General features: G+C 40.8%; 14 protein-coding genes across 14 annotated transcripts in view; 5 read left to right on the top strand and 9 right to left on the bottom strand.

Annotated features, from left to right (window-relative positions):
• The window catches only part of F4817DRAFT_265409 (TBC domain-containing protein), a 3,042-nt gene extending 1,143 nt beyond the window's left edge, over positions 1–1,899 (bottom strand). The window contains exon 1 of the mRNA XM_049299355.1: positions 1–1,899. This exon is cut by the window's left edge and continues 363 nt beyond it. Within this exon, the coding sequence (XP_049154968.1) occupies positions 1–1,386 (1,386 nt within the window). The 5' untranslated portion in view covers positions 1,387–1,899.
• A 1,928-nt stretch (positions 1,900–3,827) lies between these two features.
• Positions 3,828–6,680, bottom strand: F4817DRAFT_265373 (eukaryotic translation initiation factor 3). The gene is made up of 3 exons (XM_049299354.1): positions 6,045–6,680; positions 4,382–5,924; positions 3,828–4,325 (listed from the first exon to the last, which is right to left on the bottom strand). The coding sequence occupies exons 1-3, from the start codon at positions 6,311–6,313 to the stop codon at positions 3,912–3,914; spliced, it is 2,226 nt and encodes a 741-aa protein (XP_049154967.1). The 5' UTR covers positions 6,314–6,680; the 3' UTR covers positions 3,828–3,911.
• Positions 6,681–6,683: 3 nt separating this feature from the next.
• On the top strand, positions 6,684–9,011 carry F4817DRAFT_350489 (chaperonin Cpn60/TCP-1 family). The gene is made up of 4 exons (XM_049304942.1): positions 6,684–7,036; positions 7,099–7,253; positions 7,318–8,692; positions 8,753–9,011. Exons 1-4 carry the CDS (start codon positions 7,034–7,036, stop codon positions 8,810–8,812), a joined length of 1,593 nt encoding a protein of 530 aa, XP_049154966.1. The 5' UTR covers positions 6,684–7,033; the 3' UTR covers positions 8,813–9,011.
• A 3,160-nt stretch (positions 9,012–12,171) lies between these two features.
• Positions 12,172–15,335, top strand: F4817DRAFT_319967 (uncharacterized protein; the record flags this gene model as incomplete). Its single annotated transcript, XM_049301132.1, has 3 exons — positions 12,172–12,982; positions 13,039–13,811; positions 13,872–15,335. The coding sequence occupies 3 exons, from the start codon at positions 12,172–12,174 to the stop codon at positions 15,333–15,335; spliced, it is 3,048 nt and encodes a 1,015-aa protein (XP_049154965.1).
• Positions 15,336–18,107: 2,772 nt separating this feature from the next.
• Positions 18,108–20,229, top strand: F4817DRAFT_265259 (fatty acid desaturase-domain-containing protein). The gene is made up of 2 exons (XM_049299353.1): positions 18,108–19,298; positions 19,360–20,229. The coding sequence occupies exons 1-2, from the start codon at positions 18,266–18,268 to the stop codon at positions 19,797–19,799; spliced, it is 1,473 nt and encodes a 490-aa protein (XP_049154964.1). The 5' UTR covers positions 18,108–18,265; the 3' UTR covers positions 19,800–20,229.
• A 119-nt stretch (positions 20,230–20,348) lies between these two features.
• On the bottom strand, positions 20,349–24,460 carry F4817DRAFT_350438 (uncharacterized protein). Its single transcript, XM_049304941.1, has one exon. The coding sequence runs from the start codon at positions 24,091–24,093 to the stop codon at positions 20,863–20,865; it is 3,231 nt and encodes a 1,076-aa protein (XP_049154963.1). The 5' UTR covers positions 24,094–24,460; the 3' UTR covers positions 20,349–20,862.
• Positions 24,461–26,156: 1,696 nt separating this feature from the next.
• On the bottom strand, positions 26,157–29,849 carry F4817DRAFT_361637 (uncharacterized protein; the record flags this gene model as incomplete). Its single annotated transcript, XM_049306435.1, has 2 exons — positions 26,157–27,298; positions 27,350–29,849. The coding sequence occupies 2 exons, from the start codon at positions 29,847–29,849 to the stop codon at positions 26,157–26,159; spliced, it is 3,642 nt and encodes a 1,213-aa protein (XP_049154962.1).
• A 1,185-nt stretch (positions 29,850–31,034) lies between these two features.
• Positions 31,035–33,142, bottom strand: F4817DRAFT_265144 (G protein-coupled glucose receptor regulating Gpa2-domain-containing protein). Its single transcript, XM_049299352.1, has 2 exons — positions 32,132–33,142; positions 31,035–32,043 (listed from the first exon to the last, which is right to left on the bottom strand). Exons 1-2 carry the CDS (start codon positions 32,818–32,820, stop codon positions 31,197–31,199), a joined length of 1,536 nt encoding a protein of 511 aa, XP_049154961.1. The 5' UTR covers positions 32,821–33,142; the 3' UTR covers positions 31,035–31,196.
• A 2,002-nt stretch (positions 33,143–35,144) lies between these two features.
• On the bottom strand, positions 35,145–36,731 carry F4817DRAFT_350427 (uncharacterized protein). The gene is made up of 3 exons (XM_049304940.1): positions 36,124–36,731; positions 35,335–35,703; positions 35,145–35,280 (listed from the first exon to the last, which is right to left on the bottom strand). Exons 1-2 carry the CDS (start codon positions 36,594–36,596, stop codon positions 35,400–35,402), a joined length of 777 nt encoding a protein of 258 aa, XP_049154960.1. The 5' UTR covers positions 36,597–36,731; the 3' UTR covers positions 35,145–35,280; positions 35,335–35,399.
• Positions 36,732–46,022: 9,291 nt separating this feature from the next.
• Positions 46,023–49,343, bottom strand: F4817DRAFT_319960 (uncharacterized protein; the record flags this gene model as incomplete). The annotated part of the gene is made up of 4 exons (XM_049301131.1): positions 46,023–46,753; positions 46,822–47,041; positions 47,096–48,984; positions 49,076–49,343. The coding sequence occupies 4 exons, from the start codon at positions 49,341–49,343 to the stop codon at positions 46,023–46,025; spliced, it is 3,108 nt and encodes a 1,035-aa protein (XP_049154959.1).
• A 188-nt stretch (positions 49,344–49,531) lies between these two features.
• Positions 49,532–52,114, top strand: F4817DRAFT_350419 (uncharacterized protein). The gene is made up of 6 exons (XM_049304939.1): positions 49,532–49,857; positions 50,103–50,241; positions 50,297–50,857; positions 50,910–51,194; positions 51,250–51,667; positions 51,784–52,114. The coding sequence occupies exons 2-6, from the start codon at positions 50,113–50,115 to the stop codon at positions 51,927–51,929; spliced, it is 1,539 nt and encodes a 512-aa protein (XP_049154958.1). The 5' UTR covers positions 49,532–49,857; positions 50,103–50,112; the 3' UTR covers positions 51,930–52,114.
• A 2,727-nt stretch (positions 52,115–54,841) lies between these two features.
• Positions 54,842–55,975, top strand: F4817DRAFT_319958 (SWIB-domain-containing protein; the record flags this gene model as incomplete). The annotated part of the gene is made up of 4 exons (XM_049301130.1): positions 54,842–54,854; positions 54,959–55,098; positions 55,204–55,707; positions 55,787–55,975. The coding sequence occupies 4 exons, from the start codon at positions 54,842–54,844 to the stop codon at positions 55,973–55,975; spliced, it is 846 nt and encodes a 281-aa protein (XP_049154957.1).
• A 787-nt stretch (positions 55,976–56,762) lies between these two features.
• On the bottom strand, positions 56,763–58,514 carry F4817DRAFT_350412 (uncharacterized protein). The gene is made up of 2 exons (XM_049304938.1): positions 57,538–58,514; positions 56,763–57,481 (listed from the first exon to the last, which is right to left on the bottom strand). The coding sequence occupies exons 1-2, from the start codon at positions 58,229–58,231 to the stop codon at positions 57,078–57,080; spliced, it is 1,098 nt and encodes a 365-aa protein (XP_049154956.1). The 5' UTR covers positions 58,232–58,514; the 3' UTR covers positions 56,763–57,077.
• A 1,626-nt stretch (positions 58,515–60,140) lies between these two features.
• F4817DRAFT_265046 (uncharacterized protein) lies at positions 60,141–63,149 on the bottom strand. The gene is made up of 2 exons (XM_049299350.1): positions 62,360–63,149; positions 60,141–62,280 (listed from the first exon to the last, which is right to left on the bottom strand). The coding sequence occupies exons 1-2, from the start codon at positions 62,813–62,815 to the stop codon at positions 60,316–60,318; spliced, it is 2,421 nt and encodes an 806-aa protein (XP_049154955.1). The 5' UTR covers positions 62,816–63,149; the 3' UTR covers positions 60,141–60,315.
• Positions 63,150–68,199: the final 5,050 nt, after the last annotated feature.

Below are 68,199 nucleotides of genomic sequence, written 5' to 3'. Positions count from 1 at the left end.
TCTTTTCAAGACGTCATCTTCCCACACTTGCATGAGTGCCTTGGCAACATTGTCCTTGTTACGTTCCTTCTCCTTCCTTGCAGCCTCTCGCTTCTTGTCCGCCTCGATACTATTTACCATCATCCTCTGATATTCTCTGAGGTGTTTCTTCTCTTCTGCAGGATCCTTTGGCGGTAGCCAAGACGGTCTTGTTCGCGAGAGAACTGCCTCCTTCTCCTTAGAGATGGGTAGAGGGTCAATCATAATATTAGTCCGCCTGAGAGGAGGCAGTTCGGCAAGCGCTGATTTCACCCGCGGTTTTGGCGCCGGACGGACATACGTCGAATTGCAAACGCCATGCTTATCAAGCTCATCTGCATGCTCTTCCAATTTCTCGGTGAGGGCCTTCGCTTCAGGGCTAAGTTCCGAAATAGCAGCAGTCCAGCTCTTGGCACGACCCTTGGCCGACGAAGACACCGACGATCGTAGCGAATCCGTGGACGGCGAAGAGTCCATTCTCCATGTCGGAGATTTTAGACAGCCTTGATGGACCGCAACCGGCGGCGTGCCATTGCCCACGCTACGAATACGTTCTTTTGTTCGTCTTTCAGGAGAGTTTGAAGTCGACCCTGGACGGCTAGCCGACCGCTCCATAGGGGGACGAGGCGATAGAGGGACATTATCGAGTATAAGATCGTCGGGAATATCATCGTCGTCGTCGTCGCATTCTTTTTCTAAATCAATTGCCGACTTTGGTGCCCGGCCCGTCTGCGAACTGCTCCGTCGTAGCTTGGGCACTACTAGATTATTTTCTCCAGGGCTAAGTGATCGGGCTGAAACATTGGAGCTAGGGCTTCGTCGGCGACGGGGTATGGTCATGGAGGAAGCAGATCGTACCGATAGACCTCGCGCTGGTAATGGGCCTGCTTGGGGTTCGGGACCAATGCCTGTGCTAACATTACGGGTACTAGTATCGCGAAACTGCGGGGTCAGTGTTGAGGCTCCGGGACGAGAACCTGAAAAGGACTGAATGGTGCGCAATTGCGGTCGCGGGCGAGCTAGATCACGAGTCTGAGGATGGATCTTGGGGCCGACATGCTTCACAGAGGCACGAAGGTCGGAGGCAAAGGAGATGCTATAAGGATTCGGAGCCGACTTGGCGTGAGTGTCGCGGAAATGGGAATGGTCAATTGAGGTGACATCGTCATCGAGGCCGATCTCCTCGAAATTAGCAACGTCTGCAGTAAGGCCGTTTTCGCCATCGTCCGAGTTAAATGATCGTACAGACGAGGCCCTGGAAGTAATAGCGGACGAAGTCATGCCGGGCGGTGATCCAGGACTCGGAAGTGCGAGGTCAACCCCGTCTAAGTGTCCTCCACCGTAGGTCATGATCGCATGATCGAGCATCGAGTAGTCGGCTCAGAATAAAATAGCGCGGAAGAGGTAGTCGATTAAATTATTGTTTTTAACGGTGCCCAAGCGTATGTACACAAAGCGATTGTGTATGCGTCACCGATGTTTGGATACAGAAACGAAGCCGAAGCGGTTTGTCCTCGGTACTCGAGGCGGATGATCCGGGTATTTTGTCGATTTGTTACTTTGAGGTCCGTCCGACTTCTAGATAGCGACTCCGAACGAAGGAATCGGAGGCCAGCAGGGTAGACAGGAATAGTAACAGTAGAGACGGAAACTCGAGTTGCCTTGATCGCGTAAGGCGTGTGCAGGGACGAAGTATGATAGTATATCGTGTTTCGAAAAATCCCAAATTCGTTAACTAAATTCGCTGTAAAGGGAAGGCCCCCTGATCTGCAGCGACACTGTTATGGTAGAGGTGAGATGCGGCTTGTCAATTGTCTCACGATCCTAGCAAGGATGAACCCCTAGATGGCGGCACGGTGTGTCGGATATCGGATGATTATAAAGATTTATAGATTATCGATGTTGCTCCCGTTTGTAGGAGACGAGTATTTATAAATGAATATAATACCGTATTATTTCGATTCGAGGAAAACGAGTGTTAGTGGTGATGGCCGAATATAATCACCAAAGAGAAAGGTTAGGTAATTATGTCCGGAGTTTATGTGCAATAGTACTTTCGACGTTCCAGTGCTGGTCAATTAGACTTGTCCGAGAAACATTACAATTCAGCAGAGAAGTCCATATGTGCAGAAGCCCTTAGGTATGTGTAATTAATATCCTCAGTAAGGGTTAAGGCTATAGTGCTACTATGCCAGCGCTGACACGGGGTGTTTGGCTCGGGATGCTCGCAGGCGGTGCGGTGCAAACGAATGATGAAATCGAATATATAGAAATGAGCGAATACATGTAATGATTTGTTGTTTGAATGAGTGGACGAATATCAAGGAATCTCTTCCGATATCCTAAATAAGAACAACACGATGTGGCTTCCCCGGGAATAATGAGCGGATCCTCCTAATGCGGTAGGAAAAGAAGTAACAAAGTTGGAACTTGGAAGAAGAAAGGGAAAGTTGTAAGTTCAAGATGATGATGCTGTGGTGGTTGCGAGATAGTAAAGATAGCGCATTGCAACCTGGGAAGCTAGTAGCTTTGGCGCCTTCTGCCAGCTAGGAGGGAGCCTAGGAAAGCGCCGAACACTTCCAATTTGCTACCTACTTAACGCCCCCTCTCCACCACTAAAAGCTTTGCTTGCCCCTTATGAGCCCCCCCGGCGCTACGAACAAATTTTTGCCGGTGCGAGAGTACTGGAAGGAGAAAAGAAAGGGGTCCGTTTATAAGCGGTAATCAAGAAGTCAACCAATGAAACTTGGCCATCAACAAGCCTTGTACCTGCTAGTTGATAAAGCTAGCATCCCATTGGCTTAATCGAGAGTGGAAGTTTCTGAAACTTGCAGGTATCATCTGTGTACCCCCTAATAATTCTTCGCATACACCGCTCCTTTAGGTGCATTTTCTGTGTGCCTTGATCTTACAGCTGGAGGGTACATGTACATAAGGTACCTGATATCGCAACCGCAACTCGACAGTTACAGCTATCTTCAAAACGACGGTGCGGAACCTAGAATGGATTGAAGGCTTGACGCAATTATTTTTAATTGATAATCCGTACTATCAACTGCTTTGCTTCATTCGTACAACAAACGCATCTTATTCATCGTCTATTTTGGCTTGCCTTAGGTACACAACACCTACATCTATGTAGGTAAATGAGGCAAACATGGATAATGGATCAATGTTATGCTTATGTCTTTGAGCTATCGCATGCAGGTACAGCTCCAGCTAAGCCACTTGAAAGAGCCTGTTGGCGTTTCATCACTTCCATCGGGTCTACATACCTATAGGTACCGCATCTGCTCATCCCCACAATCAAGCCTCATTCATTAACTTTGAAAGCTCTGACCAGTCGTGAACGCTTCTAGAACTTGGGAGTATTACAAAGTACCTACATGTAAACAATGGAGCAAATTGCAAAACATTCCTCCGGAAACGAATATAGGAGAAGTTCCCATCTCTCGTGCCCATGCGTGCCGAAGAAAGCATAAAACTTGATGGATGGGTTTCAACTCATGCGCCCCCGTACGTACCAGCATCCAAGCATCCCTTCCGATATACTATGATATGCAGACTCCGCAAAAAAAGGAGGATTCCACGTGCTTCAATCATACATATCTCCTAAATCAACGTCTCGTCCCGGTCGATCACAACCCCGCGTTAGAGAACAGTCAATGCTTACAGCTCAAGTTAGATACATACAAAATAGGAAGTACCCTGCATCCTCACAAATAGCAACGGCATATGATGGTCAAAAATAAGACTCATCAAGCCCTCCTTCTAGATGTATCAGCCATCGTAGACGCTGTATTTATGCTAGCTGCAAGTTTCATTATATGCCCTTACACAGAACGCCGCTGATTGCCAGTCCTTTTTTATCACCCGCCACGGCCCAAGTCCATTTAGGGGACAATCTCCTCGCTCTCCTCAAGTACCTCTTCCACGATCTCCTCGATCACCTGCTCCTCTCCGCTCTCCGCTGACTTGGCTTCGGCTTCCACCGGGTGCTTCGGCAATCCTCGGGCAATCCTCTCCTCTTCAATCTCAGCGTCAACCGACGCACGCCATCCAAGCCATTCGTCAAGCAGGCGTCTTCTGGCTTCCACCACCGCCAAGTCAGCAGACGCTCCGCGTTCCGCATCTTCCTGCTCGAAGATCTTAGAGTATTCCCGGAGGTTCTTGCGGATCTGCTTCTGCTCGTCCTTGCTAAGCAGAGTCGGCGGCCTAGGACGCCATAACCATTGGCGAAACTTTTCAACAGGTTCTTCCCGTAGTAGCTCGCCCTTAAAATCGTAGAGGTGATATCCGTTCTCCATCTATTCCTAATCGTTAGTACTAAAGTTGACCTCGTAAAAGAATATATTAAACATACCGTATGCTTCCAAACAGATGCCCAAGTAGCGACAAAGCGTCCTGAGGGGTCCCATTGGATGTCGGTGACACCGTAGTGGTCTGCCATGTTCATGAGCTGTAGGTTAGCGGTAAGATCTTTATCACTTTCCGGCTTCTCGCCTTCAAAGTCCAAGTCGAAAAATTCAAGGTCTGAACTCTGTTGGTTGGCAACTGTGGCGACAACTACAAAGCGGCCCTTAGGAGACCAATAAATTGCATTGCTATTCTTTTTCTCAAGAGTCCGCAGATGCTTAAAGTTGCCTATGGCCGACCCCTTGGCCTTCTCGGGACAGAAGAATGCCACCGAAGTTTTAGGAGCTACGGCGGTTGGCCCAACCGGCTCCGGCGTCGTGATGATGACAAAACGGTCTCCCTTGGGCTCCCAGGCGAAGTTAATGACCGTGTCCTTGATTGTGTCGACAACTTCGACCGGCACACCCTTTTCTTTGACACGGAAGATCTCCAGAGTAGTGGCCTGCGACTTCTTAGATTTCGAATGTCGGTCAACCTTCACTGAGAGATAGGTAGCATCCGATTGCCAGTGGAGCTTAGCATCCGTAACGCTGAAAAGATTCAGCGATCGAACGATCTGCTTCGAAGGTACGCTCATCAGTCCGACCTTGGCAGGGTTGCTACCAATCTCCGGCGTCCAAAAGCAAAACAGCTGTTCATATTGCTTCACACCCTCTCTCTGGGGTGTGGCAGGGGCCCATTCAAAATCCATAACACCTTCAATCTTAATCGTCGTCTTGTCCAACAAATTCATGCGAGGCAGCTCGTACACCGAGATCGAAGAGCCTTGGGTCATTCGTGCCACGTATTTGTCGTCAGCGGACCACTTGAAAGCTGGCCAGGGGAATTTAGGTGGTGGCTTTGCCGACGCAGCATCATTGGTAGTAGGTATGTCGAGATTAGCAAACGACCGAAGGGGTTTAGAAGTTTCGACATCCCATATGACATAATTCTTGCCGTCCTCGTCTAATGATAGTTGGGGATGACCTTCATCAGGTATCGAAATAGGTCTATTCGACCATGTGACAATATATTTCTCGTTCGGAGAGAAATCGAGCATGTTGACAAAGGGATGCGCAAACCGCTTTTGCCGGGACCACGAAGCGCCACCCCACAGTTGTACACCCTGCTGGTGAACAGATACCAGGAACGTTCCCAGGGGCGACCACTGTACGAAGCTCTCCGTCCAGTGCTGCCTGTCGACAATGTTTTCAGGGGCCTCCCTCTCGTTATTCCAGAATATACCGACAACATCACCTCGGTACATGGCAAACTGATCGCGACCGCGACCGCTCGGGTCAGCTAAGAACGATCGCAAGTGCTCCTTCTCGGTGAACTCTTCGATCTTAGGAGGCACGTAATTCTCGTCCACTCGTCCCTCGCGGCCATACCGATCGATGTCAGACATCTTGTTGACCCTCAGGGTGTGCTTCTTGTCGAGGGGAACCTCGTCGAGCTGCCTCACGGCGGCGGCGGCTTCGGCGGCGGAAGCATATTCGACAAAGGCAAATCTACAAGCATGTCAATAATCGGGCTCCCATCCTCAGCAGCAGCCCAACGGCTGCTAGTTCTCGGTCTATTTCGCGAAGCGTTTTGCGAAGAGTGCGATGTGAGATAATATGGTCGCGTACCTGAGAGACTTGCCGTCCTCCATCGGCATGTAGACCTGGTCCTCTTTCGTCTTTCCAACCTGGTTCAGCTTCTTCAGTAAGAATTTTACCAGCTTGGGCTTTTGCTCTTCGGTGACCTCCGGCAGACCATCGATGACAATGAAGGTATCGTAGCCTTGCTCTAGTTGGACCTCGTACTTCTCGCGCAAGTCGGAGATGTCGATCTCATCCTCATCGTAGTCATCCTCGTCGACGTCCGCATCGCGCAGATGATCAAATGACGGCGCCATATTGGTGTCGTATATTGCGTTTTAGGTCAACGTATGTGTATACCTTCGAAGAGGTGTTGGTCGGCCCGTGTGGGGTTGCTGGGTGAGAAAAACTGCCCCGCCTTCAAAGTCAAGAAGATGACGGTAGACGAAAAGGCGAAATTCTGGATCGCGGTAGGATAGAGAAATAGGAAGCCTAGGAACTATAGTATTGATCCTTTAGCCCCTTAGTAATTGTGAAAGGCGGTATCGTGGTCGGATCCGGCACGGTACTTGAGTATCGGCTTAGATATTTTATTGGAAGGGAAAAGGGGAAAAGTTGAAATAGGTATTTTCTTGGGTTTTCGCGGCCAATATTTTTTGCAGGTGATTTTTTGAACGTTCCTAAGGTAAAAAAGCCCCAATTGTGTGTGTCCCCACTCTACCCACCAACTTCTTGTTATCCGCTTATATCTTATCGCTTTATCAACAGGCTGCGAGGCAAACCCCACCTTTAGCGCGAAGGAAGGTTGTTCTTGAGTTGAGTTTATGGTTCCGGCCGTACATTTTCTCCTTTTTCCGACCTGTCCGGCGAAAAAAGTCTAGGTGCAGCCCGCATTTACATCTGAAGCTCTTGCCAGGCCCGCCATAAGGTAGCAGACTTACAAGATACATATCTCGAGCTTTGCGGAAAAGCACACCGCAACACAGCAATAACCCCTGATAGAATCACTTATAACTATTCTCTCTACAGTGTTGAAGATGGTATGTACTGCTACTCGTATTATTTTTGGCCTTTTCCCGCTAACACGGCGTCTCTTCCCTAGTCGTCTTTTAGTCCCACCCAAATCTTTGAAGAGGGTACAACTGAGGAGAAGGGAGAGAATGCTCGTCTAGCCGCCTTCGTCGGCGCCATTGCCGTTGGTGACCTGGTAAAGAGTACCCTGGGTCCAAAGGGAATGGACAAGATATTACAATCAGCGTACGTCCAGATCAAACAGTTATTCCCCCCCTTCGACCTATTTTCCTTGACTGACCTTGCCAAGATCTACGGCCGAAATCATGGTCACCAATGATGGCGCCACGATCCTAAAATCCATAGCACTCGACAACGCAGCAGCAAAGGTCCTCGTCAACATATCAAAAGTCCAAGACGACGAAGTCGGTGATGGCACGACCTCGGTAGCCGTGTTGGCTGCCGAGCTTCTGCGTGAAGCTGAGAAGCTTGTCGACAAAAAGATTCACCCCCAGACGATCATCGAAGGCTATCGCATAGCAAGTCAGGCGGCTCTACAGGCGCTAGAGGGCTCGGCGGTAGACCACAGCAAGAATCCCGAGGCCTTCAAGAAGGACCTACTCGCTATTGCAAGAACAACCCTCAGTTCTAAGGTGCTCGCCCAAGATAGAGATCTCTTCTCCAAGCTGGCCGTTGAAGCGGTGTTGCGGCTTAAGGGTTCTTCGGACCTCAGCCATATCCAGATCATCAAAAAGGCCGGAGGCAAGCTAAGCGACTCGTACCTAGACGAAGGGTTCATCCTTGACAAAAAGATCGGCGTGAATCAGCCTAAAAGGCTAGAGAATGCGAAGATACTGGTCGCCAATACGTCTATGGACACAGACAAGGTCAAAATATTCGGCGCGCGTATGAAGGTCAGTTCAACCGGCAAGCTGGCCGAGCTCGAGAAAGCCGAAAAAGACAAGATGAAAGCGAAGGTAGACAGGATCAAGGCACACGGTATCAACTGTTTCATCAATAGACAGTTGATATACAACTGGCCAGAGCAGCTCTTTACCGACGCTGGTATTATGTCCATCGAGCACGCTGACTTCGACGGCATCGAACGCTTAGCTCTAGTTACCGGTGGTGAGATCACATCGACATTCGACCACCCGGAGCAGGTGAAACTAGGGCACTGCGACCTAATCGAAGAGATCATTATCGGAGAAGACACTCTTATAAAGTTTTCTGGTGTGGCCGCAGGTCAAGCTTGCACCATCGTCCTTCGGGGTGCTACGGAACAGTTGCTAGATGAGGCAGAGCGTTCACTACACGATGCTTTGGCCGTCCTCTCTCAAACTGTCAGGGAGCCGAGGACCACGCTGGGCGGTGGGTGCGCCGAGATGCTTATGGCTAAGGCGGTGGAAGGCGCCGCGACCCGGGTTGAGGGTAAAAAGCAAATGGCTGTATCTTCGTTCGCCATAGCTTTACGGCAGCTCCCCACGATCCTTGCCGACAACGCAGGACTAGACTCTAGTGACCTTGTCGCAAGATTACGAAAAGCCATATATGACGGTATGTCAACGTATGGCCTAGATCTAACGACGCCCGGCGGTGGAATAGCAGATATGCGAGATCTTGGAGTGATCGAGAGTTACAAGTTGAAGAAAGCAGTTGTATCATCGGCAAGTGAAGCCGCAGAGGTAAGTCACTTTCCATGCGTATTCGTCTTCGGTGTAACCTAAATGCTAATATTTTTCTAGCTACTTCTAAGAGTGGATGATATAATTCGCGCGGCGCCACGGAGAAGGGAAAGGCATTAAATGGATGGCACGCGCGTATAAGGATGTAAAAGTATCATAGGCCATGCTATAGACTATGCAAATACCCATCATAATGAGATACAGCATAGTGCTCCGGACCAATGATTTAATAATTAAAAACCAAGACTTCATTACGTATAGGAACCACGAAGTTCTAGATGTAGATGTTGTAGCTATCGTCGAAATAAGTTCCAAGAGACATACTTGTGTTGCAGGTGCGAGTTGGAGTGATTACCGTCGTATCACTCTTCTAAGGTTAGTACATATTGAACGACGCTCTCAGTAAACACCTGCCCGGCTTTAGCCAGCCCCTATTCGGCTCCTTATTCACTAGCTACTGACCAGACCATCGACTTTTATTCATTCTCGCCAACTTTAACGAATCGACGCATATTCTAACTTTCAATTTACAGCTTTACAGCCTGGAATGGATTACGATGCTGAGAAGTGGATATTATGGTAACTTTTTAAGTTATACCACCTTGGGTACCTACCTATGTCTGGTTTTCAATATCTCGCGATGCTTAAGTTACAGACCCGAATCATTCATGGCTATGCCTTAGGTCATTGCTCCACTACATCAACAGAAAGCATTCTCCTAATTCATCTAAATGACGAAGATACAATTTCGTTGACGGCCATACGGCATGATATTCCCGCAAACTGAACTCAATAGATTATCATGGTATAAAGTATCGAGTCCGTACGTTTAAAAGGTGTATACCTATTCATCATTTCACATAAGGGTATAGGCTTCTAAGTGTTCCCATCTTGGCTCAAGTATTGTACTTTTGCATGTGCGACATTGCACAATTTAAGCGAGGGCTACATACGGGTAATACATCAAGACGATTGCTTTTTCCAGTTCTCTTCAACAACCGCACGGTGTAACATTTAAGCACTTACGAGGTACTGAGGGAGTGATTATAAAAAGCATCTTATAAAGCAAGGCCTTATGCAGTTTCCCCCATGCTACGGAATACCATATAAAAAATGCTCGCCTGAGCTGTGGTCGAAAGAGACACCATACGGTTATGAATATTTCTTTTTTTTAAATTCTTCCACGTAGCCTACATAATGCCCTTGCAGCTTCAGCCATATTACGCTTAGGCGTTAAAGATATCACATATGAGCTATCATTTTAGATAAATATCATGGAGTTAGTCATTTCGCACTGTTACAACTATTCAGGCTACATGGCGAGGGAACAACCCATGCCATACGGTGTACATAGACTCTCCCACACACCCATGAAAGATCATCATCATCACTTAGGTACACAGTGGTACCGGGAGTGTGGAAGCTGGAACACAACCCCATACGTACAGTCCCACATATAACCGAATTCCAACAAAGTTCCATGATACCTTCTATACTTGAATATATCGTTGGCCACCAACTGGAATTCGAAGCCTAACATACTCAAGACTGATTTGTCTCTTTCTAGCTCCGTTAATGCATCTATGTAAAGAAACGAACGTGAGACTGGCTTTAAGGGCATTGCAAGAGGGCGCATTGATATTTGGGGCTATGTTGACAGACAAGTGTCACTTGCCTTGATAACTTGTTGGTTTACTAAAGAATCAACCGTACTCGAATCTCACCCTTCATTGGACCCTTTTAGAATAAATGAACACTCCCAGTAGTTATATTGCCATATTATCTTTAATTTACTGATTAAACTTAACTTCCATATAAAAGATTTAACACATATAAGAGATTTAACAATTAAGCGAGAATTAAAACTTATAAATAATGATGAAATAGTAAATTCCAGCAATCATTACCTTAATCCACATCGAGTTGGCATCGAGCATATCTTCAATGCATAAAACTTAAGTCTTTATATTTGAGGTACGACTTAATCTTTATATGTCGCCAATTTTAGTCTGCTCATATCTTCGTGGTTTTCTAGTTTCGATGTTACTTCATGTTACATTCGGCCCCCATATTCACCTCTGTAAACACGGGCAGCACTTTTCTTTTATTTCCAACTGCGAGCTAGCATTCGATAATTATCAAGGCCTTCGTAGTCTGCCTGTTACGGGGATATTCCCCAACCTAGTAAAGACTTACTTCGAGGGCTAATATGTTCGCTACCATATCTTATAAGTCTATCCTCCACGAGCTTGTTATTAACTACCAAGTCGGTCAAGTAAATTTAACTAGTAATTACACCGTATATTTCCGTTTTGGTGGCGAGTAACGTAAATGCAGTCTGGAAATGTGCCGTTCATGAATCTGCCCCCGTCAATCTGCGAAAGTGAGCCATGGCCAGTTTTCACTTATCGCTGCTACCCGGGAGCCCCGGTTAAGGGATAGAAATGATTGTTACGCCCAGACACTCAAGTCTATGACTTACGGACATGTATGCCCTTGCTAATAAACTTGTACATCTACAATGCATGTTGTATACATGTAATCCAAGCGTCTTTTATCGCATATTCCCAGTTTCAGCCAATCTCGTCTCCAATACTTCAGTCACTTTTCACAATAAGTGTACCGTCATCGAGCTATTCAAACCTTGCACGAAGGAAATGAAATTTGTCAGAGCTGCTACCCGGGAAACTAGGCTGACTGGATGAGCATCACAGTTTGCTTTTCATCATGATGTACACCCTCGTACCGCATCCCTGACTATTGATATCTCGACTGCAAGCGATAAAATCCGAAAAACTAGGATCAAGCATTTAGCACACCTTCAGATTTAGCAAATGGTACGCAATGGTTTTAATCAATGATAGAAATCTCATCCTTCCTGCACTGATGTTTTCCTCTGGATACCTAGATTTTTCGTTGTCGGGATTTTCCAACGGAACTTTGTAAAACGAACACGAAGGATATTCACAATATTTTGATCAATAGCCTAAAGTTAAGCTACCTATTCATTCGTATATAACAGCCATCTTGGGCCAGGAATACGCAAATTAAATACCAGGGCTTTGTATATTTTACTATCCTTAAAGTACTTCAGCAGTCGATTCCGTGCGTACAAGTTATTAGAAAAGGCTGCCGGGCCCTTAGATCCTATGAGAGCGTATGAATAGCTGTCTACGACAACTGGTAGGACCCTCCTCGTCAACTTATAATCTAAAGTGTAACTTGCTGACATGCTAGTGTAGCGTGTAGACAAATCTCTCGGGGCTACATAACCATTTTCGAACTTCAAGATAGCACCTCCTCACAGCCCTCCTCAAGCCCCCATTACACGCCGAACAATGGCTGGGTCCGAGGTATCTGGTAGCTCCAAGCAACTCTTACTGATTGAGAAGACAAAACTCCTCAAGATCAGCCATAAACATAGGTCAAGGCTTCTTCATTGCCCAACTACGGGGAAGGACCCTGAGAAAGAATTCTGGATGTCAATAATGGAAGAGTTTTCTACCACCGTCCGTGCGGGCGTATTCAATAAATACGCTCAAGTGAAGAAAGCCATCAATACGATCTGCAAGAATCGACGCAAACAAACAAAAGGCACCACGCCACCGCAGAGACGGTCTCGGATGGTTCACGGTGACAAGTGGATCGACAGATGGGTGCGGGTTTGGAGGTGTCGTGATCTGATAACCAGAACCGCCAAGGCTGATCAAGTAATACGCGAAGCGATGGGAGAGAAGAAGCTTAAGAAGATGTTTCGCGATAGAATAGCCGGTACCGAACTACCCCAAGAGATTGGTGAGCTGACCTTGTCGGCTCCGATTTGGAAAGGCATTCAGAAGGAGATTCGCGATATAGAACGATCTTCGAGAGGCCCTCACCTTTCTTTATATTCTAGCGAGGACGAGTCGGATTTCGTAGACGATGACGGGGAAGAGAATGATGCAGTTGTCGGTTTAGAGGCTAAAGAAACACTACTACAGTCGATTGAGGTGGATGTCCAAAGTGTTGTACCTTCGACGTCAGAAGATCTGCCATCAGCACAACCTAATCAGAGAGTTTCAGGGGGAGTCAACTCTCCAGATCTTTCTCCAGTTACACAGGAAAGGCTTGAGGAGCTGGAAAAAGGATTCATCAACGTACTTAAAGCGAATAGGACTACGACAGGCGAGAAGATGTCCGTCCTCGGATTAGCTCAGCGAAGTTCTAACCAGCAGGGGACATCTTCATCAGGAGCATCCCCGCACCTACAAGAGGCTCTTGTTCGTAGACCTCCGAAGCTACCATTAAAGAGTAAGTAAAGAGACCTTCAATTGTATATGCAACATAACATTTTAATAAAGCCCAAGACAAGGAAAACGATTATTCAACCACTACTCTTGCTGTCAAGACACCGAGATCCGAGCAAAGACGAAGTAGTAACGATGATACTTGCAATAGTATTAATCCAAGTTCTGCCCCGTCACGACATCTTAAACCCAGTACTTATTCTGCAGGCGAGAGCGTTCTGGTCGGTTGGCACGCTCGTCAGATACCTCTAACAGGTATGAACGTCACAGCCGAGCAAGACTTCCGACAGACAGTATTTGCGACAATAAGCGCTGCTGGCATAATCAACTTCCGGCTGCGCAGCCAAAATATACAAGGGCGAACAGTGCCATCAAATTTCCGCCTCGGGAAGACTGTTTCCGTCTCTCGTAAAGATGTTATATACCACCCTGCGTTTGATGGTATGTCCTACGAAGAAGTACGGCTGGAGGTAGCTCGTCAGAGCCTTCTTAGTGTTGATCAGCGCACCGTCAACCGCGAGGTACCGACGCCAATAACTGAAAGCACAGGTGCTACTGGCCCTAGGCCGAGTTCTGGGTTGGCAAGCTTGAGAAATAAGTTACTTGGAGACATGAATGCAACCCTTGGTGCCGGTCGGGATAGAGCAAAGGCTAGTATGGAGACAATAGAACCAAACGATGTGGCAGTTTCAACGTTGCAAGACAGTAGCAAAGACACTATGGCTAGCCAGCACGAAGTAAGAGAAGAAAGACCAGAAACGTCTGCGCATATCCTCGCGAGGGAAGATGAGCGAAGTCTTATGCCGCTCATGGCCAATAAAGAGAAATCTTCTGTAAGGCACTCTCAAGAGAATGCAATAGGCTAGCTTGACCAGCTAACACTCAAGTTTTAGGGGTCGACCTCAAAGAAGACCGGCACGCCGAAAGCATTAAGAAAGTTCCTCGCAGATGAGGCCAAGAAGTGGCAGAAGCCTTTGGCACCAGTGAAAATCCCACACACCAGTACACCACCGAGAAAACCTAGTCCCAAATCGAAGAAACCTTCTAGGTGCAACAGGATCACACCATGGAGATTTTACGGCACGAAGCCCCCTGAGCGTGTTCCTGCCGCGGAAGAACATGAACCAAACCAGAAGCAGAGTTCCGAATATCGGCTACCAATATTCTCTCAAAGTTCAACCGGCCTCTTTGGGCGACCCCAGGACAAGCCCAGAGATCGACGGACCGCCGGGTCTTGCTACGGCGGTGGTGTGGCATCGTGTGACACAATGTCGTCCAAGTTTAGCTCTCCGACAGTTGCTCGTCAACATAGGTACGATAGTTCTGACGACGAGAGCTTCCCTGACGTAGAAGAACTATATAGAAGGAGGCTTGCGAACAAAACTGAGCCTTCTAGCGACGCATCTACTTCTGAAGAGCTCCATATACTTCAAACTCCTGTTGACGTTGGAGTCACGCATAAAGATGATGCTTCGCAAGTATATCTAGACCCTCAAATTTCCGATCATGCTCAAGCACAAACAGAGATACATGCATGCCACTCGGAGGATCTTACTGGACCGAAAGGGGTTTCAAATGAAGATACTCAAAAGATACAGGCCAAGGGGGTTACTAATGTGCTATCCAGCTCGAAATCAAAGAAGCGTTCGAGACATAGGTCCAAGTCCAAGTCTAAGTCTAGATCTGATATCTCAGAAGTCGATTTCATTGGGGGTATCGCTTTGCCAGAATCCCGAGAGGCTACTTCACCTTGCGACACTCGCTCGGTGAAGAGACGGAAGGGACCAGGACACGCACCCAAGACGCATAATATGGCAGACCAGAGTAAATTGGGACTCGGTTTGCACTTTAGTACAGCTTCCACTCCTCGAGAAAACGCTGCAAATGACATAGCGCTTGGATCTTCAAATGACAACCCCGTGGGGAAAAGCAAGGGCGAGACGAATCCACCTCATACACAAGATGATCACCATACCTCAGCTCCTAAGCTACTGAACGAGGATAGCCATACACCTACACCACCTACCCCCTTCGCACCTCCCGCCATACCCAGGGAGGCAAAGCGTAGGCAAAGGGGAAGAAAGAGGCCTGGTCTGGAAAAGAGACGGAGAAAGCGCAGGTACGAACCGAGACAACAACCAGATTGTCCCCGGGGAAAGCATATGGGTAATAGACAGGGGCCTCGCGAGTTCGACCGTTACAACCAATCCAGACGTGACGTCAAGAGGGCAACAAGAGAGAAGACAACGGACACGGTGGATTTTGGTAAGTTTGACGACGACGATAAGTTGGATACTCTATGGCGCAAGTTGTCACGAATGGAGGAGGTTGTCAAGAAAATAGAGAAAAAAGACTGACTTACCTACTAGTGGTTTGGTTAGTGTCATTCGCTATTGGATTCAGGGGTAATTGGTGAACGGGTGCCCTAGTAAGTTCACACTATATGAATTGTAATAGGCTAAGTAGGTAGGTAGGTAGGTAAAAATGTATGTACATTAGAAGGTAGTTTGCGATCAGGTAACTAGGTATAATACATAGATATATCCTATACACAAGAATTTAGATGCTATATTACATTTTGAAGTGCTATCATATTGGCCCATGTTGCAAGTAGCCGCGTGAGGATAATGAAAGCATGGAACTTGCATCATTATAGTTTCGATGAGGCCGGGTGACATGAGGCAATCCCGAATACGACCGGATTGTCTCACATGTGAGTTGAAAAGAAATAATAACCTCTATGTTGGGGTATCAACCGAACACAGTCAAGTTACACATGTAGTTTGAATTGTGACGTAACGCTGAGTTCACTCCCGAATCAACGGCCATTGAAGACGGTAAGTAAGGGCAAGTGTATGATATACACGATTTAAAGGTAACATGAGTTACGTATATCTTATGGAAGATTCGACGCTCATATTGACGCTCATATTTTTTTTTATTTTTTTTATTTCTCATATTCTTTCTTAGGTATTAGAGAATAGCCTACCTATCTAAATGCGGTGCGTTGGTATATTTGGTTCTCACAACGAGAATATGTACAATTCAGAGATTAGCGACAACGGATTGCCGCCGCACGTGGAGAAGCCGATGATTGGCAAGACTTCTCAGGGCTGTAGGCAGGGGTACAAGGGATGGGTTAAGGTTGCAAGGATCTGTATTTCTCAACAATTGATCAATTTGGTAGGATAAGATCCCAGGCGATCCCCAACAGAAAAAAAAAAGTGACAAGATCCCGAGGAAGCGGAGAAACCACCATTCTGGAGTTAGAACCTCGATCGGGAATCCACACCCCCTGAATGAACCATGCATTCCACGATTCGGGAACAAGGGAAAATCAAGGGGGACATGTGAAGAGTCAGATGTAAACGTATTATGCAATAATAGAGATAAAGCAAGACTGTTCTTTAAGCTAGGTAATCCGTAGGTACCTTTTGTAATATAGAAGGCCGTTGAAATACATTCTAATAACTTGCCATACATTACGCATAGTTAACTAGCAACAAGTTCTGATATCTTACCGCTACCGCCACCTTTATCTAGATGTGAATAGTGTATCTCTGCCCCTTCCACGAGATAAGCGTCGATCGACAAGCGGATCTTGCGTTACTTACATAGTCCCGGGAAATATGTAGGTGCGGCTATGTATCCTCATCATTGAATTGCTCTTATCCGACCAAGACACCTTGGGTACGGAACAGAAGTTTAAGCAAGAGCTGGACTCAACAAGCCTCTCGCCACTTGTCACCAGCCTATTTGCTCCTTTTCCCCCAAGATTCCGAACTCAGCGGTATGTTACAGAGCATGTACGTAATGTATAGAGGTATGTATTCGCATAGCGCGCTGCTTTTTCTTGTCTTGTCTTACAGAACCGAGGACGGGGTTGGTCGAACGATGGCCTAGGTCATGTATTGTATGATGACATACGATAATGGTAATAACGGTGATGATAGTGATGACGATAATAATGTTTGTTTTACTGAGTTTGGATATGCCCGTGACCGGGCTGTATGTATGTACGGAATAGAAATATATCAAATCGGTTTGGCCTATGTAATTTTGGTGGAAGTACTACCATGTAATGTATGAATTAGCTGAACACCTCAATGTAATCCGTATGTACATGATGTAGTGTAAGTGGTCTATGTAGACGTCTTTCTTGGATAGGTTGATAGTAGGAATCCAGCCAGCCATCAATTCCACACAAGGCTACATAATGTAAGAAATGCAATACGCCATTCGTATGGTGCCGGGTCTAGCCCTGCTGCTAATGGCAACGAACCGGGAGTCTACTTGGAAATATTTGGATGAACAAACTATGAAAGGCGGTGAGAAGTAAGAGAATCATAGCCGTTCACCAACAAATCCGCAAATCCGCAAATACGATTTTATCAGATGCTACTACATATGTATACGATACATACATGTATATTATATTGCTGTAAAATGAGTTCTAACGTTTCTGCATGTGGCGGCGTAGCATTGAAAATACCCAAATAAGCAAGGATATATGGAAAGTAAGGTACCTAGCGTTAGACCCTGAAAGATGCATGTGGGCCGGGTAACAGAATCTTGGGCAACAAATCGATTAAGCAGGGAAGTGTTGTATACCCAAGTAGGTAATAGTACTGTGGTGTATACAGGAAATAAAGAAAACGATATGCGCAAGTAGATGCGTACCAAATGATGGAAGATAAAATACCTTAGGGAATTTATCGGAAGACTTACGATACATGTGTAATACAAAGTTTAAGCTAGGAAGTTACGTGTACGTACATACATGTACATAATGGATATGGTATTGTGGGAACGTTCGCATTGAAGGTAACGACTTAAGCGATTCGACTTTTTCTTTTTTTTTTTTTTTTTTTTTTTTTTGTCTTCCTCTTGTCCTTTATTGCCAAACCCTTCTTCCCCATAGGTTAAGTTGTACATAATACCCTCGCTCCATAACGCAGGGTTGGTCTCCATCTAGAAGACTGGAGGCGAATTCCGACCTTGCCAATATAAACCAAAACTGTCACTTTGTCTTCCTTATTTATCAATTCGTCCTTTTAATCGACATTTTCCCACTTAGAGATTATCCCCGGTGCTGTGCTGCCGTGGGTTCTCGGTTCTCGTCGTTGATCCTAAACAAACGGACAACTTAGATTTGACCACAAACTCGAGAGTAGTGCGGTTGCTAGGAGCGACCTGACAATCGTTGACGAGTTGTCCCCCCCCTCCTCTCTTCTCTACTTCAACACTCGGAAGCAGATATCCAAGCAGATATCCATCACAGTTCACTATGGCTTCTGCAGTTGCTACCGGCGTTCCGCGCCAGAACCCCGCCCTTCGGCGAACCATGACATCCACCACCACGGACACCGATGTCTCGTCGCCTTCTACTGCTATCGGGTCCCCAAACGACTCTCCTCAGCCCTCCGCGTCTTCTACCTCTCTCTCCTCCATGTCATCTCTCGAACCCAACAGCGCTCTTCACGGCAAGCTGATTGACACGTACGGCAACGATTTCGAGATCCCCGACTACACCATTAAGGATATCCACGATGCTATCCCCAAGCATTGCTTTGAGCGATCTGCCGTCAAGAGCTTCTATTACGTCTTCCGAGATATCGCCCAGTTGGCCATCACTTTCTACCTCTTTCACACCTATGTGACCCCAGAGAATGTACCGAATACCCCTGCTCGTTTTGCCTTGTGGGGTTTGTACACCTTCCTCCAGGGTCTTTCTGGAACCGGTATCTGGGTATTGGCACACGAGTGCGGCCACCAGTCTTTCAGCCCCTCCAAAGTTCTGAACGACTCTGTTGGCTGGGTACTACACTCTTCTCTATTGGTCCCGTATTTCAGCTGGAAGATCTCGCACGGCAAGCATCACAAGGCGACTGGCCACATCGAGCGCGATATGGTCTTCGTTCCCAAGACTCGCGAAGAGAAGGCCAGCCGCTTGGGCAAGCTCGTTCACGAACTCGCAGAGCTCGGCGAGGAGACGCCTATCGTGACCCTTCTCAGCCTTGCTGGCCAACAGCTTATCGGTTGGCCCAACTACCTCCTTACCAACGTCACGGGGCACAACTTCCACGAGCGCCAGAGAGAGGGACGTGGCAAGGGCAAGAGCAACGGCTTCTTCGGTGGTGTCAATCACTTCAACCCATCCAGCCCCCTTTTCGAGGCCAAGGATGCGAAATTGATCGTTCTAAGCGACCTGGGCTTGGCTATCACCACCTCAGTCTTGGTCCTACTCGGCAATAAGTTTGGCTGGGGAAATCTATTCGTGTGGTATTTCCTACCGTACTTTTGGGTCAACCACTGGTTGGGTAAGTCCACTTTGCTTGTGCGCGACCGCTTCTGTTGGGCAGATTACTAACCGTGAAATAGTTGCCATCACTTTCCTCCAGCATACCGATCCGTCTCTGCCTCACTACAAGCCTGAGTCATGGAACTATGTCCGTGGCGCCGCTGCGACAATCGACCGCGAGTTCGGATTCATCGGTCGCACGTTGATGCACGGCATCATCGAAACACACGTCCTTCATCACTACGTTTCCACTATCCCATTTTACAATGCCGACGAGGCTAGTGAATCTATCCAGAAGGTAATGGGTCGCCACTACCGGTCGGATACTAGGGGTGGTTCGCTTGGCTTTATCAAGGCCATGTGGCGCAGTGCCAGGATGTGCCAGTGGGTTGAGCCTAGCGAGGGCGCTAAGGGTGAAGGAAAAGGTGTCCTATTCTTCAGGAACTCGAATGGCTTGGGCACAAAGCCGATGAAGATAAGTCCCCCTCAGAAAGGGATGAAGATTGGCACAGACGAGTAAGGGAACCCAGTTTGACCATCTTAAAAACCGACACGGCTACAGCGGGGTTCTGCCAACTGCGACCCTTGTACAGCAGTGTAACGAGGGTTGGATAATGTCGAGCCAGGAGGGTATACATCAAACGGCGGAGCGTTTGGCTTCGAGGGCTGAATGTTAGATTATGGCATTCATCGCAGCCAGCAAAGGCGCGAATTAAGATCGAGCTCCCTATTCTTTCCTGCACTTTGAAGAAGCAGAAGAAAAAAGGTTACGTAAAAACGGGGGTCATTAAAACGAAGGATGCGAAATGAAATAGATATAGACTAGAAAGCTAGCCCTCATGATAAATGTAATATCTTGAACAACAGTAAAGTAAGGCCGCTTTGGGAACTATTCAGTAGTAAATGTAGACTGCGGGGTATAGGTATTTAGGAGACAGCTTGACATAACGAGTTGATTCCGGACGATCCGTGATCCGAATACGTATTGATACGTATTGATGCCAACCGGGCGTAGTAATACAACCTAACCCCCAAAAGGTCTGCGAATCATCAGCCACGGAAACACTCCCCGCATTCCACCGTACCGGCGTTACAGATCTACGATAAGACAATATTAACCTAGTGAGGTATGTTTGTATATGCTTCCCGCCCGAACGGGACTTACGTATTATATACAAGGCATGACATTTGTTGGCTAGACCATATTACCTACCTATATAGGTAGATTGGGTACCTAGGTGGCCAGCCATATTCTTTCGTCGCCCTCTTACTATTATCCTACTTTCTTCTACCGACACGTAACCAACCCATTCAATATCCACGCCTGCACTCTCCAATAGCGAGTGCCCTAAGAGACCGAATTCGTCTAAAACGAAAGTGTCGAACTTGCATGGTTTATTAGTTCTTCATTCCGTGAACATCAACTAGGTATGTATAAAATCTTAGTTGCTAGTCTCAACAATCCCTTGCTATATAAGTTGGTCGACATCGTCAAATCAGGTCTCGAAGAGGTAGTCGAACCGTAATCATTGTCCGATTAGCTACGTTGGCGTTCGCATATCCGTATCCTGGCTGCCATTTTCCTACATTTGCTTCTCTTTCTGTTTTCGCATTCGGCGGCGACGTCTCTGGCTAGGTCTAGTTTCTTTTTTAGAGCTTGGACAGTTGTCTGCCTTCTGCCTCTTGCTGGCGGGTGGTTCGCCGGCCGGGGAGAAACTTGTAGGGGAAGCTTTCCTCTTTTCCTTTCTCTCGGCCCTAGACGAAGAATGTTGGCCAGCTTGGCTATTATCCGCTGCTATAGCTTTAAAGAGGCGTCTTCGCGGTTCTCGTGGACTTCGTGGACTTTTTAGGTCCACAGATGGCTTCTTCGAAGATGATTTAACTAGTGACTTGGATGGCGGTTTCGTCATGTCCGTTGTTGCGTCTCTGGGCTCAACCACCTCCGTGATGTTGTGTAGCCATGTAGGCGACTGGCGCAGTACGTAATTGAGCGTCTCTTCCCCTGACCCGTCTGATTCTAGACTCAAGTTTGGAGTGGCTTCGTTGATTTCCTTGAAAGACGTGGGCGGCAGCGGAGTAGATTTATCGTCATCAATTCGAGAAACTACATCGTATTCTGCGCGCTCCTCTACCGGCATAAATGGTAGCACAACTTCTATGTTAGTCTTGGTCGAGGTATTGGGTGGGATGAACCATTCAGGTTTGGCTTTTGTGTTGATTGGCTTGGCACTGGGATGCTCTAACCCGACAGACATGCTCTGACCCCTTCCTGGCGCCGGTGGTAGTGATGACGTCTCACAGGACAGTCGAGCCGGAATACCAGAACTCGGTTCGCTACTGCTAATTATGCTTGAACGGTCATCGTCGGAATTGCATTGCTCATTAACATGCCGAGCCGAGGATGAAGCTTTGGTTTGTCGATTCATTGGGCTCGAAAGCGAAGTACAGTCGGCTATTAACTGTCGCGTAATTAGGGTAGAAGTTGTTTCGGATGCTGCAGATGGTGGTGATGTACTGTCGTCAGGTTTCGTCGTTGGTACGCGGCGGGCAGGAAGTTTCCCTCCGGTTCTACTACTTATTGGGCCATGGGAATCAGTGTCTTGGGAATTGATACGTCCGCTAGGGTTTCCGGTAAGCACATACTGCTCTGTTCTCTCTGCACGTTCTGCTCGTTCTATTGCCTGAGCCTCGCTCAGCGTCTTCCGGTTTAATAGTGCTACTTGATCTGGATCTGCCAACGGGGCTATAGATTGTCGTTCCTCTTCTCGCGAGTCAGTGGTTGAGCGTTCTGGGCTGCCTGTCACCCTCGTGTCCTGGTTCATGCCTGAAGCGAGCTGTGTGGAACTGCCTTCGTCTTCGCGTGGCTTCTTTTTATCCGGGAAGTAATCCCTTTCCCATTGTTCATGATCTTCTGAGTCTGAATCGTAGGTGCGTAGATGATATCTGAGCACAGCCGTTTTCTCTGCTTCGGCAATTGTCGCGTCGTCTGGTGGTTCGTAGCCAGGCATATAAGTCCCCTTTCCAGGACCATCAGATATCCACCCCTTGAATGGACCTATACCGAGCCAGAGTCTGTCAGCAACATTAAAATCGATCATAAACCCGGTTTCATATCTTTCTATCCACGCCTGTGGATCCCACCACGACTTTCTCTCGAATTCAGTTGGCTTGTCGTTCTTTTTATTACCCTTGCCCTCTCGAGATTCATTTGAATCAGAATCGGTTGTATCAGTGATGATGCGTACGCGCTTCGAATGACATCTACCAAGCTTGGATATCGTAGGCGACGTAGTGGTCGATTTCCGCTCTTGGGTCCCGGGGGCTGGCTTGTTGATCGGGGTAAATGATGTTGTCGGCTTGGGATAGGATCTACTACGCAGTTTCCGACCGGGACTTAACGACGATGACATATTATCGATACCTTTCGATGAATTCGTGACCCGAGCTCGTCTAGGGAGAGATAGCTCATCATCTGAGTCTTCGCCCGATTGCTCTTCATTATTCGAGACTAGTTGATACTCATCGTCCGAGTAGTTGGGTTCTTCGGATAATGACTCGGATATAATGTCGTCTTTCTCTACAAATACAATTAGCGAAGTTGTGCTGATTATTATTATTATTATAGGTAATAGCGAACCTTTCTTCTCGAACCTGACTTTTGTAGTCTTCTTCACGTCTTTGATAGCTGTCGTGGATGTGCCGGAATCCCCTAAATTTGCACGGTGATTGATTACGTCCTTAGATCCCTTAGATTTACTTTGGCCTTGGTCTCGCTCGGAGCCTTGAAGCTCATTAGAGGTCTTATATTGTGTAAGAGTATTCCGAACTGATTTCATTTCGATATTGTTAAGGGAAGACCGTCTCTGGACCCTGTGTTTACCCCGTGAGGTTCGTTGTCTCGATGAGGTGGTCCTTTGCTGAGCTGCAGCGTCGGCCGATTCGTCGTTTCCTACTAGGCCATTGGAATTGTTATTGGTGTTCTGAAACTTATAGGGAGATGCCCCCTGATCGATTTTCTGCGGCTGTTTTATTTCAGTGTGTTGCTGGGGAATTGGATGCTCTTCATTAGCAGGAGTACTTTCATCAAGCGGGGGTAGCGAATTGCTATTTGGACTGGTAGGGGATTTGTTGTGGTGTTCCTTGATCTCAGTGGAGAATGAACACTGCTTATGTCTATCAACAGAGGCATGAGCTCCTTGAAGCGCAATACTATCTCGGTTTGTTTTCTTGTTGGGTAGTGCTGAATCGATCGGTAGAGAGATTGTACCTTGAGCTTTCTTGTCGATGATACTTAGGTGACTGTTAACAGGATGCCGAGAACGTTGTTCAATGGTTTTGGAGGGCGAGTGTACAGATGTTGATACCTTGCCACCTAATTGCTCTGCATCTGATTCAGACGATGAACTGGTTATCGTTATAATCTCAGCACCGGCAGGGATTTTGGCTGGGCTGCGTTGACAGGAAACAGGGTGAGGTTGTGAGGACTTTTCGAGAGGCGGGATCATTCTTCCCTGGGAACGACCGACTGAACCCTCTGCCGAGTTCGCGAGGACGTGTGCTGGCGTCGATGATCCAACACCTGACCTGCGCTTAGATTCGGAATAGCATTTTCGTGTGATATGGGAACTCGTATCCTCGTTGCTTGACGAGTCAAGTAGGATGATTTGCTTATTTAGGGGGACTGTGGCTGGAGTGTGTGGGCGAGAGCGCTGAGGACCTCTAGAGATACGGGTACCCTGGGAAGAGCCCATGAATATAGACGGTTTAACAGCAGGGCGTGCCGGTGTTGATGGTTGCGTGCGCTTGGGATTCATCGAAGCAGCTATGTTGGTTGTTCTTACATCTGCTGAAGACGAAATTCGGTTATATGGAGGAGCAGGCGTAAAATTACTTCTCTGGCGATCATTGGCTTCATTATCAGAGACCACTTCGTACGGATCTCGTCGGCTGTCGCGAGGCGTTTGCTTATGATCGCCTACCGGGTCACCTAAATTCGCAGCCTTGATTTTTGCTCCATTGCTAGGCAGTTTAGACGCATTAGAATTGCCAGATGAACTGAGTGGTCTTGGAGCTACTGTTAACGCGCGGCCCTTCGTTTCCTGGGAAGCGGTAGGTTTTGAAGACCTGGACAAGTTTTTGATAGCTGGGCTTAGTCTATATCGAGACCTGCTTAAATCTTTTACAGCTGGTCCAAGTTTGGAATTAAGCAGATGCGGCTGCTTGCCCTTGTGTTCGATTGTAGGAGTACTCGGTTGAGCCAGAGCAGGTGAAGCTGGAGTAGCCTGCTTGAATCTAGAGAGGTTTGGTGACCCTGCCTTGGAATTTGAAGACATGATGACGAAAGGTGGTGTTGGTCGGAAGAAGTGTTGTGGTGAGGAACTAGTGGTTTGAGGTGAGGTAAATATGAGCCGGTATAAGAAAGGATGATATTGTGCAAGAGGTTGAAAAGACGTGTGTGGAGAGATGTGAAAGTGGTCCAAGGCCGAGAGAACAAGGCAACATTGACCATGCGGTGCCAATGTTGGTGATCTTGAAGCCAAGTATGCGGGCACATTGACTTTTACACAAGTGAGCAGACAAGCCCTCTAAAGTTACTTACGCCAATACAGGCAAGTATCAAGATAGCGATAATGTGAGAGTGACGGAATGTCAGAATGTCAGAATGTTAGAGGAAAGTGGTGATGGCTGTTGGTAGATTTGAGATCAGCAGGGCAGGTATAAGTAAGGTAGGTGAGTATACCTGAAGCAAGATTCACCTCCGCCTTCACTTTAACGATGCCGTTACTGCAGTGCTATTTGGCCCTTGGTTTTCACACATAGCACATATACCAAGGGGAGAGAACAACCTCTATCACACTAGGTATGCGAAAACCGGGTGTATTGTATGTACATAATGTACTTAAGTAATGAACAAGTGATGGAAATTAAATCACGAAACTCCAAACCGACATTTCGCTCTAGGTAGCCAGCCAACTTGCTCTTCGCAAACCACACAATCCACAGGCGCATCAAGTCGTACTTGACTTTTAAGAAAGTAGCAAGAATCAGAAGGAGGAGTATTAAGATTAGTTAGTTAACTAGAAGAGAGCTTAACTATCTAGTTTCATACCGGAGTAAAATATATAGCGTATGAGAATAGTACTTGAATAATGTGCAAAGCATTAATACATATGACGGGTTTGCATGTGTGCACAGTGTGCAAGAAAAAAAAAGGCTTGAAGCAAGGATTTCACTTGTTGTAAGAGGCTTTTGAAGAATGACAAGTCATATCAAGCTACCATGTACTAAAGTCGTTGAGGCTTGTTGTACAGTAAATATTATCGTGATGTACGTTGTCTAAGCCAACCTAACTTTTGCTTTGTAAAGAAGAAAAAGAGCGCGTGTATCTAAAAACGAGACGCGAGGGGGTAGACCACATACATGTACCTAATGCATGTATATTTCACATTTACATGTTGTCCCCAAAGACATCAAGCACCAACTTAGGTGCAGCGTGCATACCTAGGTAGTACGTACATCATAACATGTATGTACCTAAAAGTATATATTGATTTTTCTATTATTAAACACGATCCATCCGGCTGGGTCGTGACATCCACCTTCATACATTGTGCCTAAATATATATCAAGGTGGATTGGAAGGTATTAAAGAATTAATGCTTCAAGATTATTGAAAAACTTAAACCCCATTAAAAATACGCTTGTCAAGCCATGGCACATAACAATTCATGGCTCAAGATGTATACAAGCACGTTTAAGTTGCCCAGATCAGCTTGGTCAAGTATTTAAGCCATTCTTAGCTAGCCCTTTAATTCATGCATCTCGTAGTAAAATAGAAGACTCGGTAGATGGCATTAGGTATATTATCTAGCTAAGGTCATAGAGGTGTTCTCGGTTTGAAGTACTCCTTGAAGATATCTAGTTCCTCGAGGTTTAACTTGTAGATGACCGTGCAGCACACAATCAACAAGTTCGGAAATCGTCGAGTCCAGAAACTTAAATATCCATCTGGCAACGGTCCTACCATCCTCTTCAGCGGCTCGCTCATATCACCGTAATGAAACCTTTTGTTTCTGAGCGCTCGTAGCAGATCTAGAAGCCTTGAACCGGTGTATTTGCGCTGCCTTCCCAGGCTCTCCACGAATTCCTTAGGTAGTGTCTTGAGAAAATCGCCGCGGCACACTTGAGAGGCACATGCTTCGAGCTCCGTCAAGGCCCTGGATGGCGGATCTCGAGGCTCAAGCTCAAAATGATCCGACACGTCACAAAGAAAAGCAAGCCGTTCTTTTGCCGACCAGAAGAACGGATGGGACATGACATCCTTAGCCGAAGGTCGGGCCCTAGGATCGGATCGAAGCATCGTCTCAATTAGGGCTTTAGCCTCGTGTGCGGCGTCGCCTAGTACATCTAAAGGTTTGAGGCTGAATTGACCCTTACGGATGTTGACTTCTCGCATATACCGATCGCCACAATCGAAAGGGTGTAGTCCCTTAGTGAGTACGTAGAAGAATACAAGTCCAAGACTAAAGATATCAATTGAGCGAGTAGCGCGGCGATTAGGCATAACATCGGCGCTAATCAATTGACTCGAGTCGCTATGCGTGCTGGTCATAGACATCGAAGAAGATTCGCGCGCGTCGTCGTCGAGGAGGAGCTCAGGTGCCCGCCAACCCGAAGTCCCAGCGGCGTGGGCTGTGGTCGCGCCGAAAGATGATTGGCCTCCTTCGAGCTTTTTGCACAACCCAAAGTCCGATACGAGAAGTCGCGGCTTACCGTCGCGTCCCATGGTAACCAGGATATTCTGAGGCTTCAAATCACGGTGAACAATGCGAAGGTCGTGAAGGAACCCTAGACCATGTGCGATCTGTAATAGGACTCGGGGTAAATCCATCTCGCCGGCCCGAGCCAGATCCTGGAACATGGCGGGCTTCTCGATAATGTCCGAAAGCGAAGCCTGGCACAACTCCAACGCAATGTACAAGAAACTATCGTTCTTCGACATGGCAAAATATCGAATCACTAAACGAGCGGGTTAGCAGTCATAAATAGAAGGGACGACTAAGCTCGTACCATTGGGATGATGATCACTTTCGAGCAACAGCTGGGTCTCCTGGGTTGCAATATCCCAGAATTGGGTAAGCATGCGCTTAACAGCAACATCCCGTCCGTGGAATTTTCCAGCGAAGACGATGGTACCGTTACTGCCCATACCAAGCTGTTCGTCTTGGTTGACCTCGATACCACCTATCTTGACGATCGGGCCGCTTACGTCCTCGGGGTCGTTATTCATGGTTGTGATATTCGGCTCAAGCTTGGATGGTAGACCGATGTTCTGCAGGCCAGGGATTCCCTCTCCAGCTTCAGGGGAGGCGTTCTCCCCCGAGCTTTCAACAGTGTCGCGCTGTTTCTTTGCCCCCTTCCGATGTTTAACACCTCCTCTCCGGCCGCGGTGGGCCTTCTTCTTTTTCTCGGGAGACTCGCCCTCGGTCTGCTGTTCACGGTTGTCGTCTATATCTGCCAGCTCAAGCTCCGCGGTGGATACGATAGCGGGTACAGCTTTTTCGGTACTTTCCTTTTCAGTTACTAACTGTAACTGCTGCTTCTCATCCGGCTCCTCAACCGACGCTCGGACGACTTCAGCGGCTACTTCCCGTGGCGGACCAACTGTAGGATCTGTCGAAGGTACATATGTCACCGTATCAAGATATTGCTTTGGCCTAATGCGGCGTTTGGACCACCTAACCAAGTCCTTGTAGTAGCGGAACAAGAGATAGACGACGACGGGGAATAGAATCGGATTCATCAAGAAGTCGACTGTCTTATCAGCGGCGTACTGCGGAAGAGCAACGATGCTGCCAACGATGCCTGTAGAATCAGCCTCCGTATCAGGCAGTGAGGTCGGCACGACAGATTCATTATCATCATTGTCAGATTCGGGCGTGAAAGGTGAGGAAGGCAAACTTGGAGGAATAGTTGGCGGCCACTGCGCCACGGTCCTTGCATTCCCTAGGACATGAGTACCAACCAACACCTTGTTTGCCCATGTAGTATCAAGCGTATCCCAAGGGTTCTCGGTGTCCCATCGGTTCCTACGGCTAAGCTGTGCCGCCGGAGCATCGACAATCAAAGGGTACGACCAACCAGACATGGCATACCAGCTACCGGATTCGGTCTGGTTGAGAAATACGCTATGGCTTCTGACGCGGGCAGAGTCTTCGTCTCGAGCGGGCGGAACGGGCTGAGGGAGCAGGACAAGCTCGGGGTTGCTACCGGGAGGAGCATCTTCAGGCCTAGCGATGTCGAAAACACGCGCGACGGGGACAGAGAATTGGAGCGCGAAGGAAGTGGCTCCGGCAGGGTAGGCGAGCGCATAGACTTTACCGTCATGCTGGCTAGTAAAGTATCGGTTATCCTGCGTCGCTCGATACTGCTGATGGAGATCATTATCGAAATTGTTTGGGCCCCATTCGGCATATTTAAGTGTGGCAATCTCCCTACCGTCATCCGATCGGTGTATGGTAACGATATACTCTGTTCTACTCAGAGTGATGGTGCCACTATCACTGCATTCCTCATTGTCCGAGTCAACGAAACGCCCGTTCGGGGGGAAGCAAGTAGCACTTTGATCAACCTGCGAGCCACCCTGTCCGAACCACTTAAGAACGCGACCGGTCGCCGCGTCCAGCGTGATCATGGTCGTTTTCTTGTGACCAGTATAGACTACGGGTGGATTCTGAACAGCGTAGGAGCCGAACTCTTCCACTAGCTGCTTCATTGTTAGGCCCGTACTCATCAGGCCGCTGCCAAAGCCAGATGGGGTCCAGACGTAAAGGGCACCATCACGGGTTGGCTCGACAGCCCAAATGTAGTCATCCAGGGGATGATGATCATAGCCATCTCGTCTATCGGCTAGGGAGCTATTTGGGCGGCGGTGAATGGTTTCGACGATAGGTTGCTCAACTTGGAGATGCCAGCGCTCGTCGCCGGACTCGCGGTTAACAGCATAAAGATGTCCATCGACGGTCGCCAGAAGAATGTAGTCTTCCACTTCCCAATTCTCCAGACTCCGCGCAATCTGCGGCGAGGAAAGCCCAGCACCGGCGAGCAGGCTGGGCAGATATCTTGGAGAATTTGGTGCTCGAACGGACAAAGCCGGAGCCAAAGTTGCGAGGGCGCTCGCATCGTTAGGAAAAGGTACGTTTCGGAATCGCTGCTTATTGGTAGTGACACTGTTCCTGCGGCTAACAGCTGGGGTCTCGTGATGGTTGCGTGGTTTGGAGGGCGTAGCGGTAGCGAGGTTGCCTACGACTCGCTCAGCACCGAAGGACTCGTGTCGGGGAATAGGGACGTCTGGGCCGTGAACGTCATGTTTGTTCACGCCTACGTTATCATTGTTATAGTCGTTTAGGAGATTAGCAACGGAAGCTGGTTCCGGAGGGGATTGCTGTCGGTGTTGCTGCTGCTGAGCATCGACAAGCTGGAGCCAAGGTAGAAGGAAGACGGCTAAGGCGAGCAGAACCTTGCGCTGCTGAACGACGAGCCGTCCCTCGCCAGGAGGCCGTCGTAACATATTGAAGACGTCAACGTGTAATTGTCGATAGCGGTATTCGGAAGGGAGAGTAGAGATGGACGCGAGCGGGATAATTGTCGGATTACATCAAGGATAAAAAGAGTAGGCGTGGGATAGAAATCGATTAACCGCCTTCGAAGTAAGGCGAATAGGCAGTAAGAAGATGTAGAAGCTCGAAGCACGAAGCACGGGAACTAAAGTTCAATGGTAGGTTAGATAAAAGATGGATTCGAAGGATTTTGTGTTGACGGACCGGTCGGAAGGGGGGATACCTAAGTCGAGGATGTCTCGGTTCAATGAACAGCGGTTCCGTAGTTCAATCGTACCTACCTAGCTGACCTAGGTACCTAGTCACTAACCTAAGGTCAGGGGTTCAATTGTAAGTAAATATTTAAATCCCTCCGGTCCGAAATAGTGGATAGTAGATCTGATAACAACGTCGACGCCGATATTTATAAGTTAAGGTAAAGTAAGAATGCGATAATAATATTTCGTCCTATTCCCTTGTTTTACCCCGCTGGCGTTGATGAACGACACATGAACAAGAGGCGAAAAAAGACAAGAATCAAATCAACAATACGGAATAGTAAGTGTGCATATGTTGGTTGAGTCTGCAGTCCGAAAGGATTTTGTTTCTTTTTTTTTTTCTTTTCGTGATGCAATGTGGTGAGACGAGCCCTGGGCACAAGCGGTTAGACTCTCGGTTTGTAAGTTGTCATTTCGCAGCTGTTCTTCATGAGACAGGGAGGCCAGCCCTTTGGATCAATCAATTTGATAGGATCTCGTGGAGGACCGCCACGGACAATACGCTCAATACGGATAAAATGGCTGATTGGGTTTATGTATGTATATATACATGTTATGCAACGCCTCTCGTTACGTGTACGTGTATCCACGGGCTATTTTAAGCAAGGATAAGATTGCCGGGGTTTAGAAAAGGAGAATAGGTAAATTCAATGGTTGGTTCGGTTGGAGGCTGACACACATGATCTTACGGAGATCTTACCATTGATAATTGATACACGTATGTAAGGTACCTACATAAGGTAGATACCTTAGGTATGTACAGTAGATGCATTATTATGCATGTGGATGTATACCAGTTCCCACCGTAATAATCGGGCACGTGGATGTCATTAGCGGCACTTCTCATTTTCATTCCACCAAGTCAAAAGTACATAAATACATGTACCTAGAGGCTTAACCAACACGAACCTACACGTACAGCGCCAGGGCACAACGGACTTCATCCGATCGTTGATAAAACGAAAAAAAAAAAAGTTCGGGATTACCAGAGTTGATTCTATTTCTATCTTATGTATATCTCTAAGGCCGAAAGCTCTAATCTCATAGACGCAAGCTTCCCGCCCTTTGCTCGTGCACTTTCTCTGAACTGTCAATCGAGTGAGCAGAAGGTTCTCGTGATCTCGTCTTCGAGTCTTGCTCAACCTCTACTACGACCGTCGTCACGGTATCCATCTGGATTCCTGCTTCTGCTGCTCTCGTAATACCCCTTAAGGATTCCTGGCTCCCGCTACCTGGACCTCCAACCCAGCGGCTGTTGCCATTCTTGGAACGTCCGTCTCTCCCATCCCACCCTATCAACTCTCCGAGCCGTCCCAGTCCCCATACTGCCCTCCTCCGTCCCCTACCTTGCCGGCCATCTTCGCCGTTACCGGTGTGAGCTCCACCCTGTACCCAGACCATATTTCCGTATTGCCTCCAGTGCGGTGTCCTCATAAACGTGAATGTCTCCAGGCCCGTATCCTCGGAGTCGAGGGGCGCGTTGAAGATGATAGAATGTCGTGTGGTCGAAAACAACAGGACGTCCAACCATCCATTAGAGGCTATCATCGTGCCCGCCAGGCAGAAATAAGCTATGCTCACTTCCGTTCCAGACATGCTCACCACACGGCCCAATGCTAATGGTGCTGTACATAATATGTATATGACCGGATAGATAAGGAAAGTGGGATGGTGTCCCGAAGGGTTTGTCTGGGTTGATGTGTTATTCGTATCCGACCGTGTCGAAGCTGATGGACGACTATGCGAAAGGGGTTGAGAGAAGGCCCTTTTCTGGTGAAGGAAGAAGAAGATAAGCGAATATAGGATACTCGTCATGATAAACGAGAGGAAGATCCATATGTAGTGAAGCCAGAGACGAAGCGACTCGAATCTATCGTTTATCCAACACCTTCAACCGATGTTAGTCATTTATGTTAATATATATAAAACACATTGATTGGGTGTTGGTGAGCGATATCACCCATTCTCTCACTTACCAAGCTGCTGCGCGAACATAAAACCCACCGGCCCCTCTCCCGTTATTGGTGGCAGCCACACCGGCAAAAGACATAACATAAATAAACACCCATAAACCGATAATGGCAAGATACAAGGCCCACTGTGGCGGTTTGTACCCTCTCACGACGGTTAGATAAGTATGAATAGCAATGGCACATATGAAGCAGCTCGCAGACAGATCTCCTGTCGACACAAACCAGCCCTGCGCCCAGCAAGTCGGAACTCCTACGGTAATCTCGTTGTTCTGGATCCACGGAATATTCAACATGAATGCCGTAGCCTGGTGCATATCGGCGAAGAACAAGTTGTATACGAGGACGAGAAACTGGTTTGGCGGCCCTCGTCCCGCCGCTTGTCGTCGCCGCCGTTGTTCATCGTGTCCCTGTGGAATAGCCTTCTTGGATAACCCAAAATTCCTTTGGGCTAAACCTAGCGACAGATCGTTTGCTGGGGTTTGGTGGCCTTGGTCTATTCCCTCCGGGGTCCACAAATGCCAAGTAACTAACTTATACGTCAGGAATAGGAACAATGTGGACGTCGTGATAAACGACACTATGCCGCAGACGGCGACGGCGATGAGTCCATTCCGATGGCCATTAGGCAGAGGCGACAGAGTATCGCAAGCTGGGGCCAATGGACCGTAGTCTTCGTTATAAGCCATGCCCATCTATTTACCACCCTCGTACGTACGTAGGCTAGCACGATATTGTGCAGCTAAAACTTTAACACGATGGGAGACGACCAAAGGATATACTCCTAGCCGATGCCAAGTACGGATCTGTCGCCGAGGTTGCGATGCGTTAGGGCGGTTCGGTTCCCCCCCAAACATAGGTAGGCTAGTAATAATAAGCTTCTCTCTTATGATATGGCATTGGAATATAACAGGCCGCAAAGCCGTAGTAAATCAGTTCCCATGAAGAAATATACAGCTTAATAAGAGACGATCTTTTTTTCCCCCTCCACTCATTTCACATTTTTCTTCGACGAGTGTGTAAGCAACGAGACGGTCCAGCTGTACTAGTTCTCGTTAGCGCTGTCATCGATAGAGCACTCGTTACATAGTATACTATAGCTTACTAGGTTAGGGGATAGGATATATGAAGCCCGGGCCAGCGACATAGCCAATTCCATCCTAGCCACACTGGGCTAGCAAAAGGAGTTCATGACAAATGGAACATCTCGGAGGGGCTATCGATTCTTTAGTATTCTGATCCTTATTACCACGTGGGAAACACAAAGCTTACCTTGATTCTGCCGAACAAGGTGTAGGTATGCCTAGAGACCGTGTAACAGAACGGCAGCACCTCGATAATCCTTCTCGATCCACGCGACACTATGTACGTACGCTATTAGATACCTAGCCGTTGTAGGAGCGATAGCGTATAGGGAATTCGTCGGTTTAATCTCGTTACTAGTAGTGTAGGTGCCTAACTTTGCATGGGTAAATACTGTGGCGACGGGCTCTAATGGAACTCAGCTGAATGGAACTTTATGATAGCCGAGATTACCCACACAATATACGGAATATCATTCCTTTAGTCTTGATCCCTCATCCCTGCTTACTTAGATGCACCATCAAGCGAAACATTGCCCACTGTAGATAAAATACATGAAAGCCGGCCGAAAAATCGCCAGCACCACTATACTGCATCTCGTGGTCGATGCCCGCCCTACCCTATTGTCAAGATAGTTTCCACCGCAAAGCGATTGTTTTGTACAAGGTATGACATGCAGATGACGTGCTAAGGTAGGAGGTCTAAGCGTAGTTCGCCAAGTACATACGCCGTTGGTCTTGGCTACATTTCAGCTCATGTGTCGCCCCTGAGCAATTTGGACTCTCAGCCAATCTATTACCTACCTTGGTAAAATGTCACTAATAAGGAACGGACTAGCCGCACAACCTAACTGACAACCTACCTAGTTAGAAATTAAAGTTGATACTAGTAGTAACTAGATAGTGTGGTAAACTTAAAAGTTAAGTATAAACTCAACGTTTGTACATACATATGTTAGGTACCTACTTACCATAAATGGATTTTTCGTTTCGAAAATGAAGCCTATCATGCTTTTAAACTTAACGCAAGGATGATGTTAGGATTAAAGCTGAAGATACCGGCTGCATTGGTGCGGCTTAGTTCCATCGCTTCAAGTATTAATACTGTTTCTTTTATGCAAGGCCATTCATATCGAGCCATATATATGGAATACGTATTATAGAAGAGCAAGATGATTCATTCTTACTTTCACATGCGGAATAAGGCGGAAATATTCCGCTTATGTCCATATATCTATGGCTGTGTTAAGCCGAATTTTCCTAGTGATACTCGTCTAATCTAATTTATACTATCAACTCTTCTATATTTTATTAGTACTGCCACAATTTTTCCAGCCAATCAGATCCTTAGAATCGCCCCGCAGTTGGCGACTTTTTCCTTTGCCATTCTATCGCATAAGGTCTGAAACACATGCAAATAGGATAGAAAGGTCATGCAAAACGAGCTCTATCCAACGATACCAATTATTAAAAGATTTATACAATAGTATAATAGGTCAATTGATTCTACAAAAAATTCATCGGACGTGCGCTGAGGTGTGGCTAGCCAATCAGAAAGGCCAGACTTATATGTGGCGTATGTAAAAGGCACTCTTGAAGCTAGGCACTCCCCGTAAGCGCCTGCGCGAACGGGTAACGCAGCTAGTAATATTACATACCGTAGAGGCGGGGTACGCTGGTACACAATGATTGTAAAGTTAAACAATGATTGTCCTATATTACAATCATTGATTCATTACACAATGATTGTTGGTCAAACAATCATTGTGTCCCAAACAATCATTGTGCCGCTAAATTAATATGGGGAGTGGCACGTGATGTAGGTACTTGGGGTTACAGGTCCCACTTATTACTCTGGTCACACTAGTATTACTTGCATGTTACCGGTCACATTAGGATTACATGTATGTCACAGCAACAAAATCAATTAAGTACTAGGAGCAATGAAGAGATACAAGTTATGCATTCCCTTCTAGTCGTCATCAACCACCACCAGTACAGGCCACTAATCCGAAAGCGACAAAGGGCGAAAGCTTGCTGTTCCAGTCGAAGTACTCCTGCGAAGGACTTGGCCTATTGACAATGTTAGTGCTCAGGCCATAAATGTTGAAGCTCGAGCCAACTTACCGTGGGCAAAGGGGGTCCATGGTCTTTTTGGGTGAAATCGCGATTTCGGAAAAGTCCGGAGACCATTATAGCAATTTGATGTTCCAGTCGTTCAAGACGTGTCCAATACCAGGGACATAGATGACATACGGCCTAGTAGGATTTATTGCCGTTATGCCAATCATAATAGGTGCATCTTCTTGTTCTTCCATGATCTCCAAGTCGAGAATGCTGTCTCGCTCACCTGTTCTTTCCAAGGGTGTGATCACCAAGAAGATGTGACGTTCCCCATATACATCAAAGAGGAAAATGTGGTCGATGATACCGATTTGATTGTCATGATACGCAATTGAGTCCCCTTTACTGAAAACAAAGCGCTCGGGATCCTCGCTATTGCATGTCAGTTAGCTGAGTTCAGGTGTCATGTCAATTCCCTGTTCACATAAAATGAGGACTGCATGTAGATCACCAACCCAACACCTGCCAAGACTCGTGATGCTTCTTTTCTTACAATAAAAAATGACTTCATTTTTTACTGTTAAGAACCAAATATGGAAGACTATCAGCTAGAGAACTATCTCTAGCAGCAGTTAAACCATTCACTTGGATCAGAAATTGGTTGTCTTGGCAAGTGCTGTTAGAAAATTCATCCTTCAACTTTGAAAGATCAAGCTTCTCAATTGGTGATCTCATGAGCCTCATTCTAGTAAAACAAGAACATTGAAATTGACTGCCAAGAGCTTGCTCAACATCATCAGTGGAGCAAGCCATGGTCCGTGTTAGCTCATTCGGGGGGAGGTGTAGACTTACCCAGGGGACATAGGCGGTCGATTGAACCCCACCTTGCGGGCATACTGCACCATCTTCTTCTTCTCGTAATAGGATGGCCAGTAAGACGCCTTACCATAATCCCGATGATAGGCCGATCGGAGTTGCTGAAGGAAATGTTCCGATAACTGTTCTGCTCTAACAGGCATAGGGCTATCACCTTGGATGAAATGGGTTGAGTTAGCCATCTCTTTAGAGGGGATCTTGTTAATAATGGAAGGGTCCTGATGACTCTCATTGGCTGACGGAGGGACGTCAAGCTCAAACTCGTCCTGATCGAGCATAGCGTCAGCTTCTTGTTCTAATTCATTGCGATCCGAGCGGGCCAAAGCGCGCTTGAACAGGGTAGGACATTGCTTGTAGAGCGTCTGAATGTCATTGGTGAGTTCGGGATCATCCCGTCTAAAGGCGTTTCGCAATACCAGTCTCAGAGTTAATTGAGTATTAAGCTTCATCAAAAGCACCTTTTCAATGTTCGAGTAATTGGTCTCGTATACTCGACGTTTGAACCATCTAGATGATTGATGGTCAGTTGATGTTGAAAAATGCCCTGTAGCACAACAAATTATGCTAATTAGAAAGTTTTGCCGGCAAAACTCTTTAATTAAATACGTTAAAAACCAAAACCGATGGCTTCGGTTTTAGATTTTGAGTATAACGTAATAATGTTTAATATATGTTTAAAACACAAACAAATTAATATTTTAAAGCTTACTTGGTTTTTATTTTATATATAATTACATATAAAAAAACGGAAATGCCTTTAAAGTAATAATAATAATATTACTTTTTTAACTTTTTATTTTATTTTATCTTTAACAGTTATTATTGGAAGGGCTACTTCGTTTTGCTAAAACCAATAATATAAATATTAAGATTTAAAATATTTAAACGCCGGTAAAATTATTAATCATATACTTACATAACCATTATTTTTAATTAAAACATAAATATTAACAATATTATATTCCGCTTAAAAAAGATCGTTTTATTATAACAAAAAAACTTACTTTTTTTCCAATAGTAAATTTACTAACCAGTATAAAACGCAAAAACTTTTTAAAATAAATCGAAATATTCCATCCGCATTATTTAAAATTTCTTATACTCCGCTTATACGCCTTTAATAAAAGTAGTATTAACTATAACGTAATATATTATACTAGCAATATTATAACCGAAAATTGCTAGAAATTAAACAAAAAAAAAATAAATAATAAAGAAAAACCTTTTATATTAACGTATAAAGATAAATTTAAACCTTACGTCAATATTTCGTTTAATAATATATTAAAAAGATTAAAATATTACTTCCACATCCTTAACATTAACGGCAATAAATTACTTATATAATATAAAAATATTAATAATAATTATTAATTAAGTTATTATCCTATTACGCCAAACTTTATAAATTAAATATTTCCTTACAATAAAAAGATATTAAAACTGTAGAAAACTTACAAACACATTACTTACGCCTCGGACTTATTAAATAACAAAATAACAAATACCCACGCTAAACTTTACGTTATTTTAAACAACGATAACGTTAATAATACTTACATTATTTCCAAAATTTATAAACAGTAATATATAAATAATAAAATAAATAAATATATAACAAGAATTAAAAAAAATAAACCGTTTAACAATTATTACAATACATTTTTATTACGTCCAAATATCCATTGTTATTTTAACTTTAATCGTTTAATTTTAATTTTTAAACGCAATAAAAACAACTTGTATAAATTAGCAGTTTACATATTTATACCTCCGAAAAAATTTAATAATTTTAATTTATAAATTATTAAACAATATTATAATCACATATACCGTCCGATTAAAAGTATTTTTCCAGAATACCTTTTTGCTTATTTTACCTAGTTTTTATTTTATAACATAATCCTCGTATTCTTTACAAAAAATAACAAAGTTATAATTAACGTTAACTTTATCGAAAAGAATAAAAATATTAATAACCGTAAATTTATTTTTAAAATAATAAATAAAAATATTCCTTAACCGCGGTTAAGATTTTTTAAATCCAAACCCCAAAATAACAATACCTTAAATATAAAACGCAGTTAAAGCAAATTCGAAAAATAAAATAATAATAATAGGTATTTTTTTAATTTTTTTAATTTTAACGCATATAACGCAACCTTAAACGTCCATAGCAATAATAACTGGTCCAATATTAATATTAACAATATTAATAGTTATAACTTTAATAAATTTAAAGGCGAATATTTATAAAAATAACCGTAAATTTTTAACTATAAAAAAGCTATAAAAAAAAAGTATAACAATAAAAATAACATGTACGAGTAAATTAAAAATTAAAAAAAACAAAAGCCTTATTTTTTTAATAATATTAACAATAAACCTATATTAAGATTTTTAACCGTATAAAATCTTATAGGTAAAAAAAATACAAATAATAAAAATAAATATAATATTAAATATATATTAAAAATTAATATTAACTTAAAGAATATTTATTCGAAAATCTTAAATAATTGCGTATTATATATAAAGATCGATATAAATAATAATTAATTAATTTAGCTAATTATATAACCAAAATATATAATTAAAAACTATTAATTAATATTATATTTTTAATAACTATTAATATTAAATAATGAAAAATAATATTTATAAAGGTTAAATATATTTACTTTATTTAATTTATACCGTTAAATATTCCCGAAAAATTTTATACTATTACGTTTTATATTTTATACTTTAAATTATTTTATTAATTAAATTTAATAATTTTATTTATTATTAAGAAAACGCTAACGTTTAATCTTTATAATTAAATTATTTATATTTATATTTTTTAATAAATTATTTCTAAAATTATAATCTAATATAATAAATATATAATTATAATTATATACATTTTATACTTTATATTTTAGGTTATTTTATTGGTTTAATTTAATGGTTTCGTACCTCCCTAGCAAAGGTTACAAGAAAAGTATTTCTTTTAAACAACCAATTATCCTTACCAAAAAAAGCATAAAATTACTATCTAATACTTTCCCGGTAAAGGCTGTAAAAAGAATATTTCCTTCGAATAACTAATTACTTTTACCGAAAAAGACGTAAAACCTTAGGCGTTTAAAAGGACCATCTTGGCAATTTTCTTATTCCAATCCTTTAACCTATCCGCAACAGTCTTCCCGGTAAAACGTTATAAATAATTAAGGTTAAACGGAATTTCAAATATAATATTTTTAAACGTTTTATATTAAAAAACCGTAACGTAATTTAAACCAGGATTAAACTCTTTTTCGGAAATGTTTAAAATAATCTTATTTATTATAATAAATTAGCTTTTATATACAATAATTGCAAAAATAATTATTAGCAGGAATTGCATATACTTATATTTATGATTTTTATATTTATAATTGCAGGTCGAATAAATAACAAGAATTATCGGGTAGCTGTTAAAAATATAAAAATTAATTAACCTTTTATACTTAAAAGCAAACGTTAATAAACGGGGAAAAAAGCGTAGGCCCAATAAAAATTTACCTATTAAACGTTATAAAAATAGTTTTAAAAACGGTAGTTTAATAATTGGCCCTTTTAGTTTAAGCAATATTTTTAATAGTTTTGAAAGTATTATTTATTAAGTTAAAATTAACCGAAAGATTTTCCGTAAATATAACGTAAATATTAATATATACGGGTAAATGTAACTTTAAATTACCAACATCGCGCAATATAACTTTATCCCAATTTAAACCGGTACCGCTAGTTAAAATGTAGATTATAAACTTTTTAAAACTATTAATATGTTTAAAATTGTACGTATTAACGCGTTTATTAGTAATAAAAATGCGTAAAGTACTGTTAAAACTTGCTATTTTTTCGGTAGTTAAGTTATATTGGTAGTAAATATTAAATAATTTTTAATATTTATAGATAATTTGGTATTATTGCAACTTATCTAAAATAAAATAAAAATTAGCTTAATTATCTTTCTTTTAATATATTATAAATTAAAGGCGAATAATCTTATTAAATAATAAATAAACATTTTTACCGGAAATTTCGAATTTATTAATTAGCTTATTTGTATTATAAAAAGCTTTAGTTGTAATAATGGGAAGTTAGTAGAAATTGCCAAAAAGAATAGAATTTATTTCTCTTATAATATTATTTAAGTTAGGTTTAACCTGCTTAAAGTAGCCGTTAATATAACTAAACTGTTAAAGGTTAACTATTAACTTTTCGTTAATAAAAAGATATTGCTTACCCAAAAAATCATTTTATAAATTGGATATGTAAATATTATCCAAAAGGTTAAAAATAATAACTACGGGTAAATAAAATAGAAAATATATGGTTTAACTTATAATATTATTTATTATAATCCCCGTTAGAACATATTGCAAAACAGGATTAAAAATACTTTTATTTTAAACTATTTGCGTTAAATACACATATAACACTTTAAGTAAGTAAAATTTACCTGTACTTACAAAACTGTTACAATTAATTAAAATAAATATAAATTTTTAACCGTTAAAAAATGTAGCATAATAATTTATAAATATATTATAAAACTAACGTTATTTCTGGTTTAAAATTTCTTTTACACGTTTAAATATTTCGAAAGTAGCGTTATTTATTGCGCTTTAATTTTAACGCGTTAATTTTTGCTTATACTTTTAGAAGTTTTTATATCCAAGATATTTACCAACCCAATCGCTTTAATCAAAAACCTGGTCTTTATTTTATAAGTTAAATTCTTTAAACAAATCGTTTTAGCCGCATTTGGGGTACTGGCAAGCCAATTTATCTTAACTATTAACTACATTATTAACCTTTTCTTTTTAAAATTTAAACTTATTATTATTAATAACCAGAAATAGCACGTTATAATAGTTATAAAAGTGCTTATTAACATAGCGCATTTTACAAGTAACATAAGCTTTTACGTACGTGTTATATTATACGTTACCAATAATTTTGGTTTCCTTAACGCTTTTCTGGTTGAAAAAGTAATAAAATATTATTTTAATTTTATAAAAGTTTTTTTTATGCGTTTTCTAATTATATTTAGAAAAATAAATTAAAATGCAGTTTTTTACTTAAAGGTAAAGGCAAAACAGCTATAAATTTTAACTATATTTGGTAAACTACTCAAAATAAGTGACATTTAAAAGCGGACCAATATTTAAGCGGTTTTTATATTTATTTAAAAGGTTAAATTCCCTGCTAACTTTACTTTTTTCTGTTATAAATTAATAAAATTAAACCTTTTTAAGTTAATAATTTACTATTTGACTTATTCGGGAAAATTATTATAATAAAATATTTAATAATATATATATAATTTTTTAAACAGATTAATTCTACTTTTTAACCAGCTTATTTATTATTTATATAATAAACGAAAAAATAAAAACCTGTTCGTTAATACGCAGTAAAATCTTACGTAGTAAATTATAATATAACTTGGTTTTTACCTCGGCTTTAAAATAGTATTTAACAATATAATTAAACATAATAGTTAAATTTATGCATAAAATAATGTCCATATTAACTATTTAACCAATAATAATTAATAAGTTATATAAATTTAAACATTTATTATTGTATTCCAAAATGTATAACTAATAGTTAAAATTTAAAGAATAATTTACCTTTACCGAGTAAATAATCTATTATTTAAAATAAAACTAGTAGTAAAAATTAAAAAATAAAACGTAAACAGCCTTTAAATAAGTAAAAATAACCAATCTTGTGTCGTTTAAAATATATTCACTGTTTTTTATTAAGTTTAAGTTAATAGTATAAATTTAAGCTTAATTAAAGTGTTAGCGCCCCGCCAGCGCTTATATCCTTTTCTTTTGCATGTAATAAACCAAACTATAAAAATAAATCTAAAAACGTATTAAAAACCGGAAAAAAAAGTCGAAAAATATATTTTACTTTTCCCGCAAAAACAATAACAGGTTTATATTAAACTTAAACTTTTAATTATTATTTATATTTAACGTTTTAACGTAGTTATTCTAAAACGTTACAAAATCTTGCTACAATTGCTTAGTACTTATATCAACAAGCGGTATATTTTTAAACTATACAAATTTATAATTATAAGACATACCACAATCTTACCACTTGTAACAATTCCACCAATCTGTTACGCGAAATTTAAAAATTACCACCTTTTTTATAAACATTTAAAACCAAACATAAAACCAATAAATAATAATATAAAGATTTTTTCGATTATTGCAGCAAAATATTTTAATCTTATTTTTATTTAACGCTATAAATTATTTATTAAAATTGGGCAAATATTTTTGCAAATTTTACCAGTAATAATTAACAGTAAAAAAAATAAAAAATAAAGATAGGTAATTTAACGCTTAATAAAAAAATTTAAAATTTACCCGCTAACCCGTTTAAAATAAACAGATACCTCGTAAATTGCTTATATAACATATTATTAAATTAAATATCGCTTAGCCTTTTAACAAATCAGCTTTAAAAACGGCTTTAAACTTATCCGCGTTAAAAACCTAATCCCTAATTAACCACCAATTAACAAAAAATAAACTTTAAGTTTTTACCTACTTTTTTACTATCGTATTATAGTAAATAAAAAGGAATTTTAAATATTACGCAAATTTTTTATTATATTACTTAAACGCATAATTTACCTAGACTTTAAACTTTACACTTTATTAACAAACAACAATAAATTTACTTTTGCCTTAAAGAAAAAGCGTAAAAAAGGTAACAAATAGTAAAGGCTTTAACTTATTAAACTCGTTTAAAGGTATGCTGCGGAAAAAAAGAAGTTTAAGGAAATCCTGCCGAAAAGCCTTACTTTACTACTAAATTTCCTAACAGAAAACATCAAGTTTAACTTAACAAACTAACATATCGGAAATTGCGTTTTTTTCAAAATCGTTTATTATATTCTTTAATTTAACATTTATAATTACTTCGTTTATAACGTCTTTATTATTTACAATAATTATATTAACTAGATTATTAAACACGTTTTTATTATTAAATAGTTAAAATAAACGGTTATAGTTTACAAATATATTTTAATAACCAAGATAATTAATTTTAAAATATATTAACTATTGTTAAATAACTTCGCAGCAAATACAAAAATTATACTAAATTTACCGTTATAAATAAACGTTAACCGTTTTAACGATAATGTAATTAAGTTCTTGCAAAAGTAACAACAGTTAATTCCAAATCTTACCAACGTTACAAATAAAGTAACAAATATATCTTTAATAATAATATAATACCCTATAAATTTAATAAATTTTAACATAAATATAAACGCAAACAATTATTATCTTTTCGATTTAAATAAGCTAAAGAAGATTTATAAGACAATTATTAAAATTTATATTATTACTAATAGTAAAAAAATGGACCTAGTTTTTGTTACTACCAACGTTTTTATCGCGGCATTTTTTGTAAATATTTTACCAAAGTTTTAAACCAAACCATTTAATTTTACACCGTTTATAAATTTGCATTTTTTAAACGTTTAACGCCTAATAGAAATTGTTTAAAAAAAAAATGTTAATATTATAAAAAGCATTTTTTAACATTTATTCCTTAATATTGCCGTCCCGATTCCAGGCAAGATTAAACCGTTTAAACTTTATTTGAAATTTATTTTCGACCGAAGGCTCCGGCGTAAGCACTTTCGCACGATAATATTACTTGCTTCTAATATTAAAATAGCCGAATATTTAATTAAGAATATTAAAACTTAATATAAACCGAGTTAGCAAGCTACCTACATCTAAGCCGTAAAGGTAAAACTAACAACTTTACTCTTTTTCGTATTTATCTTTATTAATAAAATAAGCCATAAAGTTACAACATTAAATCTTATACCAATTTAAAAAGTATTATTTATATTCGGTATCCAAATTGTTATTAATAATATAATTAACGCAATATATACAAATATTACAAATAAGCTTAAATAAATTTTAACGGTTATTTTTACGGATAATATTGCAAAGTTTACAAATAAAATAAAGGTATTAAATAAGAAAATTAAGGTAATAAAAAAAAAAATTATTATTACCGTTATTATCGTTATTATTACTACCGGGGTTACCACCGGAGCTACTACCAAAACCTCAACAAAACTGGCTTAAAAATAACGTGCCAAAAAGGTTACCGCCGTAACGTTTATTAAATTAATACTTATAAAAAATTACTGCTTACTAACGTTACATAATAACAATATTAAATAAATTTTAACTGGTTTAACCTTATTAGAAAAATAAATTAGCAATTTATTAATAATTTTACCAAAAAATATTATTACGTATTATAAATGTTTACGTAGGTTAGGTATAACCATTAGGAATACGCGGATAAGCCTAGGCGGGAGTTAAGGTTGGGGTAAATGTTCGGGGACGGAAAATGTTAAGGAATAGGTTTACAGCGATACTTATATGCTTAAGTGCCGGGTGCATAATAATAAAAATAAACGCTTATTTATTTTATTATCTTTTTAAAAAAAAAACGCGTTAGGAGGTTATTATAATAATGTTTAAACTTAATTTATTTGGTAAATACTTTTGCAATAATTAACGTAATTTATAACTTTTTTATTTTTTTGTTTGGGGAAGAAATATTAAAAAAGTAGTTTGTTATGATAAACGTTATATATAACTGTAGCATAAAGATCAATTACTTAATCCAAATAATTGGCAAGAGGTTTACGTTTTAAATAACGTAAAAGATTAAACAAAAATATGCTGTTAATTGCAATTATAATAGCTATTTTATTTAAAATAACGTTTTTAAAACGTATATTTAATATTAATTAAATAATTTACATATATTAACACGTAGGATTTTAATAAATTTACCAATATTTTAATTAATTTAATTAATTAGGAATAAGATTAGGTTTAAAAATAGAAAAGTTAAAGTTAAAAATAAAAATAAAAGGTAAAAAAGAAGAAAAAATTGAAAATTTTTAAAGTTAAAATAAAATATTTGTATATTTGGTAGTTATAGTAGGTAAAAAGTAATATAAAAAATAGTATAAAAAATATTTGGAAAATATTGCTTAAAAATAAAAAATATTATAGAAATTATTTGAAAAATATTATGCGATATATATAAAAACCGAAATTTATACTTTACGATTATTATATAAGTAATTTATTAAAATTTTACAATAATATAACAATATTAATTTTAACTGTAATTATTAAATATATTTCCAAATAATCTTAACTTTAACTATAACCTTAACCGTAACTAAACTTTAATTAATTATAAAAAATTGTATAATTTGTTATAATATAGCCGTAATTTTTTTATTAAATTTATAAAAACGTTTTTAAATACCAAGCAACGCTTGTAACAAACCTGTAACGTTTTAACAAAAAGTTATTATAAATTTACCGTATAATAAAAAGTTATTATAAACTATTGTAAGTTTACCGTATACGTATTTAACTATATTTTTAACTATATTCCTTAATTAATCGCATTTAAAAATCTCGGGTAAACTCTAGCCAATAAGGTAAATACAAAATCGTAAAGTTTTATTAGCGTTAAAATTTAATCTTTTTACAAACCAAATTTAATTTAGGAAAATTTTCTAAATTAAGCCTCATTGGGAATTCGTGTAGTTTAAAAAGTAAAACTTTCCAATAAAATTGAGGTTAAGTTCAAATTGGCACGGGCAGTTGATTTGGCAGCAAGTGGATCCGGCTTAGTAAATCTTCCGTGACCACCTGCCATTAGGTACCAGGTACGAAGTACTTCCGTCCAATTGGACTTAGACGTTTTACAGGTCGACTTGGACTTAGAAAAAAAAGGGGGGTAACTCACCGATGAAGGTCTTCTCCAGTCAACGTATTACAGTTAACCATCATCCCATATTCCGCTGCGAAGTCATGGTAATGGGCTGCTATATGGATGTTCGGTCGCATTGTATCCTTCATGTACAAAAGAGCTTTCTCTCTGTCTCCTGGTTCAGCAGCTGCTTGGACTTCTGGGTTGGCTTGTGATGCATCGGGAGCGCGAGTTGCTGCTCGGGACCCAACTTGGGAAGCGAGAGAACCAGCACGCGAAGATGCCGCCATTGATGCAACATAGCATAGCTGGTTAAATGCATTCCGGCCATCGGCAACAATTTGTTTCAAATTCTTGTAGTCCTCACTGGCCGCTGTGTTTCCCATCAAGACTGTCGCACTCTTTGCCATGGCAGTGAATGCAGCAATAACAAACCTAACTGGTTCGCCATGTTCGCTGGCCTGTACTCGGAATTTTGGCTTCAGATGCTTAGGCCGAAGCCAACTCCGAAGGAAGACTGGTATGATCTTACCCCAGAGACCATGCGCTGACATTTCGTAACTGGAGAGGTGGTGCTTTGGCGACTGTAAACGCCGAGTTCCAGGTGGCAACGGAAAGGCACGGAGATGTAAAGTGTATTCTTGTACGGCGTCTGCAGTCAAGATACCATCCCGGAAGAGAAAATGTGCTAGGTTTAGAAGACCCGCGAATTCGGAATGGCATGGGTCATATGGCCGAGTGAGAATAATGTCCAATGCCGGTGCTACCATCTTAAGTCAGTCTAACGCGTCCTTTGCACATCACATCTTGAATGAAATACGTGGCACTTACCGATTGTTTCTAAGGCCGGGCGAGGATTGTTCATCCCCCATTGTTGGCCATACTCATCGCGTTTTGCTCCTTGATGACGCTCCATTTCCTTCTGCATGAATTTAACCTGGTAATGATATCGACCATGAGTTTGGCAGTCAAATTCTTTCTGGCCCGTGCTGATATAGCAGTTGCGGCAATAAATCCAGCCTCGAGGGCCTTTGGCGCCGCTGTTCTCAGCCTATTATGGGAGTCAGTTACCGCTATGGGTGGGTAATGGCGACAAGAAACTAACCTGTTGAGGCATATCACCAATAAACACCATAGTCCATGTGCAAACCAATTTTTCTTCTCCTGAGATGTCCATTTTGACGCCCATGTCTAGGTCCCTCAGTGTTCCTAATCCCTTGATGACTTCAGCAAAGTCTGAGCCATGGGGCCCAAGAACAAGAGGGATAATATGGCCGGGACGTAGACGGTCCTTTGCCGGAAGACCACATGGTGTAATATAATAACCCATCAAGCTCCGGTATGAATTCGCGAATACTCCGAATCCATCGATGAAAGTCACAACAGGCAAGGAAAGGACGGGTAACGAATCAGGAGACATCTGGTCCCAAAGCGTCTCAAACATCTCCCGTCCAAAATACTCTACTTCAAGTTCGCCTCTAATGGGGTGAGAGTGGCAGAGTGGGACGACGTCAAGCACAAAACCATCGAGCTCAGGGTCCCACTTTTTTGTGATCACACGACGAACGAAGTCTTCCTGTTCAGGAGTCCTGGAAGCGACTTCGGGCTCCCGATACTTAGGGTATTCCTCTCGCCGTTTTCTACCACGAGCTTTAGGCAGACTGGGGTTCTCATGGATCTCTCCGGTACAATAATCCTTGAAGATGGATACGTGACAATATGCGTTTTTCTCGGAGATGTATTCGCCCTCCACGTCGGTGAAAAGACAAAGCTCATCATCCTCCATTGCCGGAATGATTTCTGATGTTCTAAGTTCGGGTGAGTCCTTGTTGACATACCGTTGAATCTGCAAGGCGAGAATTTCCCGGCTCTGGCCTGTAACAGATTCTGCTCTCATATCCCAGCCATACCCGATGACACGGCCAATATGGAGGTCAACAGCCTCTTCACTATAATCCTCAATGCTATGGCAATGACAGTCATGCTTGCTGCATCGATAATAGATGTCATCACCAGCAAGGATAAGGACCCGCGCACCAATAGGCATATGAGGATAAATCCCTTGAGAGGACCGGTTGGAACTGGTCCACGCCCGAGACTCGTACATCTCTTTGGGTAAATCAACAAACTGCCCAGGACCAGTCCATATATCATTCATGATATCTGATGACACATATGCCTTGATCATTGACGGAGGATCGAAGTAGGTGAGCTTGACTGAGGCAAGCGGCTCATCGGGGTTGTCATCGGGTTTGTCATCGGGTTTGTCATCTTGACTTGGTGATGCCTTTCTCTTTCTGCCACGTTTTTTAGGCTTCTGCCCATGGGCCATGGCCTTCAGTCGTTCAAGGACTTCCTTGCGTCGCTTCTTCGCTTCCGTCGGCAACTTCTCTGCCTTCAGGGGGATCTCTGCCTCTCGCATGTTGATAAGCGGTAGACGCTTGCGTTGGCGACTGATCAAGGTTGAGAGCTGTTTAGGAAGATTGACAAGATCTGGAATCTGGTTCCCATCCTTGTCACGAACGAGTTGGAGACCTTCACGAAGCATGGTCCATTCGTCACGGCTAAGTCCCTGAAGGTCGGCAAAACAGGCGAGAAATTTCTCAATGAGGGTGCTCTCTATAAATTTGTTTTGCTTCATCTCGACGAGGTGTGAGATGTCAGGACTTCGCTCATCTTCTTCGTCTATGAGTTCATAGACTGGTATCTCGATAGGCAAGACAGTTTCGACTTGCGGCCGGTCGGGTCCTACAGATTCACCAAGGGGTATTTCTCCAGCCTGCATTCCCCCGATTGTTAAATCAGAAATACTAGGCCCCCCGGTCTCTGTCTCTTCATCTTCAAATTGATCGAAGGGCTCGGGCTGGGGCGCTTCATTTGATCCCTCGTTGTAGTCAGCGGCCCCTAACACGTCAAAGGGGTTAGGGCGCACAGTGCGATCATCGTGTAAAACCGCCCCACCACTATCACCAACTCGCTCCAAGTCAACCCCCTCTGTTACCCGGCTGTTAGTACCAAAAAAAAAAGCTTCGAGCACATGTGAAGAGGGGAATTATTTAAGTTGAATATTTGAATTATAACTGACCTTCGTCGTCATCAGTCTCCCAAGAATCTCCGGCTGGATCATCCATGCCTTCGTCATGGCCGTCGCCCCCTTCATTTTCGATAGTCGACATTACTGCGTCGTCATCCCATAGATCTTGCGGCTCAGTATCAGATTGAATTAGCTCCTCGGCAGCAGGAGCACTAGCACCTGCTTCCTCTTCCTCTTCATCTTCATCTGCTCCTGCAAATCCCTTATGCTTCTTGGGTAAAGGCCCAGTACTGGGAAGGCCCACACGAGGACGCGGCATCTTGATTGATTCGGAACTATCAATTGAAGAAAATATGAAGGTGTGTTTAATGGACGAAAACGAGTAAAGAGTGTAGATGTGTTTGTTTTAAAGAAAAGGAAGGAAGTCAGTGCGGGAGTTGCTGATGTTCATATTGCCAGGTGTAAACTGCCACTTAGGGCAACACGATTATCAGCACTACAGCAACTATGACGAGAATTAATGCAGGAGGTACCATTAAAAAGTTGCAACCTGATCAGGTTGCTGTCGATTAACAAGTGCTTTAGGAATACACGATAGGAAACCACCTAGCAGCAAACATCACAAGAAAGGTCTTTGCTTCCTTTTCTCCCACACGCAACCGCCTTTCTCCCTCCCACATATAACCCATCCTTCTCTCACCCACGCATTAATAATTCTATTCCCCCATACAATATTAATTGTTGGCCCCTCCCAGTCAACAACAGTTATTGTCATCTTCTGACACATAGGCGACAGTGACCCAACGAAGACTTTTTGATACTACTAGGAAAAGGTAAGTCCATATTCCATCTCACTTCGTAACACTTGATACATGCGTGGCCAAAAGAAACATCAATAATCCATCGTTATCCCTTCACTTATGATTCCCTCGTCTTCTTTTTCAAAGTCCATCCCCTAAAGCCCTATATCTAACCCCTCCCCACTTCATCCTCTACCTCGACGTTCTATTATTTTATTCGCAATTAGCGAACTATTCTATTGGTGGCCTCTGTCAATTATTAACTCGTCTTGCTTTAGTCCTAACGAGATGGCTGATAGCCCTACTGAGACGCCTACCGACAGCGCTGCTGGCGCTGGTCCCAGCACTCGTCGCAGTTCGCGACAAGTCCCCAACCCCAATGCGGGCCAACCTTCCAGCATTCCCCGTGCTAGTCGAGTTAGTATATCCTAAAGCCTTTAGTTAATTTACTCTAATATTAATATAATTCTAGGGCGCAAGTCGAGTTCGCGGTGTCCGTAGCCGTCGTCGAGATAGAAGCCCGGACCCCGCTGAAGACCCTAGCGGTTCTGGTGATCCGAGCTCTTCTCAAGCACCGGGTCTCTCTCAGACTCCTGGCCATTCCCAAACCATGGCCACATTCGGAACTTTAACCGAAACCCCCACTGGTGCCCTGAGCACTCCTGTTGCAAAGTCGACTTCAAAGTCGAAGAAAGAAATGACCCTCGAGGAGCTTTATCCTGATGCTGCGTTGGAGTTAACTCGTGCTCACGTGAAGCATGTTATTGATAAGGGATCATTGACCTACATCAGCTTCACCTTCAAAGAGTTCGGCAAGCCCTCTGATGAGGAGTACGTTGCCATGAAGGACGTCGCAGAGTTCGAATTCCGGAAGCATTTCATCGGCATGGGAACGAACAAATGCGTCTTCTACTGCATCAAGAAGGCACTGCCCAACGTGGACTTGTCTTCCACCGTCTCTCGTGAGCTGCGCAAACATCTTCTTAGTCGATATGCAGACTGGAAGTTCGATCTGGTTTCTGATCGCATCTACGTAAGTTTTGTTTTGTATGTCTCTCTACGATATCGACTGACCTGTCACAAAGGCCTATGTTCTTGATCAGCTCGCCCAGTTCGGGTCTCAGCTTGATCATGATCCCAACACCAAGGCCGGCGAGGATGCCCTTGCTGAGTTCTTTGGGCCTCGCATTGATGCTAACCTGTTCAAGGGCCTATATGGTGAGGCCAACTACAAGGTCTTAGATGTCGACCTAGTCTTCGCCGAGGAGAACAGAAAGAAGTTGGCATTCTGGTACTTGAAGCAGGTTCTTGTGAATCTATTCCTGCGTACTGTGCCTCTTGTCAAGGAGGAGCTGAGACTTAACAAGGCTGTGAGTCTGGTTTTATTTTTGATATGCTATTAGGATGTTTCTGACCTATTACTAGAGCGGTAAAGACGGTGCTCCAACCCCGTGGGCAGCCCGACTCCCTCGAAACTCCACCTTCGTCGTAGCCGATACACTCCGCAAGCACGTCCAGGATTTCTTCGACCGCATTCCCACGAACACAATGTTCTCCACCGTCGAAATGAAGTACTTCCCGTGGAAGAGGTACACAGATGAAGCCAAGAAAAGGATCGCTGTTTCTGCCGAAGGTGCTGCACGCAAGCTGCTTGCATCGGAGTTAGCGGACCAAGAAATGCGCATCCGTACCCCGCCTCCTCCCGCCGGAACTCCCTTTGGCTCTCCCTTCGGTAGCGGAGCTAGCCAACAACCTGGATCAGGACAAGGACGCCGTCAAATCATCTCGCCCATCCCTCTGGCTCTTGGGAGATCCCGCTCGGACAGTCATCCGAGTCCTTTGGGTAAGGACATTCCGTAGCCCTGCTTTTTTATGAATCCCTTCATATCAACGTCCTTAAGGACCACATCGCGGTTGAATTTAATAGTCGAATTAAAACTGATAAAAGACAAAAAAAAGATAGTTGCGAGTTAGACGACGCAAACGAGTCATATACTGACTTCAACATGGACGCCGAGTCCGACACCGACATGACTGAACGTTCTATAAGCCCTTCGATTCGAATCATGGAACGTGCTAGCAAATATGCGGCAGCATATCACTAATGGATCGTTACTTGTGTAAGACCCTACAGGACAGGTGACAGGTGGGCATTGCTATTGCTTGGCTTTATAAATGGCAATCAACTCATATGATGCATTGATCGATTTTCTTTCATGTTACGCGTTGAGTTTTATGCATCCTCATAGTTCGTTCATAGCAAACCTATTAAATACACGATATGAGGTGATGAATGGTTCGTGGTAAAAGGGGTATAAGTGATAATGATCGCGGCATAACCTCGGGATACCCCTGTGCACGGACCATCAATGCGCATGTACTTCCGCATATAAAATTTGCGGTAAGATACTTAAAATTCTACAATGACTCTTTTGAACACAATGATTGTTGGTCAAACAATCATTGTTTAACTTTACAATCATTGTAACCCCACACATTTTCCCACTACGGTAGGTTTTAATCATACCTTCACTATTCCCACATATAATGGTCGAGTAACAGAGCTGGAGTACGGGATTGCTCTTTGTTCGTATTAAATAGGTACATAGTTATGCTGTTGATCGTTTCTTGCTTCTTTTTAACATGTCGTATTATCGAAGGGGCATCATTTGCGGTTATTGGCAGCTCCACTTACACTATGCGACCAAAGAACGAGAACACAACTATTTTGAAGCACGAAGAACTATGAACCTACCTAAGCAACTAAGACTAGGCAGCTCATGGTCAGGAATTGTTGTTTGACGCATCTTAATAACCGCACAGTTTGATATAAAAGGTGCTTATGCAATCTCGTTTAATATAAAGAACATTCTAACGCAGTACTCATATAAGCTTTCACGTTGCATAACAAATCGCTTATAAATTACAATATTTCTGTGTATTTTATGGGAAAAGTGATGCTGAGTAAGATCATACTTCTGCTTGGATCTAAGGCTGCTGAGTCAATATCACGTATGACTATGTATGCCTTAGGTTTTCCCTCGATGAAGCCCGGCTACTTAGCGCCAAGGCCAACTAAGTGGAAGAGTATCTAGGTAATGCTGCTGGAAGGTAAGGCTATGAAATTGTATAGGAAAGTTAAAAAGGATCTGTCATGTCAAACGATACGATACCCTAGCTCTGGCTCCCTCGAAAAGGGTGATGCAAATGCCTTACGCACCATAACCGCGCCTCTTGGGTGATTAATAAATGTATTGCTAGGTACTTAAACAGCTTATACAACTACTAGACGTAAACAAATTCATTGTCATTACCTACCTATAAGTAAACGTAGCAATAAAAGAGGTAGACTAGTAAAGGGCTTAACTATAGAGTTAAAAGTATTAATATTAAGCTGTGGGATTTTGATGAATTGTGGGAGTAAGTATATAGGTAGTTAGCTTGAGGAAGATCGCATAACCACAATAAACTTATCATATTGTCACCGCAAAAATAAGTGTTGGACATAGTATATAGCACTCCGGCGTGAAATGTATACCGGTAAGGTACCCAAATAAGAAATAATGAAAACCTCCAAGTTAACCTGCACAAGTACTAAATGAGTTCATAAATCATACAACTACTATACTTTATCTCCAAACAGTCCCAATAATATTGTTTGGAAGACAAGGTGCGATTAGATGAAAATGATAGCGATGGTACATACTTGCGCACTTCTGGGTAAGGCTGACCATGCCTAATGCGGTAACTCACACAAAGGCTGGCCTTATGATTGGTTGGATTTAGCCGCACCATACAATCTCCGTCATCCCGCGTCCCATCTGAAGCTAGCGTTGCCGCTGGGTAAGGTCAGGTATCATTGTTGCCGATAGGCGGGGAAAGGGATAAGACCGTCAAGTATCCGTGATATACTTTCAATAACTTTGTCTCATGTTATTTAGGTAGTTTTAAGGTCTGGCGAATGGGGTAACAATAGTCCAAATAAAAGTGAATGAAGTATAAAAGATCCATCTTCAAATAATAAAAATACATCTGGCTTATCTTTTAGAATAACTACATTGAAAATAGATGTTCAAGTTAAATTAGCAAATACCTTTTGTATGTACATAAATCAGCTTACCTCTAAGTTATGTAACTAACGTAGTCGGCCAGAAACCTTATATGCAACTAGCAAAGTTATAGCGCGCCATTGGTCCAATGATTGGTCTAGTGACCTTTTCTCGCGGGCGGACTGTCAACGACAAGTCTTTGTGCTGTTCCTACCTTATGTACAAAGGATTATAATCATCTTCCATTGATAGTTACAACTACATGACTACAATTAATAAGACCTTCCAAACTAATCCTGGTCGGCTATACTTCCATTTTTACATCTGTTAATTGTCCATCCCGCCCCTACCTCAGCGTCAAGCCAAGGATATCTGCTTCTCCGAAGCTACGTCCATGCGCGCATCATCGCAACAGACGTCGCCCACATCCTTTTCATATCCCTTCCGCAGCCACCGACTTAACAACCATAGTAGCAACTAGTTACTCCCATCAGGCCGCCTACGCCTGGACCTGGACGTATCGACCGGGTATAGCATTAATAGTGCCCTTACTACCTACAACTGCCATCGCGTCTTTAGCCGCTAGCTGCGATTTATAGGTAAAGTGCAAAGTAAGGTGTATGTAGACATGCACTACTATGATGTAGTTAATCCCTATAGCTCAAGCAGTTGCTGATACTTTCCTAGAACTTGGGCATCCAATTTACCAACCGCCACTCGTTTAAACCCAATACCAGCTACCATAGAGCGCCGCCCATCGACTACCTAACCCTGCCTACCTTTCCTCCTCACTATGTTCTGACCTCGGAGGCGATCCTACACACATTATCGCGCTTGCATCGAACCCCTCTCTTATCCTTGTCAAGGTATATATTTGACTAAACACGACACATTCCTCGCCAGTTGCGTGCCACAGAATTTCCGGTTATATCGTATTTGGAAGATAATCGCAATTAGCGTGTAGCATCATGGCAGCGCCTTGTAAGTTTCGCATCTATACTGCACCCTTCAGTTCGTATCTATCTTATGCTATTTCTATTAGATACCACTGGTCAAGTAAGCTAGCATTGAACTAATAGAGGTAGTGACTGCGGAAGAGGAGACCCGTTATACGGAAGTCATCGATGGCATCCTAGCTACCGCGGACCTTGAAACTGTCACGCGTAAGAAAATTCGCATGGGCCTCGAAGCTGCACTGGGCGGGAAGGATCTGAGCGATCAGAAGGTGCGTGGCAAGTTCCTAAGTCTTATTACTGCAACTTGATTCTCTACCCTTATTTACTAGTATCACGCGAGGCTTCTACGTTTTACTAACTTGATATCCTCATAGAATGCTATTAAGGCGCTGATCGAGGAGCGTTTTGACGCTATCTCGTCAGGTGCTCCGCCGCCATCCTCCGCAATTCCCCAGCCCGAGTTGACTTCTCCACGTCCTTCGCCTCTAGAACAAGCCAATGGCTACGAAGAAAACAGCCAAGATGCGGATGACACAAACGGGGATGAGATAAAGGTGTCAGTGCAACCGCCTAGGAAGAAACAGCGGAAAGAGAAGAGTGAAGATACGGAGGACGCGGACGCCAAGCTGGCAGCGATGCTCCAGGCACAGGAGAACCAGCGCACTCGCGCAACACGTGGAGGTGGGAAGCCTAAGGCCCCGGCGAAGAAGAAGAAAGCCACGCCTCGGAAGAAGAGCGAAAAGAAAGTCGGACCCGATGATGATAGCGACGTGGCAGGAAGCGAGGAATCAAGTAGCCGGCCGCGAAAAGCTGGAGGGGGTTTCCAGAAGCCCTTTAATCTTAGTTACCCGCTCGCCGAGCTCTGCGGAGAATCACAGGTGAGCATTCCTCGAGTCAAACTTTTAACCAGGGCCAGGTCCCTGTAGCAGGTATCCATCTTCTAACCCTTAAGCACAGCTGTCCCGACCGCAAGTCGTCAAGAAATTATGGGAACACATTAAGGGCAACCAACTGCAAGACCCAAATGACAAGCGGCAGATACGATGCGACGAGAGGATGCAAGCCGTTTTTAAGCAAGCTAGGGTGGACATGTTCCAGATGAACAAGCTGGTTGGTAACCACCTCTACCCGGTAGACGAGGAGTAATTAGCGAGTTGGCAAGTTGTGCTGCGGGTACTCTCTTGAGTTGATCCTTAGAAGATATAGCTGGTTGGGCTTACGTGATTAGCTAATGGTGGATGGCTACATGTTCGTGATATGGACGTGGCATGCTTTATGATCGTTTTCTTTACTCCCGCTGACCCCTTGAATGCGGCCGTAGGTGGAATCGGTCGGTTTACCATCGGCGTTAGGGGGGATGAGATTGATGCATCGGCGAAGCGGCGTAGTCACTAGGCTATCTACTTTAGATAGGCTTCGATAGTTAGGTTTTGAAGCTTCATCTCAGATTAGCTAAATTAACAAGACGGGTTTCGAAGGAGATGTTTGGGGTTAACTCAGTGACTGATCTCTGTGTTCTATTTACGCTGTGACCCTAAATGAGGTGAACCTAGGACAGTCATACCTAGGTGTCGCGGATAAGAAGACCACTATACCGGTTGTTTGTGATTTCATCAGCTTATTACATACCTAATATACATATCCGATGTTTACCTACCTACCTACCTCTTACATACCTCTTACATGTTTGCCCGTTAAGGAAGGGCATCAGGCCGGGGTATATCAAATATATATCCCCAAACATACCTAGGTAAGCAAAGGAATTACGTATAATTATGCTAAATGAATACCTACATGTATAAAATATATATCGAATGTATATAACCTAGATCTTTTAATGGAAATGTTCAATTAGTACCTACTTACATGAAGTAGAGTACCACCCTTTATACATATGATAACCGTACCTGCAGGGCTGTCATCCCGCTTGACCGGGTAAACTTAAGGCTAGGTACTTAGGTATTGTACAATGTTTCACTCATTTTCACGATCTCACAACATTTTCAATCACATCATCAGTAATTACATCAATATTGCCTCAATAATCGCCCAAATATTCCGTATCAGCTATATGACACCAATCAAGTGGCGTAAATCACTTGCCAACATGCCCTTGAATCCATAATGCCTATTAAGCCTCATTCTCGTATATCTTACCCCTTGCCGCCGTTTGCCTTAAGCTACTATTAAAAGAAAGTTTCACGGTGGTAAAATAGTTTCTTATACCCATAAAAATCAGCTCCGATAGTTACACAAATATTTCCGTCGCTTTAGGCTTGCTCTCCACTAGAGCCGCGATGAAAATGGCCTCAGTTGTTGGTAATTGAGGCTCTGACTCGGAGATTGTTGATAAATGAGGCTGGAGTGCCGTTCTTGCGAGGTTGAAAATTTCGTCAGCGGTCAAAGTAATATTTAATGTCCATTCTCCAAGGAGCAACTCCGTGCGTATGTGGTAACTTCTAGTAGGTACGTTCAAGCTTGATGGTTTGGCGAGTTGTTGGGAGTTTTCGTCGGTTAGGCGCGTGTGACTCAGCTTGCGGACCAAGTATAATGTTACTGTAAACACGTATTCCGGAGCATGTATTCGGCGTTCTTCTGGTTGATCCGATGGATCTAGTTGGTCCGATTGATCTGGTTCATCTAGTTGGTGACCTATAGATGTTAAGCTTTAGTTTCTAATTAATGCTAAAAGACAACCCTGAACTTACGTTGAAAAAATGAACAACTACTGCCTCTACTGTTATAGTAACAGTTGGCACACGCGCCCCCGAAGTCATACTCCATACCCATTGATGCAACCACACAGCTATCCCAAAACCCTTTTCCTTCGGTACAGTTATCGCACCTATTATTATAGGGTTTACGTGTTCCACATGCTTGCAGCATAGCAGCGTTGATGTTAAGTGGTCGTTGAGCGCTGAATTGTTTTCGCGATTTGGCGTACATAGGGTTATGTCGTAAATGGTTGCGTGCTGGTTTTTTAAGAAGAGTTCGGACTACGTGACTTCTTGATGTAGGTATAGACTTTAGCAGAGGCGGAGGGATGACATCTTTATATTTTGTCTTGACTATAGCGAAAGCCGAAGGTGTACCCTTCGGAGAGTCTTTATCTAATTGGAATTCGGGTAGTGTAAGCGAGTTTGAGCAGCTCGGCGGTAGTAGCAAAAAGTGCATGTCAAAGTCTGTATCAGGAGGCAAAGGATAGATGACAGCACGAAACTTGTTATCACAATGGCCCTGCTGCTCTAACTCTTCACAGACCGCGATTACTTCGTCTTGTAACTTGTCTGATATAGCTTCGAATACGGCATTTCTGATAAGTCTTGTAGGTAACTTAGCTGCGGATTGATCAATTCTAGGGAAATTGGTGGTATCAATTTCTAACGCAAGCTCCGTGGTCATATTTAGTTAGAAGCTAAAAAGACAATAACAACAACTTTTGCTTGATTGATGTTTTGACTGAAATAGAAACTGAAGACAGTATGAAGATAGTAAGACTGTTTCTATTTATATTGGCATATTTAAGGACGTAAAAGGTGAAAGAAAAAGTTGAAAGTTAAAATAAAAGGTGACGTGCGTTCGCGTTTTAAGTCATTGGGTAAACGCGTAAAAGATGGTATGACATGGGCTAAAAAAATGTATATACTGCTCAACTGTATGAAACAATGCATTTTATGTAAATTATGCCTATTCTAAGATTTTATCTTGGTTGTTGTGGATTAGATTGTATAAGGGGCATGAGGTTTTTCTGGTAGCGAGCTTAACTTTTTGAAGCCATTGGTTAAGATGATGGATGTATTTTGGCTTATGTCCGGCGGTCAATGCCATACGCTTCCAGATTACTTACTGACTAATCGTACCCTTGCATTTACACACACTACGAATTTCGAATCCGAAGCTTGGTACGGGAGGATTTCCAGAAGTCATACAGGGCTGGAAAATGTCATTTAAGATGCGATCGGCCCTTCGATCTAAGACGGCACTTACGTATGATAGATTAGAAGTTAGCCTTTAGCATCATTCATTTTCATTACAGATAGTCCTTGCTCGCGGAATCGTGGCTTTAAACCCGAAGTTATTAGAAAGCAAAAGGTCTTTTAAACCATCCACTGTCACTATCTAACATCTCATCTAAACGTTTTCACCTATGCGATTTTTCGTGGGCGCTACTCATTCGTATGGTGCTGCGACAATCCCAACAGATATAAACATCACTACACATGTTACACTCGTAAGCCACCGACTGAATCGTGTGATGGCATAAACTGCACTATACTGGCAACTCCTTTTGCTCGTCCACAACAAGGAGCTTCGTAAATGGGTCTGTCGTTACTCTCAGCATCCACCTTTTATCGAGCGGGTTGCGTATATTTCGAGCCATCTTATCCACTTTATGACATGTCAATTCGAAAGTTAAAGAGTTCATGTTAGCCGAGCCATTGATGTTCATGTCGTTGGCAATCAGATCAACCGTAAGATCCGCCTAACCGAAAGCATAAGCGACCTTTCGGAAGGTCGGTAGCTAGAACTGAAAATCCTAAGTCGTATGTCTCCATAGGAGCGTTGATGGCCTTGTCGAGAGGGCCGATCCTGATAGGATTAAATCTAGTGTTACGCCCGGTTCCCGTCCTCACTTCCAAGAGCTCGCAAGACCCAGTGGCCCCATCCTGAGCATGATAACGACGCTTCAAAGCTTTTCTTCCTTTCCGCGCCGATCTGCATTCACTTTAATGCTCAAGAGATATCAAGTCTTGACTGCATATCCCTAGACCAAGCTAAGCAACAGCTAAATCTAATATGAGAGTTGCTCTATTAACCTCGTTAATAATGTAGTGCATGACGTTCGACAGGAAAAACATGCCAGCGTGGAGATTAGGGAACCTCGTAGGTCATTAAAGAGAAGGGAACTTAGCGCTTCGACTATACGCTCGCGTGCAAATATCGAGGTGCGAAAAGGATACGAAATATCTTCATATCCCACTTTTACAATACATCAGTTACCACATGAGCTTGAAAGTCGCAACATAAGGTATGTTTCTAAATCGAATAAACAAATCCTTGCATACCAACTTGTACGAGACGACCGTCACCGGAGTTGTTAGAGGTGCGTCAGGAAGTTGTCAGGATTCTAGATGAGACATCTAGAACAAAGGACATGTTCAGTATGTATAGACTTAGAATTTGTTTCCATGCCGTTTAGTTCCACCTCGTGACAGAAGTCGCTTGTTGATGAACACGGGAAAGGGTTTTTATGTGTTTTCTCGTTGGGATTGTATTTGACTAATTGAGAACTTGAGTTACGTTTGATCAGTTTGATCGTGGAATATTTAAAAGCTGTGGGGGAGTGTCATGGTCACTACGCGCGCCACAAAATTGTTCAGCGGAGGACGTAGGACGTAAGAAGCATCTGTTCATTATAAAACTTATGTGATTGGAACTTTTAAATCCGTTAGTTGTAAAAGCTTCATGTTCGAAAGTACAGTTAACTAGCCCCATTGTACCAATACTTTCTTCCGGCCTTTATTTCCCTTTTTGCCTTTCCCAGAACCATCTACTCCGCCTTCACCAATATTGCCGTCGGGTTGTGTAGACGTATCCCCACCCGATGCTCCCCAGGAGAAACCGGTATTCCTCGAGCCACCAGCATCTCTACGTACACTCCCAGTCCCGTAGCCGAATATCGTCGTTGTAGGCTTGGGCGCCGTGGGAAGGGCTGGAAATGCTTCTTCCCGGCTAGCATTCTTCGACGCTCTGGTTGGAGTTTGGGACGCCGTGCTAGAGCTCCAAAGGGCTGTGGCCGCTGGCCGCGATGTATTGCCTGTGCTGGCGCTGCTGGATGGCAAGGCGGGGAAAGAAGCTGCGGGAGGCAACGGTGGCGGGCGTCGCGAAGAGCTTGAGCTAGAGAATAAAGTAGAGGACTGCTCTACGCTCGACCGCCGCGATTGTTGGGTAGAGCTTTTGAGTTTGAGAACTCGAGTTGTGTGCCTTTGGGATGGCGCGGCGGCAGCTGTAAGAGGAGAACTAGCGGCGGCGGCGGCCCAGCCAGTGTTAGAAGATGTTGCGCCGTGCATACCGCTCAGGCCTGGCAGAGTTGGGTAATCTTCATTTATTGCCCTCCAATCGCTCCAGGCTTTCCGCAAACCATCTCCCTTGCTGGTGTCCTCAAAAAGATCCGCAACCTCGCGAACAAGCGTGCCAAGAGTAGTGGACGAAGTATCTGAAAATAGAGAAAAGAGTGCATCTACGAGCGCCGCAGCTGACAGCTTGCCCTGTCTGTAGGAAGATATTTGACCGCGAAAGGTGGCAATCTTGTCCCGGTCATTCTGTAATAGGTTCGATGCCCGTTCGATAACTGCGGAATGCCGCAGAAGCCGAACGCGATCTTCTGGTGACAGGTTCGGGTCCGTCAAGTTTAGTCCTTCCATCTCGATAGACGGTGCTGTGATGGTGGTGGCTGGGACAGAAGAACTAGGGGAGCCTGCTGTACGCTGACTTGTTTGGGCAGCGGGGATAGCACTGTTTGAAGAGGGCGCTGCTGATAGTTGCCCACCAAATGTCCGGTTAGAGACGGACTGCGAAGAATGTATAGCCATCTGCCTCTGGAAAGCAAGCTCGTCTCGTCGAAGGGGCTGTGCCGAGCTGACCGGGAGAGGATCTGCGTTCGGATCGCGACCTCTTCCGCGCCTCTCTCTGTCTCTATCCCCATCTCTATCCCGGCCGGAACCACTGCCGCCCCGCCTTTGCTGGTAAGGCTGTCGGTAATCAAAGCTCGAAAGGTCGACTAGACGGGCATCCCTTCTCACATCTTTAGATAAGGAGTTACCGTGTTCACTGAGCTGATGCGCCTTCAGATCTATCTCAGAGTCGAAGACAACAAACTTCTTCTCAAGACACTCGCGATCGAGGCATAAGAAATGATCCTTCTTGAAGTGTTCTTCTAGCGCATTATAATCTCGATAGTAATGAGGCTGCCTAGGATCCTGGCGGTCGCAAAGGAAGCAGCGCTCATGTTTGCTCCGGCAGTGCTCGTAAAGCTTGTCGTCATCGTAGAACCTCTGGCCACAGAATGCACATAGTGGGTGACCCTTAAATCCCGTCTGGTCCACAGCGCCGGGGCGGTCGTCACCGTGTCGCATGTGTTTCTCCAACTCCTTGTCGGTAAATAACTCGTGTTCATGGGTAAACACTTTCTTGTTTCTCGTACACAAGTCGCACATCTTCTTGTGGTGAGCGGTACGGACGTGTCGATGCAGGTCTGGCCAACCGAGGCCAGCAAAGTCGCAAGAGTCATCTGGACAATTATAACGCAAAAGCAAGACAGTGTCTCCGACTATATCTTCGTTCGTGTACCGAATACCGATATTATCGTCTGTACTAGTAACGTCGGTGTCAGAGTAGTCTTGGTATCGTTTAGTCGCATCGTCCGTGAAAAGAACAAACGGGGCAAGTGTCTACCAATGCGACAAGATATGTTAGCCCTCAATACTCTACGCGATGAAGCTGCTGTTATGGTGGTAGAATCGACCATACCCGACAATGCGCGCATTCTTTATTCTTGTATAGCGCCCTCATCCGCAGGGAACAAATATGACAGGTTCTATGGTTGCATGGAGCAACAGACTGGTGGATGACGGGGCTCGCGCAGATGAAGCACACTTCGGCCTCCGCATCTTCTTGGTCGGCGCTCGCTTCGCTAGCCACATGTGAAATGCGAGGTTGAGGCAGAGATGGTGCTGGCTTGTCCGAGTCTCCGTGAGGAAGCGGCGTCGCCGAAGAAGAGGTATGCGCCCCCGATATATTAGCCCCCCTTCCTCTCCCACGTTGCGATCTGCCTTGCCCTCCACCCCTAGAGTTCCCATCACCTCGTCCACGCCCTCTACCTCTGCCTCTCGAATTCCGCTCGCTTCTGCCGCGGCCTTGCCCAGCCTGTATCGAGTTTGAGGCTTCGTTCGACGCGTCTGTCGAGCCCTCAGCAGTAGCGGGCATGATGGGCCGCTAAGAGTTTATAGAGCGAAGAGGCACGACCGATACGTCCCAAGTAGTAAGGTCGTAAATGGAATTGGTGTATCCGAATGTATCTAAAATATTGGACTGGTGTCCATATCCTTAGGAGATACGAATACTTGAGGATATACCTGTATCTGATCGGATTTATCTGATCCCACCTTATTGATTGATGAATTTTAGCGGGCGGTGGCTTGTGACAACATTACCTTAGACGATGGGATGACATTAGGTACTTAGCGTTTGTACCTCTTTGTTCTTGTTACAGCCACAGGACTTATCTCAGTACATTATGGGGCTGGGGGGGTCTATTGACATTATGTCAGCAAAGGTGTCAGTATAATTACATAATTACAGGCTTTGACACCATGTTAAAACCGTGTTAATAAATTAATATAATATTTGCAAAATTTATTATACCGATTTTATTATAAATATTTATAAATTAATATTAATTAATAATATATTAAAGTATTTATTATATTAAAAGTATTTTTTATTTTACCGTAATTAATAAATTTGTTAATAATGTTTAAATAATTATTATTTTTTTAAAAAAATATTACGTTTAAATTTTTTTAATTAATAAAGTAATTAATAAAATAATTAATAAAGTAAATGATAAAATAAATGATAAAATAATTAATAAAAAATTATATGTGTTTACGTAAAAAATACCCGGAAATTAATAAAATTATTAATAAAACTTTAATAAATTAATAAAATTTAACATTTATAAATTTAATTAACCAAATTTTATATTACTTTTATATTATCCGAATGTTTTTATTAAATGTATTTTTTTTAACTTTTACACTTTAAAATTAATTAATTAAATATATTGTTTTTTACTTTTACACCGGTATTATGTTTTAATTAAATGTATTTATTTAACGTTTTTAATTTTTAACTTTACAAGCTTTAACCTTGCAAATATATGCTTACATAATCAACTAAAATGACATTAACTTTACAAGTGGTCCATTTAAAAAATGACCGGTTTTAAAAATAAAAAATAATAAAAAAAATATAAAAAATAAATAAAATAATAAAAAAAAATAAAAAAAAATAAAAAAAAATAAAAAAAATAAAAAATAAAAAAAAATAAAAATAAAAATAAATAAAAATAAATAAAAAAATAAATAAATAAAAATAAAAAATAAATTAAAAAAAATAAAAAATAAATAAAAAAAAAATAAAAATAAAATTAAAAATAAATAAAAATAAATAAAAATAAAAAAATAATAAAAAAATAATAAAAAAAATAATAAAAAAAAATTTATTTAAAATTTAATAATAATAAAAAATTAAAAAAATAATAAAAAGTAAAAAAAAAAAATTTAAAAAATGAAGTTTTTTTTTTTTTTTTACAAGGTAACCGCCTTTTGGACTTGGAAGTTTAAGCGGTTTTTTCGGAAAAATTTAACGGACAGTTTTTTTTTTTTTTTTTTTTTTTTTGCCCCCCCTTTTTTTAACCTTTACCTTTTATAACAAAATTTTAAAATAAATTAAAAGTTTACAATTATCCGTCGATAAAATTTTATTTATAACGATGTTAAAAATTTAATATAATGTTAAAAATTTAATATAATGTTAATTTTAAATATATATAAATTAAATAAAAGTTTAAAATATATATATATATTATAATATAATAAATTTTAATTATAATTATAATCGTAATTTATAATGATTTTATAATATAATAGTAAAACACGTAATTTATAATTTTATAATTTATTTTTCCGAAAAAATATTACGTTTAAACTTTTTTAATTAATAAAGTAATTGATAAAGTAATTGATAAGTAAATGATAAAGTAATTACGTAAAAAATACGCGGTGATTACGCGCGCGCGCAAAACGCGAACGCGTTTTCGGAAAAATATCACGTGCGCGTTTACGCGCACGTAAAAACGGCCTGCGAGCTTACGAGCGGCCGTTTTAATAAAATTTTAATTTAATTATTAACATAATTTTTTTAATTAATTTTTACATATATTTATATATTATATATTTTATATATAATATTTTAAAAGTTTTATATTAAATTATAAAAGTTTTTTTTTTAATATTATTAAATTTTTAAATAATAACGATAATTTAATTTAATATAATTTTATACGTAATATATATCGATTAAATAACCGTAATTACCGTTAATAACGATGTTTAAAAAGCCATTTTTTTTAATATATTAATATTTTAAAAATAATATAATTATAATAAAATATTAAATAAAAAGTAAAAACTTTTACAAAATATAATTTATTATTTTAATAATTTAATTTTTGTAAAAAATTTTAAACTTTTAATAATAACATTATATTTTAATTTATAAATACAAATTTAATTAATTAATAAATAAACAATAAAAAGTAATAAAATAAAATTAATATAAATTAAAAGTTAAAATAATTATTAATTAAAAAATGATTTAAAATAAAAATAAATGTAATTTTTTTTAAAAAAATAAAATAATTTTAAAACTTTTATATAATTTATAAAGTTAAAATTACGTAATAAAATACTTTATAATTAAATTTTATAATATTATATTTATTTAATGTTTTTTAAAGTTAATAATATTAATAATCACGAAATAATTTTAATAAAAAAATAAATAAATACAAAATTTTTTAATTAAATTACTTTAATAATAATATAATATTTAATAATTAAAATTATTTATATTTTTATTTTTTAATTTAATAACTTTTATTTATTTTTTAGTTTTAATTTTAACTTATTTTACATAACTTTTAATTTAATTAATAATTTTTTAAAGTTTTAACTTTATTTATTTAAATTATGATTTAAATTTATTTTAATTTAATTATTTTATTAAAAAATTAAACTATAATTAATTAATAATAGTTTTATATATATTAATGGTTTATTAATATAATATAAAATTTTTATATTTATATTAATTAATTTTATATAAATTAAAGTTATAAAAATAATATTTATTTAAATTTATTATAAATAAAACTTTTTTAATAAAAGTATTATTATTATTAACAATTATTTTAATTAAATGTTTTAAAGTTTTAAATATATTTAAAAATTTAATTATTTATTTTTTAAATAATAAAAGTTTTAAATTAAAGTTTATTTTTAATTATTAAACTTTTATTTTTTTAAAAAAATATCGATAATAATAAATTAATAAATAAATTATTAATTATTTTAATATTAAAATATATTAAAATAAACGTAATATATTTTTTTAATAATATGTATAAATTTATTTTATATTTAATTATATTAAGAAAACTTTTTAAATATTATATAATTAAATATAAAATAAATTTACATTAATATTTATATAATTATTTTTTTAAATTTAAAAATAAAATTTTAACTTTTTAAAATTAATATTAATTATTTTTTATTATATTTAATTTACTATTTTAATTTACCGTTAATTATATTAAAAATGTAAATATGTTATTATTTAAATATATAAATTATAAAAAAATAATAATATAAATTACCAATTATTTATTTTTATTTTTTTAAAGTTGGTTAAATTAATATATATTAAAAATAACATTATTTTAAATTACTTTTTAAAAGTTATTTTTATTTTAATTAATGGTTATATAACGGTAACACGTAAACATTTTATCCGTAATAAAATGTTTTATTATTAATATTAAAAAAAGGAATAATATATTTATTATTATAAATATAAAAAAACATTGTTTTATAAATTTACTTTAAATAAATTTTTCTTTTTTAAACATTAATAATATATTAATTTTATTATATTTATTTTATTTATTATTTACTTTTATTATTATTTTTTTACATATATATTTATTAATATTAATTAATGTTATTAAATAATAATAATATAAATTAATAAAGTTAAAAAAATTATTATTATAATAATTTAAAAATTATTATTATAATAATTTAAAAAGTTTTATTATAATAATATATATAATAATAATATTTAATTTTTTAGTAAAATATTTTGTTTTATTTATAACGGATTATTGTTTTATATTATTGTATAATTTTTTCGAATTTTTAACATATTATTATAATTTAAATATATTATTTTTAAAATTTTTATTTTTTATAAAATTAATTTTTTTTAAAATGTTATAAAAAATATAAACGGAAAATTTAACATAAATATAAGTTTATGTTTTATTTTTTAATTTAATTAAAGTAATGTTACATTAATAAAGTTTTTAATTAACGTTATAAATAATTTTTAATTAATTATTAAAATGGTTAATTTTAATGTAAACTTTTTTATTTTATATAAAAAGTTATATATATATATAATAAATAATTATTTTTTTAAATTAATTTAAACTTTTATTTTAAAATTTATTTTTAATTTATATTATTTAATTAATAATTATAAGTTTTGGTTTATATTTAAAATAATTATTATATATTATTTTAAATTATTTTTTTAAAAAAATATTATGTTTAAACTTTTTTAATTAATAAAGTAATTAATAAAGTAATTAATAAAAAATTATATGTGTTTACGTAAAAAATACCCGGAAATTAATAAAACCATTAATAAAACTTTAATAAATTAATAAAACTTAATATTTATAAATTTAATTAACCGTACCTCGTATCGTTTTTACATTATCCGAGTATTTTTATTAAATGTATTTTTTTTAATCTTTGCATTTTAAAATTAATTGATTAAATGTATTATTTTTAACTTTTATACCGGTAATATGTTTTAATTAAATGCATTTATTTAATGTTTTTAACCGTTAATTTTATAACATTTAACTTTATAACCTTTAACTTTATAACTTTTAACCTTGCAGCCATATGTTTACATAATCAACCAAAATGACAATAACTTTACAAATAGTTAATTTAAAAAATAACCGATATTTAAAAATAAAATAAAAATTTAAAAAAATAATAAAAAATAATATAAAATAAATAAAAATAATAATGAAAAATAATAATAAAAAATAATAAAAAATAATAAAAAATAATGAAAAATAATAAAAAATAATATAAAATAAATAAAAATAATAATAAAAAATAATAATAAAAAATAATAAAAAATAATAAAAAATAAAAAAAAATAATAAAAAAAAAAAATAAAAATAAAAAAAATAAAAAAATAAAAAAAATTTGAAAAAAATAAAAAAAAATAAAAAAAATAAAAGAAAATAAAAGAAAATAAAAAAAAATAAAAAAAAGTTTTTTTTACAGGGTAACCGCCTCTAGGACTTAGAAGTTTGAGCGGTTCTTTCGGAAAGATTTAACGGACAGTTTTGTTTTTTTTTTTTTTTTTTTTTTGGGGGGGGGGGGGGGGGGGGGGGGGGGGGGGTGGGGGGGGGGGGGGGTGGGGGGGGGGGGGTTGGG

The sequence above is a fragment of the Daldinia loculata genome (assembly GCF_022478755.1).
Source record: "Daldinia loculata strain CBS 113971 unplaced genomic scaffold F4817scaffold_70, whole genome shotgun sequence".
In the NCBI taxonomy this organism is placed as follows: domain Eukaryota; kingdom Fungi; phylum Ascomycota; class Sordariomycetes; order Xylariales; family Hypoxylaceae; genus Daldinia; species Daldinia loculata.
Note: the sequence above shows the minus strand (reverse complement) of the source record. Positions and strands in the feature narration are given on the sequence as shown.

Excerpts from the sequence above, each read along its gene's own strand:
- F4817DRAFT_265259 (XM_049299353.1), top strand. The coding sequence starts at position 18,266 with ATGGCTTCTGCAGTTGCTACCGGCGTTCCGCGCCAGAACCCCGCCCTT. Across the intron at positions 19,299-19,359 it reads TTGGGTCAACCACTGGTTGG|TTGCCATCACTTTCCTCCAG; the intron begins GTAAGTCCACTT and ends ACCGTGAAATAG.
- F4817DRAFT_350419 (XM_049304939.1), top strand. The coding sequence starts at position 50,113 with ATGGCTGATAGCCCTACTGAGACGCCTACCGACAGCGCTGCTGGCGCT. Across the intron at positions 50,242-50,296 it reads GCATTCCCCGTGCTAGTCGA|GGCGCAAGTCGAGTTCGCGG; the intron begins GTTAGTATATCC and ends ATATAATTCTAG. Across the intron at positions 50,858-50,909 it reads TGGTTTCTGATCGCATCTAC|GCCTATGTTCTTGATCAGCT; the intron begins GTAAGTTTTGTT and ends CCTGTCACAAAG.
- F4817DRAFT_265144 (XM_049299352.1), bottom strand. The coding sequence starts at position 32,820 with ATGGGCATGGCTTATAACGAAGACTACGGTCCATTGGCCCCAGCTTGC. Across the intron at positions 32,044-32,131 it reads TATGTTCGCGCAGCAGCTTG|GTGTTGGATAAACGATAGAT; the intron begins GTAAGTGAGAGA and ends CATCGGTTGAAG.
- F4817DRAFT_350427 (XM_049304940.1), bottom strand. The coding sequence starts at position 36,596 with ATGAAGCTTAATACTCAATTAACTCTGAGACTGGTATTGCGAAACGCC. Across the intron at positions 35,704-36,123 it reads CGACCGCCTATGTCCCCTGG|CGAGGATCCCGAGCGCTTTG; the intron begins GTAAGTCTACAC and ends GACATGCAATAG.
- F4817DRAFT_265046 (XM_049299350.1), bottom strand. The coding sequence starts at position 62,815 with ATGCCCGCTACTGCTGAGGGCTCGACAGACGCGTCGAACGAAGCCTCA. Across the intron at positions 62,281-62,359 it reads AAGAATGCGCGCATTGTCGG|ACACTTGCCCCGTTTGTTCT; the intron begins GTATGGTCGATT and ends TCGCATTGGTAG.
- F4817DRAFT_350489 (XM_049304942.1), top strand. Across the intron at positions 7,254-7,317 it reads GACAAGATATTACAATCAGC|ATCTACGGCCGAAATCATGG; the intron begins GTACGTCCAGAT and ends GACCTTGCCAAG. Across the intron at positions 8,693-8,752 it reads CGGCAAGTGAAGCCGCAGAG|CTACTTCTAAGAGTGGATGA; the intron begins GTAAGTCACTTT and ends ATATTTTTCTAG.
- F4817DRAFT_265373 (XM_049299354.1), bottom strand. The coding sequence starts at position 6,313 with ATGGCGCCGTCATTTGATCATCTGCGCGATGCGGACGTCGACGAGGAT. Across the intron at positions 5,925-6,044 it reads GAGGACGGCAAGTCTCTCAG|ATTTGCCTTTGTCGAATATG; the intron begins GTACGCGACCAT and ends ACATGCTTGTAG. Across the intron at positions 4,326-4,381 it reads CATCTGTTTGGAAGCATACG|ATGGAGAACGGATATCACCT; the intron begins GTATGTTTAATA and ends GATTAGGAATAG.
- F4817DRAFT_350438 (XM_049304941.1), bottom strand. The coding sequence starts at position 24,093 with ATGAATCCCAAGCGCACGCAACCATCAACACCGGCACGCCCTGCTGTT.
- F4817DRAFT_350412 (XM_049304938.1), bottom strand. The coding sequence starts at position 58,231 with ATGACCACGGAGCTTGCGTTAGAAATTGATACCACCAATTTCCCTAGA. Across the intron at positions 57,482-57,537 it reads TAGTTGTTCATTTTTTCAAC|GTCACCAACTAGATGAACCA; the intron begins GTAAGTTCAGGG and ends TAACATCTATAG.